Here is a 66525-nt window from a genome sequence, read left to right as displayed (position 1 = left end):
CACAACAAAAGCTCCGGCATGCCGCAAATAAGAGCCTATTCAGACAAAATAAATGTTAAAAAATTTTAAAATGTGCTTCTGGAATAACAATGGCAACAAAAGTCCATATAAACTGGTTCACTTGGGGCCACTGCCGAAAGTGTGTTCCATATGTTATCTTATTTCTCATGACATCTTCGGAGAAGGCAATGGGACCCCACTCCAGTACTCTTGCCTGGAAAATCCCATGGATGGAGGAGGCTGGTGGGCTGCAGTCCATGGGGTCGCTAACAGTCGGACACGACTGAGCGACTTCACTCTCACTTTTCACTTTCATGCATTGGAGATGGAAATGGCAACCCACTCCAGTGTTCTTGCCTGGAGAATCCCAGGGACAGGGGAGCCTGCTGGGCTGCTGTCTATGGGGTGGCACAGAGTCGGACATGACTGAAGCAACTTAGCAGCAGCAGCAGCAGCATGACGTCTTATGAAAACCAATCCTATTTCCCCCATTTACAGAAGAGGGAGCTGAGGCACAAAGAGGTTAAGTGCCTTGAACTAGACAAAGTCACACAAGTCACGCAACTAGTGTTCATACTGCTTGGCCATTGTCTGAAAAGTCGCTGTCAGCTCTGCATTCCTTCATTTTAAGGTGACCCTCTGGAAATACATACGCATAATTAGTGTGAGGAGAAGGGAAGGTATGCATATACACATAATGTATGTACATACACATCTTTCTTGACCTACAATAGGGCTATGTCCCAATAAATCCATCATAAGTTGAAAATAATTGAAGCTGAAAATTTGTTTAATTCACCTAACCTACCAAGTGAAAGTCACTCAGTCTTGTCCGACTCTTTGCAACCCCATGGACTATATAGTCCATGGAATTCTCCAGGCAAGAATACTGGAGTGGGTAGCCTTTTCCTTCTCCAGGGGATTTTTCCAACTCAGGGATGGAATCCAGGTCTCCTGCCTTGCAGGTGGATTCTTTATCAGCTGAGCCACAAGGGAAACATCCTAGCTTAGCCTTTGTTGTTCAGTTACTAAGTCACGTCCGACTCTTTGTGACCTCTTGGACTAAAGCATGCCAGTCTCCTCTGTCCTCCACAGTCCCCTGGAGTTTGCTCAAATTCATGTCCATTGAGTTGGTGATGCTATTCTGTGTGCATGCACGCTAAGTTGCTTCAGTCGTGTCAGACTCTGCGACCCTACAGACTGTAGGCCACGAGGCTCCTCTGTTCGTGGGATTCTCCAGGCAAGAACACTGGAGTGGGTCGTCATTTCTTCCTCTGGGGCTTGAACCTGCGTCTCAGCCAGCTGAGAAGCCCTGATGCTATTCTAGCCCACCTTAAATGTACTCAGAACACTTACATTGGCCTAGAGTTGGGCAAAATTATCTAACACAAGGCCTATTTAATAATAAAGTGTTGAATCTCTCATGTAATTTATTAATACTATAATGAAAGTGAAAAACAGAATGGTTTTCAGTTCATCCGTTGCTTACCCTCAGTCACCTGGTGGACTGAAAACCGAGGCTCGTTGCCGTGGCCCTAGCATCAGGAGAGAAGACCAGACTGCCTATCGTCAGCCCAGAAAAAGATCAGAGTTTAAAGTACGGTTTCTACTGAATGTGTATTGCTTTCTCACCGGGTAAAGTGAAAACAATCATAATTGGAGCCATGGTAAGTCAGGGGCCACAAAACCAGCTGAGTCCAGGATACTCCCACCCAGGATGAGGTGCTAGGGGTGTGCATTTATAGACACCAGCCAGGGTGGCAAGGGGATGCTTAGAACCTGATAGGGGCTTGGTAGGAACTTGGTAGAGTGGGTCCCACTTTAAAATTCTAGCACCAGTGAGTCCATAAAGAACTTGGTCCCAAGGCTCTGCCTTAACCCCCACCCTCACCCCTGAACTTTACCTGCTCCTCTCCCACCCAGGGAGCGAGCAACCCGTTGTAACAGGTGTTCACCAGTTTACCACTGAAACCACTGTGGCACGGCCGTCCAACCTGCCTTTGTCCCTTGGGGTCTGGAACAGATCCTTTTTGGGTGAATATGGTCAGGGCTGTTGCAGAACTCAGGAGATGTCGCCCTGCTGGTTTCATTCCCCTTAAAACCACTTCCTCTCTCCTCTGCCATCTTCATGGTCTGTGCCCACAGCCATCAGCATCCTCCCCAGGGAGGAAGGTGTCTGAGAATATTACCCACACTGTGATCATGATGACTTTCTATTTAAAGAAACTCAACTTCAAAGAAACAGAAGAGAGAGAGAGAAACTCAAAGTTCAATGTTCCCAGAAGAATTAAATCAAAAGACTTGCTCCTCCCCACCCCCCCACACACAGTGGGCTCTCAGGCAGCATGAGAGCTGGTAAACTGGGAGATTTGGGGAACAGAGATTTTGACCTTATTCACAGCAAGAATACACTATGTACCCCATCCACTCCCTACCCTCAATCCCGCCCTTTGTAACACACACACATATGCTACCTACACATAGCAGGGAATTAAGAGTGTTAAAGACTATGAAGTAGAAAATTAAAAGAATCTCAGAGCCCAAGACTTTGCATCAAAAGTATAGGATTCAAATCAGACGCTGTCATCAACCTGCTCTGTTTCCTGGGGCTTCTCTCTCAGAGCCTCGGTTTCCCCATCTGTAAAATGAGGATGAAATATGGAGGACAGCAACGACTCTCAACTCTGTTCTGATCCTGAGAACATGAAAAAGTGAAGATTATCTTTAAGGACCCCTACTGTTTAACTATAAATACTCAATGCTTGGGAGGACAACAGTGCCACCTGCTGGTTTCACACTGCACTTGCAAAATCCAAATTTAATATCTGCCAATACAATCCTATGCTCTTTGGTATGCATTGAGCATTTATTCAGTGTTCAAGCGCTGCAATGCACCTCCTAGGCCACACCAGGATAAGCTCACAGTCTAGAGTGGACAGTTGACACGTACATAAAGCCCTTTGCTCCAAGGTGGGCAGTACATGGTTCTAGTGGGATTCTATGGGAAAACAAGATGGAAAGCCTGCGGCCAGAGCCAGCTTCATGGGCTTGTGACCTTGACAGGCACACAAGACCCTGTGCTTGGCAGGGCCCTGCCTTGATTTCATGCTCTGCTATCACTGTCTTGAAAGTCTTAATAATTTTTGAACAAGGGGTTATATATTTTCATTTTGCCCTGGGCCTGCAAGTTATGTAATCTTGCCTTGGGGAAATCTTTTTTTTTTTTTTTTTGACATATAACATTATATTAGTTTCTGTGTACAACATAATAATGCGATATTTGAATACAGTGTAAAACGATCACCGTATTAAGTCTAACTAGGGACTTTTTTTTTTTTGACTGTGCTGGGTCTTCATTGCTGCTGCACGCAGGCTTTCTCTAGTTGCGGTGTGCAGGCTTCTCACTGAGGTGGCTTCTCTTGTTGCGGAGCAATGGCTCTAGAGCCCAGGCTCAGTAGTTGTGGTGCACAGGTTTAGTTGCCCTGTGGCACGTGGGATCTTCCTGGACCAGGGATCGAACCCCTGTTCTCTGCGTTGGCAGATGGATTCTTACCCACTGGACCACCAGGGAAGTCCCGAATTAGGGAAATCTCGAAGAACGGACTGTCTGAGCTGAGTTTGGAGAACCGAGCAGCAGTGGAGTGGAGGAGGAAGCCTCTTCTAGCAAGGGAGCCTGGAGAGGGAGGGGAGTTTGATGTTAGACAGATTCAGGCTTGGGGGAGAGAAGACCTCCCAGGACAGTCCAGCAACTGAAACTCAGAAGACAGGCCAGGGTTGGAGCTCTGAGGGCACAGACTCTCGTAGGTGGGACCAAGGGTCTGGAAGTGTCCTGCAGATACTGCAAAAAATAGAGCTGCATGGCTGGGCTTTCAAGCCAAGCTAGGTCCTTGGCTTCTGGGACTCCTGCCTGGTGGAGTGGTGGAGGAAGTTCTTGAGGGCAGAACTGGAAAGGCCCTTGAGCCCCAACTCCCCATGTGATATGCTATGAAACCTTTTAGCGCCTTTACAAGTGGCTTCCTGCTTCAGTCTCACAGGGCAGTGAGCTCAAACTCTCCTGGGACAGGCACTCATGTGGAGGAAATTTTCCATCCAGTTGTTCCCTGGGTTCCTCAGCCAGGATCCACTCCCAGGAGCCATGGCAGACTCTGAACAAGCTTCTCTTTCCCATCCTTGTGGGTTTCAGTCCGCTGACGGCAGAGAACAGAACTTAGCCAAGACTTTGAGGACTCTAAGAGCAAAGCCCATTTTGCCCCCTTGGGAAATATCAGCTTCTTCTTTTTCATGGGGGTTTCTATGTTCTGGGGAAAGCATCTCAGGAAATGAACTTAAAGCTTAAAGAAAGTCCCAGAGGGGTGAGAGCCCTTGACCCACATTTCAGACCAGTTCTCCCCTTTTGGCACCCCCAGGGGCTGGTACAATAGTTGGCACCTACGATATCTGTGTCATGGTTTCCATAGCCCAAGTCAGGACCCTCCCTGTGGGGCACACATTTGGCTGAGGGTGGAGAGTCTGGGCAGTGATAAATTGCAATTTTATCCCTGGGCTCCATCCAAAGAAGCTACTCTTTCTTGGTTATTGCCCAGCAGATCCCATGAGTTCTGCCTAGAGTTGTCCTGGGCAAGTTTTGTTTTGGGTCTTGTGGTTGCCCCTGGGCCTGCCTAGAGGCAGCAGGTGGTCCCCAGAGCAGGGACAGGGGCTCAGGGATGCTGGCTACCTCTGAACCCCCATTGCTCCTCCAGGAAGTATCACAAGTGAGCTATCTGCTCCACCACACATGTGGTCCTCTACTCTGCATATATGTGGGGGGAAGCACACTGGGGCACCTCCCTCTGGGAGCAGGTGGGTCATACAGATCAGACTCTGCCCTGGCTGGGAGTTGATGCCAACACAGCAGAGCAATCTCCGACCCTTAGGACTGACTGCATCTTACTGGGCCTGCGAAAGAAATGCCTGGGTAGACAATTAAGATGGCAAGACCTGACCACTGCCCCAGGGACCTGCCCAGCCACCAAAGTTGTGGACCAGAGGGCAAACATCTGCATGGGTCCTGTGCCTGGCTCCAGACAGAAAAAGACTAAGGAAAGGACCGAGCTTTGTATTGCAGGGTGGAAGCCAGCACTCCAGGACAGGTTCCCCATGCTCCAGAAGGGACTTGGTGCTTGGAGTGGAACCCAATGTTCCAAGCAGGACCTGGTGCTTCAGGGCCAGCAAGGCAAGCGTGAGACCATGCCCCATGTGTGTGAAATACTACCCGTTTCTTCTTTCAGGGAAGACACAGCTGCCTGGAGGGTCACTGCTCTAGGCTAGGCTTTTCACAGTGTGTGAAACTGTACGCCAGATCCAGAGTTATGGAGAGAAACAAAGATGCAGGGACAGGGATCTACAGGAAACTCCCTGGTGGTCCAGGAACTAAGACTCTGCACTTCCATCGCATGGGGGACGGGTTCCATTCCTGGTCTGGGAATTAAGATCCCACAGGCCACGTGGCATTGCCAAAACCAGAAAACAAAAAAACTATAGTTACTGCGGGAGAGAGGGTGTGAGAGTGAAAAAGACAATGACAGAGAAAACCACACTCCTGACCGGATACAAAGGGCGCATCACTCAGGCGGAGTCTTCCTAGACGGAAAAGGACGAGGGAGTAACCGGTGTAAGACCCGCAGGGCCAGGTTTCTAGGGCGAGAGCTTTCTGCAAGTCGGCCTAAAGCTTTCACTTCCGCAGCACCGAGGCGGAGGGCAGGGCTCAGGACCCAGAAAACCGGCCCCCGGCCAGGTCTCAGCGTCCAGGCCGCTCCTCCTACGTCTGGATGAAGAGGTGGAAGTTGGTGCGCGTGAACTCGTGATGGATGCTCTCCAGGAGCGCGTCGGCGTCAGCGGCGGGCGCCGCCGGGGCGCCCGGGGCCCCCGGCCGCGCGCTGTACTCGGGCGTGTAGGTGAAGGAGAAGGCGCTGGGGTAGAAAAGGCCGTCGGTGCGCACGAGGCTCACGGGCACTGTGATGGGTGTGCGCAGCCAGCGCCAGTCGCTGCCGAAGACGGCTACGTCGGGTACCACACACACCAGGGACCGCGGGCTCCTGGGGGTGGGGCATCGAGGTCAGGGCAGCAGCGATGCTGATGGCGTGCACCCCACTACCACCAGCCCCGTTCTCTGGGAGACAGGGAAACCCCCACCCCTATACCTGTACATGGTTTCGGCCTCCACGTCCCCGAACCACACTTTGAGCCCCGCGTGGAAGTTCTCACCGTGGAGCTCCAGGGTGGCCACGTCGCCCCCGCCACTCAGCTGGGGGAGGGTAAGACCAAGGGGTGTGGGAGAAGCGGGGGGCGCGGGGTGGGGAGCTGAGAGCTCGCAGCTCTCCCTCACCTGCACTCGCACCCCGCCCAGGGCAGTCTCGCCCGCCAGCGCCCCGCAGCGCCCGGATTCACCTCGAGGGTGCTGATGAGCGGCACGGGAGTGACCGGCTCCCGGGTGCACGCCAGGCTGGTGCTGAAGGAGAATTCCACCGACTCGGTGCCGATGATGGTCCAGCAAGAGTTGTCGTTGAGCAGCGCTCTGTTGGCCTCCTTGGGGCAGGGGGAGGCCTGAGGGGAGACCCCAGGGGATGGAGAAGAAGCTGCGGCCATGGCGGCCTTCAGCGCATCCAGCCGGCGCAGTGCCGGGGCTTCCGCATTCCTAACGTTCCAGCCCTGGGCTCTGCGGTTTACCTGCCCTGCGAGCTGGAACCAAACCTAATCTCTATTTAGAGTTACCTCAGCTCGCTGGACTAGCAGGTTTCTAAAGATCTATGTTCTTAGAATTCTAGAATTCCATTAAAAAAAAAAACCAGAAAAGAAAAACGTTGTGCAATCCTGTGCCCTAAACATTCCAACACTTTAAAATGCTTTTGGAAGGATTATTGCTCAATAATAACGTGATTTTCTACATATTATGATTTTATCTCAACATTCCATGATACTGTTCTTTGTATTGCTTAATAATAATAGCAATTTTTCATATTTGACAATCTTATGTCTTAACAGTCCATGATTCATCTTTGCTCAGTAATACTCAAAAGTTAATTAAGTCGCTCAGTCGTGTCCGACTCTTTGTGACCCGGTGGACTGTAGCCCACCAGGCTCCTCCGTCCATGGGATTCTCCAGGCAAGAATACTGGAGTGGGTTGCCATTTCCTTCCCCAGGGGATCTTCCCAACCCAGGGATTGAACCCAGGTCTCCCACATTGCAGGCAGACACTTTAACCTCTGAGCCACCAGCTAAAACTACTATTTATTACTGATTTTTATCTGCATTCTACAGTTTTTTTTTTTCTTAACCCCGTGCCTCCAGGCTTGTGGGATCTTAGTTCTCAGACCAGAGATGGAACCCCAGCTCCCTGCGGTGGAAGTGCAGAGTCATAACCACTGGACCACCAGGGAACTCCCCTACAATTTTATATCACAACATTCTATGACTTTAATAGCCTTTGGGAAGCAGCATTGCTCAATGCTACTATTACTATTCTTTTCTACATTCTCTGATTCTATCCTGATAGTCTTCATGTCTAACATTCCATAGGAGGCAGTGTTGCTCGGTGAGCAGCAACCACAATGGTCATGATAATGGTGATCTTATATCCTACTGTTCTTGGCAGTTCTGATTTTCTGGGATGCTTGGTGCCAAGAGTCTCTGCTTCTCACCTGAAACTGCACCACCTTCTCTGTAGCGAGACATAAGTAGGTGCCGCCTCCTCCTGGAGGACCACCGGGAAACTGGAATGCACACTTGTGGAGTTGGGAGATGGGCTCATCCACGTCAAGGAGGGCACACTGTTTGGCTACTTTGCGGATGATCTATGGCAGAAGTGTGGGGGAAGTGTCACAGCAGGGTGCCTGGGTGCCCACGGGCTGCCCTCCCAGCCAGCTCTCTGCTACCCCAATAGCCATGCAGAATGCTGGCATATTGCTGGCATATCCGCCCCACCCCGCCCCACCATGACAGCTCTTGACCTCCACACAGTCTCACGAACGCTGAGTGTCCCCAGTGAGGATAGGGGTCATCATGCTTTGGGTGCTCACCCTCAGCCCTTCCCTTGTGGATGGATCTGGGGTGACCTGTCCAGTCGTGCCCTCCCTTCCCATACCATCGGAGGCAGGGTGATGCCCGTGACCGTGCAGACGAGCTGCACCAGGGAGCCGTAGCGGACGTAGCCCTCTCGAGGCGGGAAGTCCCCCTGGGAACAGTGTTCATCAGCTGAGGAATAAACAGAAGGCAGGAGGGCTTCAGGGGTCCTACGCTTCGGTCCCAAATCCTCTGCCTCTGGCTCCATCTCGCGTCACACATGGGTCTTACGGGCAGGGTTGGCACACAGGGAGGTGGCTCAGGCTGAAAATTCTCAGCCTGGAGAAACCCCCTGTGGCCCATCCTTAAGAATGCCTGTGCTCTGGGGGCAGGGGCTGAGCTGGGGGAAGGGGCTGGATGCTAGAGTCAGAGTAGCTGGGTTCAGTTACCGACTCATTAGGATTTTTGACAAGTCTTTTGGTGTCTGTAAGCCTTGGTTCCATGGGGCAACATTTACTTCCGTGGATGAGTTGTGGTGAAGATTAAATAAGTGAATGCATGTGAAGTGCCCAGCCCCGGGCCTGCTGGTGGGATTACCCAGGTGGAGAGTGAAGGCAGCCCACTGGCGTGCACTAGCCACAAAGTCCCCGTCCTCCACAGAGAGGTAGCGCGTGGAGACCGTCTGGGAGCGCAGGCGGTTGAAGAGGGAGACCTTTGAGCCGGAGGATATGCACACTGTAAGGGGAGGTGGAGTCAGTGCCCGGGCGGTGCTTGGCCCCTTGGAATTGCCAGTTCCCACCCTCTGTCTCCTGAGCCAATCTGGCTCAAATTCCCAGACACACTAGCCATTGTCTCACGGCTATTTATCCAGCACCTGCTATAATCCTGCTTCTATACCTCTGTCTGGTCCTTTTCGCTGCCTGGGCACGAAAAACAGAATTTTATCAAGTAGTTACTAAATGCCTGCTTGGTGGCCTGCCCTACGCTGGGTGCCGGGCACCAAAGGGTGAATTAGACCTAGTTTTGCTCTGGAGGAGTTCACAGTCTCAGAGTGGGGACCAGGAATAAATAGAAACTTTCAGTAGGATGTAGTAAGGGCTGGATGGATTTCAGAAGGCTTCCTGGAGGAGGTTATACTCTCAGCTGGGGAGAACGAGGTAGGTAGGAGTTGCTCAGGAGACTGTATAAGCAAAAGGCATGTGGTGTGAAATGTCTATTTCTACTGTTTCTATGGATCTCTTTTGGCCTTTAGCACAGATTCAGAGCCACCGTTCTGCTTTCTGATTGGATTTTGAGCACCTGGGGAGAAAGCACTGGGGCATCACCCATTCTTCCCTCACAGTGCCAGGCATACTGTGGGTGCTCAATGTATACTTCACCCAAGTTCCCATCCACTATCATAATGATGATAGCTAACGTTCACTGCTTTTCAGGTACTGTTTTAAATGCTGAACATGAGTTAGCTCTTTTGCTTCTCAACAGCCGTCTGCAGTAGATAATATTATCTTTACTGAAGAGAACAACTCCCTCAGGATCACACAACAGCAGAGCCAGGATTCAAACCCAGGCCACCTCGCTCCAGAATCTGCACTTAAAACCATCACACTATACCACCTAACCATTCCCTGGCCCTGTCCTCACACCAGCGGCCAGCCAGAACACTACCTGAATCTGAGACATCCTTCAGCGTTTTTAATAGAAAGTAACAAGGTGCGGGGCGGGAGTGGGCCTGAGTCACATCAACTCAAGTTCAAATGCTGGCTGGACCACTTTTCCAGCTGGGCAGACCTAAGCAAGTCATTTGGAAGGTGATGGGCCCCAATATTTCTTTTTTCTTTTCCTTTTTTCTGGTCCCACTGAGTGACATACAGGATCTTAGGATTCACCAACCAGGATTAAGCCTGAGTCCCCTACAGTGGAACCATAGTCTTAACCATTGGACTGCCAGCGAAGTCCAAGCCCCGAACATTTCTTAAATGAATGGATGGATGTTCTGCGTCTCATTTTCCTCATCTACCACTCACCTTACAAGGATGAGCATCCAACAGGGTGATGAATGTACATGCCTGCCAAGAAAGGCCCCCTTGGCCCAGCTTCTCCCTTCCATCTTCCAGGGAGGGTGATGGTGTTATTGTCATTCAGGCTTTTTTCCCCTGTATTTTCAAACCCATTAGCCCCGGGGTTTATCACTTGGCATCCAGGGCAGTACTTATCTCCAACTGTCTCTTTGATCAGCTGTGTGTGTCTCTCTCCTGCTAGGCTAGGCTGTTCCTCCAGAACAGATACTTGCAATGCACATCAGGCACTGAATAAATATTTTTAACTGAATTTCCTCTGCCTTTTTATATTTTGTCTTTAGTTCAGCATCTGCCAGCTATTTTGGGGACCCCCAACCTCAAATTGCATACCTAAGCCACACCCACTTATCCAGACCGAGCCCCGCTTTCGGCTCAGACTCCCAGGCCTCTCCCCCTCCCCCTTCCCAAATCAAGCAGTTTGCAGACCTGGGGCACCTCCCCAAGCCCGCCCAGCGGCCAGGCCCCGCCCCCGCTCACAGTCGGTGTTTTTCAGCGACTGTTTCTTCTGCGAGGGCTTGGAGATGACCTTGATCAGGCGGCTGTGGAAGGTGCCCAGCTCCCGGCCGCCTCGGAGCATGAGCCGCAACACCAGTCGGAAGTGCTTCCTCTTGTCTGCGTCCGAGATGTACAGAGTCTTGGCGCAACTGAATTCCTACCGGGTTCGCGGGGACGGGATAGTCTCATCGCAGCCCTAAGTCCCGGGATGACCACACCACCCCCAGTTATCTGACGCCTGCCCCGTTGGACGTGACATGACACGTCCAAGCTCTTGGGCTCAGCCTAAACCTGATCTCTCCGCATACCCACCTATCTTTTGGCTCCTGCAGGGGGAGTTGAAGGAGCCCCCTCCCCTCTCCGGTCCCCTCCAAGGGAGAAGTGAGGATGGGAAACGGAATCGCAGCCCACCCACCGCCCCCCCCCCACCGCCCCCCTCCTGCCATGCGCTCTCACCCTGGAGTCGGGCTGCTCTTCGAAATTCAACTTCTGCGTCTCGGCGGCGCTGCCGGACGCGCCGTCTAGTCCCATGTAACCGCAGACCAGGGGCCCAGTCTCCCCTGCCTGGTGGGCTGCAAAGGGATGCGAGCGGGCTCTGGAAGCACTCAGGTGTCAGCCAGGCAAGCTTAGTTCTTGCCGCCAGAGGGCGCGGCGAGACTGCGCCTGAGAACCGCCCCGCTCGCGGGCCCTACAAAGTGGCTGGTCCCCTTATAAACTGAGCCGCCCGGCCGCCCTGGAGTCCGCCCTCACCTTGACCCGGCACTGTCTTCACCCTCCAGCCGGGACCTGCGAGGTAGACACAGGGCGGCGGGCAGAAAAACCTGCGGAGACATGTAAGCGCCGGACTCGTATATCCATCTCCACTTTAGTGTCCTGTCTTTGAGGCATCTCAAAGATAGCAGAAAGCCAACGGAATCCTTGATTCCTCCTCCATCTCCCCAGGTTTCTCCGCGACTGTGAACCTCATTAATACTCGAATCTTTCTTTTTTTCACATTCCTCACTCAATCCATCAGTAAGTCCTATCCACCACCTTTAAAACATATTCAGAATCCATTGGCTTCTGACCACCTCCATCTTTGTCCCAACTGCCATCAATTTGTCTGGATCACTGCATCAGCCTCCCATTGGTCTCTCTGCTCCCACTCCTACCCCTTCGACCTGTTTTTCACACAACAGCCAAATGGGGTTTTTCTTTTTTTTCTTTTCTTTTTTTTTTTTTTTTTAAGGTATGTTGCTTATCTTAAAATCCTCCAGTGGTTTAAATTCAAAGTACTTACATGATCTGGCCCCTGCTTACTTTTCCAACTTCACTTCCTATGATGACCCCTCTTCTCTAATTCCAGCCACCCTGACTTCTTTTGGCCTCGAACAGGCCAAGTTAGTACCAAGTGAGCCAAGGTCTTTGCATTTTTCATTGCTTCTAATTAAAACATGCTCCCCCCAGACTTTCTCATGTCTGGCTCCATTTTCACATTTAAGTCTTAGTTCAGATGTTACCGCCTCAAAAGGCCTTCCTACCATCTTGACCTTGCTAGCTAAATACACCCCTGCCCCTCAGTTTCTATCACCTTGCCCTATTCTGTTTCCCTTCTAGCTCTCATCACCATCCGGGAGCATCTTCTTCACTGATTTGTGAGGTGTTTATTGTTTGTCTCTCTCACACTAGAGCAAAGATGCCACAAAGGCAGTCATCGTATCTATCTTGTCCAACTGTGTGCTGGGTGCCCAGCAGTGCCAGAGAGCCTGACGCATGATAAACACAAAGTAGGCAGTTGTGGAATGAAAGAATGAATGAATGGGTGAATGAGTGAATGGGGACTGTAGATTCACAGGGTGGTTCTGTAACAGATCAAAGTCGGGACTGAGGGAGACTGAGGGAAACAGGCTGCTGATTGGCTAAGAGTGGAGCCCTGAGTCCTCTCCAGGTTCTGTGTGTGGTGAGGGTACATATGCGTGCTCAGTCATGTCTCACTCTTTGCGACCCCATACACTGTAACCCGCCAGGCTCCTCGGTCCGTGGAATTTTCCAGGCCAAAAAATACTGAAGTGAGCTGCCATTTCCTTCTCCAGGGGATCGTCCCGACCCAGGGGTCGAACCCATCTCTCTTGTGTCTCCTGCCTTAACAGGTGCACTCTTTACCATCTCCACCACCTGGGGGAAGCGGAAAGACTCCAAACAGGGAGGGGGACCACAGGGCTAAAGGCGGGCCCTGGGAACCTTGCAGGGCCACCGAAGGACCTACCTCTTCTCATTTCCGTACGATTTCTGGGCCACCTTGGCGTGCAGGATCCGAACCGTCTGCTCGCATTGCTGCTGCAGGCAGCGGCGCACGCCTTCCCTCAGGACCGCGCTGGGCTCCGCGGACGACCTGGGACTGGGTGGGGGCGGGGCGGGCACCCGCAGCAGGGCGCTGAGACCCAAGCGGGCAGATTGAGTAAATGAATGGGGGGAAGGGACCCTCCTAGTTCTGCCCCCTCGGGGTCAAAGAGAAGAGGTCTTAGGCAGGAGAGGCGACTTGAGTGGGCTGTGGGCTAAATATTTGGGTGGTATGGTGCTCAGTGAGGTCTTCATGGCGAACACCGGGACCACCCAGGCGCCACTCCGCAGGTCTGGCTCCACGCCCACTGCAGCCTGGAGCCCTGGGGTGAGGCCCCAGAGGCATAAAGCCCTCACTTGTGCCGGCCTTAAGGCGGAGGCTGAGTTTGTAAGGGCGCATGGCTTCCCAGCACCCTTACGGGACCCAGCCCGGGGCAGTCCTGATGCGGATGGGTGGTGGTGGGGGGAGGCGGCGCGGAGAGAGAGGAGGGGAGAGTGGTTGCTGGACCCCGGACCAGAAGAGTGCTCTCTGGCCGGTCAGCAGATGCCTGAAAAAATGGACGGGCACCCCAAACTGTGTGCCCAGCATCTTGGAATATTTTCGTATTTTTCAGGTTAAAGCAACACTCCCAACCCTCTATCTCCCAAGAGAAGGCGTCTATTGCTGTCTCAGCTTTCCTTCCCCTGAACACAGGGCCTGTGCAGGGGGCCAGTCAGGGCCTAAGGGCCCGGGGTCTTCTCCGCCAGGGTGTTTTTATGGGCTAGGATGGCTTGGCCCAGGACCTCAGTAGTTGCAGAGAACGTGGAAAGGCGTCCGTGAGGGCAGGATCCGAGGCACCACCAGGTGGGGCCTGGGGAGAGCCATGAAGCCTCAGGCTGCCCTTCTGAACCCTTTATCCCTCCTTGCAGGACCAGAGTCCGGGGCCTCTCTCCACCCCTCGAAGGGGCGGCGGGGTCAAGAGCTCGGCCGCGCCCTCGGAAGCGGGGCCAAGCAGCCAGCGGCCGAGCCAGGCCCCGCTCCGCCCCTTGGGGCTCTCCCCGGGGAAGGGCCTCGGAGGCTTCCAATGCATTCCGGCTGCGGAGAGCGTAGCCGCCCAGCCTCCCGCGGGAGCCCAATTCCCGCCCCGCAGCTCGTGTCTGTGGCTCCAGGGGTGGCGGGAGCAGGGGGCGTCGCGCTGGCCCCGCCCCAGCCCTCGGAGGAAGGGGGGTCCCTCCCTGCCAGTGGGAGGGGTCGCAGCCGGCGTTCCCCCTTCCCACCCGTCGGCCCCCGGGTTAAATGCGGCCGCCGCCTCCGCCCGCTCCAGCTGCCCGGCCGTCCCCACCTCGGGCACACTGCCCGTGCCGGTACCTGGTCCAACTGCCGGGGAGGCTCCGCCCGTCGGCTCCGCTCTGCGGCCGCGCCTCTGAGCTGTCCGGCAGGCTCAGGTGAGTCAAAGGGCCTGGGGGTGCCGAGGGGTCTGCGGGGAGCAGGCATCCAGCCAGACCAGGCGCCCGTATTCAGCCGCGGCTGCACCGCCTACGGTGCCCCGTCTGACCTGTAGTGCCCTTCCCCACCTCTGCAGGGCCCTCTCCAAACAGAGTCCCCACGAGTACGGGCGCCAAAACGGAGAAGGGGGACCTTATCCCCAATCTCCTCCCTCTAGGAACCCCCGGCACCACCCCTGCCCCTACTAACCCGTTCCCCGGAACGTCCTCGAAGTGTTTATTCTTCAGCCAACTCTTGAGGAATTATTCACAAACCTCTCCTCCCTCGAGAATCCACTTTCTCCATCCTAAGGGCATTTCCTAAAGCAAGGATTAACCCCCTCGAGGAGCTCCGGGTTCTGGGGTCAGTCCTGTCACCTTGCCACGTTGCTGTGTGACGTGGGCAAGACATGACCCTCTCTGGTCCTGGCTCCTTCCTCTCTAGAATGAGGAGTTGGAAGGGTGATGAACTTGGACGCAAGCCCTATTTTGACTGTCTAGGATTGGGTGGAGGTGGGGTGCCAAGAGAGATGTTGGATCAGGCCAAGAGCAGGAGAAGAGGAAACTTAAGATTTAGGGGCCCAGGAGCTTCTGCCGACAGGAACGGATGGGAGGGGCCAAGGTGCCTTGTGCCTGTACCCTCGTGCTCCCCAGGGGTGCTCCGCTGCTGGGCTGTGGCCCACGCTGGAGGAGGCATTCCACACCCGCCCACCTCCAGGAGCGGCTGGCACGTCTGGCCTAGTCACCCTCCCACGACAGGTTCTGCCAGAGGGGTATTTGTTCCTCTACCAACGCTGAGGCAAAGGAGGTGAGGATCCGCAACTGGGAGGGCGCCTAGAGGGCGCGACAGGCACCCGGCCTTTCTCAGAATAGAACCATTCACGGAATTGGGGAGGGGGCGGGGCTGCGGTTGGATTAGGGACAGCTGGCCCCCTCTGCCAAGAAACGGAAACAGAAAAATGGCTAGCACAGCTTCAGCAAGGGGCGAGGGGATGGGGTGGAGTAGGGACCCCAGGGAGGGGATGGAAGAAAAAGAGGCGACGCCTAAGGACCAGGTTGCCAGGTCGCTCAGAGGGAAGAACGGCAGCCAGGAGTCTTAGGTTCCTTTGCAGCTCGGCGGGCCACCTTTTTGGGCCTCACTTTTCGCATCTGTACAATGGGAGTCCTTCGTGATTCACAACGGGCGTTGCCAAGGGCCAAGAGAGAGTGAGCGCTCACCTGCCCCCACGAGGTCCATGGCCGAGTCCGGGGGCGTCCAGTGCCACTGTCCCCGGAGACCTCCGTGCGCACCTCTGCTCCTCTGCCCTAGCGCCGGATATATTCTACCCCAGCCTTATCTCCAAGGCCCTGGGGCTCCTGGCTCCCTGTTTGCTTTGGGCAGGAGCACCTGCTGGGCAGATGTGGGCTTCCCACGGCCACCTAGCCAACGCAGCTAGACCCAAGAGGGCGCCCCCTGGAGACTCTTCCTGAGAGCAGGCGGGAAGGGGCGGCACCAAGTCACAAGTTCATCCGCGTGGTGGGTTTCGGCCAAGGCGACAGCAGGCCTACACTGGGGCCCTGCCTGAGTCGAGGGGTGGGGTGGTGGTGGGTGGGAGCACAGCCACACAGAGCTGCCTTGTGTGCAAGGGGGAGGGGGTGAGGTGGGGAATGGCTTCCCTCTGCAAAGAGTCACGCGGCTGCTCCTTGGAACCCCATAGGCATAGGATTATATCCTGGAGGAGTCACTTTCTTGCCACACGACTTTGGGTACACGCAGTGAAGTTTCTGAGCCTCTTTCCTCGTCTGTACTCTGGAGACAGCAACAGCCTTGGACTCATAGAACTGTTGAGAGGACTCAATAAATGCCACAGTGCATGAAAAGCATTTATCATCGTGCCTGGCACTGAGGAAAGGCCTTTCCTTTTAGATTTTTGTATATTTTAAAATCTACTTTCTATTTATTTACTATTCTGCAGTTCTGAAAAGCAGAATTCCCTGTGTTTCCAGCAAACTCACTGTGATGAAATTTTTTTATAATGAAAATTTTCACCATGCATGAAACTAGAGAGATTAGTAAAATAAACCCATGACCCTCCTCCCCCTCCAAATGCCCAACACCTAGAATAAGAGCTCTGTAAACACTATTGCTTTGATATTTTCCTTCCTCTTCAGGCTCGACACCTCCGTTCTCTGTTGGCTGAGTGCCATGAGGGGGCTTCTATATTCGCTGCTGCCCCTGTTGCTGCTCTTTCTCCAGCCTTGGGAAACCCAACTGCAGTTGGCAGGTGAGCCAGGGCCCACCCTCACCAGCAGGTGGGGAAGGGAGCAAAAGCCGGTTCTCCATCTGCAGCCAACTGCACACCAGGGAGAGAAAAGGAAGAGCTTTGGAACTCTAAGGGGTTGAGTTCGAGTTCACAGCTTCGCTTCTGTGGGCCTCAGTTTCCCCAGTGTATGATGTGGCTTGGAGGCAGCTAAGTTGGGCTCATGCAGAACTGCCCAGTTGGCGTTTCATTTTTAAAAGTTAATTGAGAAAAAAAAACAGGCGATTTTACATTAAAAAAAAACAATTTGAGGCTTTTCATGAAAAGACTAAAGATCTGCTAACATGGGGTCCTCACGGCTGCAAGGCAATATTTGGTTGGGGCTGCCCACTTCAGGAACCATATGGGCTCTCTGGATGTCCACCGTCCTAACCCCAGTACATTCCCTCCTTTATTTACGTTGCCTGCCTGGCTCCTAGAGCCAGCATTTGAGTTTGCTACATCCCTTTGTCCCCGCTCCGAACGGATAATACCTCCTCAGAGTAGCCCTCAGAGCTGTAGGATAGAGATTCGGTGCAGTCTCCTTCCCCAGGCCCTCAGCAAATGCTGGGCGAGTGGATGGATATAACCTGCATTTGCAAGGTTAATTCTGAGCTGGGCGCTGTTACGCCGGGAGAGCATTGTTCCGCTCTGGGTTTTCCTGGGGGTTCTCCCTGGACGCGAGGCTTTGCTAACCTAAGAGAGCCTTTCCTGATCTCCTCGCAGGTCCCAGGTGCAGTACTGGGCCCCTGGATTTGGTGTTCGTGATTGACAGCTCACGCAGCGTGCGCCCCTTCGAGTTCGAGACTATGCGGCAGTTCCTGGTGGGCCTTCTCCGCAGCTTGGACGTGGGGCCCAACGCCACTCGCGTCGGCGTGATCCAGTATTCGAGTCAAGTGCAGAGCGTCTTCCCGCTCCGAGCCTTCTCGCGCCGCGAGGATATGGAGCGCGCCATCCGCGCTCTAGTGCCGCTGGCGCAGGGCACCATGACCGGGCTGGCGATCCAGTACGCCATGAATGTGGCCTTCAGCGTGGCCGAGGGCGCGCGCCCGCCGGAGGCGCGCGTGCCTCGCGTGGCCGTCATCGTGACCGACGGGCGGCCCCAGGATCGCGTGGCAGAGGTGGCCGCTCAGGCGCGCGCCCGCGGCATCGAGATCTACGCCGTGGGGGTGCAGCGCGCCGACGTGGGCTCCCTGCGCGCCATGGCGTCCCCCCCGCTGAACGAGCACGTCTTCCTCGTCGAGTCCTTCGACCTTATCCAGGAGTTCGGCCGGCAGTTCCAGGGCCGGCTGTGTCGTGAGTGAGGGGAGCGCCGGACGGAGTCTCCAACTCTCCCACAGCTCGGATTCCGGTTCCCACCGCAGTGAAATCCCGTCCCCCCCCGGTGGCTCCGCCCATCACCTTTAGCCCCGCCTACCAGGCCCCTGCGTTGCCCTGGCAACTGCGTTCTGTTCAGTCGCTCAGTTGTGTTCGATTCTTTGCGACCCCGTGGACTGCAGCACGCCAGGCCTCCCCGTCCATCACCAACTCCCGGAGTTTACTCAAACTCATGGACAGTTTATTCATGTCTATCCATCATGTCCATGGATGCTATCCAACCATCTCATCTTTTGTCGTCCCCTTCTCCTCCCGCCTTCAATCTTTCCCAGCATCAGGATCTTTTCCAATGAGTCAGTGGCCCACTGCGGGCTGTGTTAAATTCCAGCTCTGCCCAGTTTTGCTTAAGGCTTCCCCGCAACAAGGAGCGACGTTTATCGTGCCCACCCACCTTGAAGAACCATGGTGGTTTCCACGGGTTTAATGTCTAACTCCAAAACCTCCCCTTTAAACAAGAAGCACCACCCCTAACGGCTGAGCGCCATCGCCTTCCTAGAAGAGCCAAGCCCGGTCCGCATGGACAGGACCCACCCACTCTTGTTCTGGCTCCTCCCACAATGCTGCCAGATGCGTTCTTGTCACACCTTGTCTTTCGCTGCCCTCCTTGTAGCTCAGGTGGTAAAGACTCCGCCCGCAATGTGGGTGACCTGGGTTTGATCCCTGAGTTGGGAAGATCCCCTAGAGAAGGGAAAGGCTACCCACTCCAGTATTCTGGCCTGGAGAATTCCATGGACCCAGTCCATGGGGTCGCAAAAAGTTGGACGCGACTTTCGGTTTCACTTGGTCTCTCGACTTCCTCTACTTAACTCCGTGGAGTCCTTCCTTATCCCCCTGACCCACCTGGTTAGGTGCCCAGGTTTTCAGAGCCTACTCACAGGGGCCACTCAGGCCATATATTTTCCCTAAGCCCTCCCCTGGGTCGGCCCCTCTCAAACGAGTCATATTTCATCTAAAGACATCCTGGAGCACGGGGCCTGCCTCTGACCCCATCCAGCTCTCTCTTGCTGGAGTGTTCTCCCGCTCTGTTCCCTGATGATTCTACTCTTGTATGTCCTCAGGAAAGGACCTGTGTGCTCAGGGGGGACACGGCTGCCAGCACCAGTGTGTCAGCGCCCTGGGCACCTTCCACTGTGCCTGCAACCCTGGCTACCAGCTAGCAGCAGATAACAAGAGCTGTATGGGTGAGAACTACTCCCATCCTACACTTTCCCTGCTCCTGAACCTTCTGCAGCTTCGTATTGACCCAGCATCAGTCCAGTGAGTCTGGCAGGGCGTTTGGAAGTCAAAGTCCAGCTCCCTCACTTTTCAGGTCTAGGAAAGAAAAAGTATCGCTTGGGGTCACACAAGTCCTTGGTGGGACAAGGGCCAGAAGTCTTGACCCCACGGTTAAGTGGACTTTCTGCAATCTTCTCTCCTCCCTCTTTCAGGCACATCTCTTGGTTGGCTCCAAAACACCTCCCAAGCCTTTTCAGAGGCACATCTTTACTGTTTCTGTTATTTAGACACTGTTGGAATTTCCATACATACACCCCCTATATTCCCCATCCATGCTGCTCGTTTCTGCTTCTGCATCTCAGTTCTTTCCCAGCTGCTCACCTGGGCTCCTCTTGCCTCGCCTCTGTGCACCTGCAATCTCTCAAAGCCTGGTTCTTCATTCTTGCCTTCTGAAAAGCGATGACACACAATACTTTGCTCATGCAATTGGAATACCCCCCTCCATGTACGGAATACATGTGTGTCCAGTCCTGTGATCATAATGGCAACTACCATTTACTGGAATGGATTAGTGACAGACTATTTTCTTGGGCTCCAAAATCACTGCAGATGGTGACTACAGCCATGAAATTAAAAGATGTTTGCTCCTTGAAAGAAAACCTATGACAAACCTAGACAGCATATTAAAAAGCAGAGACATTACTTTGCCAACAAAGGTCCACTTAATCAAAGTTATGGTTATCCCAGTAGTCACGTATGGATGTGAGAGTTGAACCATAAAGCAACCTGAGTGCCGAAGAATTAATGCTTTTGAACTGGGGTGCTGGAGAAGACTCTTGAGAGTCCCTTGGATGGCAAGGAAATCCAGCCAGTCATTCCTAAAGAAAATCAGTCCTGAATATTTGTTGGAAGGACTGACGCTGAAGTTCCAATACTTTGGCCACCTGATTCGAAGAACTGACTCATTTGAAAAGACCCTGATGCTGGGAAAGATTGAAGGCAGGAGGAGAAGGGGATGACAGAGGATGAGATGGTTGGTTGGCATCACCAACTCAATGGCCATGAGTTTGAGCAAGCTGTGGGAGTTGGTGATGGACAGGGAAGCTTGCTGTGCTGCTGTTCTTGGGGTCGCAAAAAGTCGGACATGATTGAGCAACTGAACTGAATTGAACGATTTACTGAATGCCAAGTGAGCATCAGATACTGAACTGAGACTGTTACATATATCATCTCTCAACCTCACAACATTTTGGAAAAAAGAAGTCCTGTGTTTCCAATAATCCAGATGTCAGCTGGGATCTTCTAGTTTGGGGGGCTTAGAAAAGGCTGGCTTGAAACCCTATTTGAAGACCTGTGAACATTCAAAACTTTCCTCAAGATCTCTGGGAATTCCGAGTGCTTACATTCTGTGATCCCCTCTCGCTCTGAGCTTCTGCTGAATTCATTTGATTTACAGATCCTCTCTCAGTTTCTCAGTCCATGCATGCTATGCATGTAGATCAGCCTCTTCACCGGTTTACACACTTGTGCACACAAGGGCGTGTGTGTATGTATAAGCTGTGCGTATGTCTATTTTACTAAATAATGGGGGTGGACAGAGATGTGACTTACATCTAAGTGAAGTCAAACATACACACAGAAAATAAAACATCCTTTATTTATAAATGAATATTAGGCACCCTCAATTCTGTAAGTGCTTAGTCACCCCCCTATAGGGAATTTATATAGGGATCAACCCATGTTACTCATCTCCATACCATCTCTCTTGTTCTTTTTTTCCCTCTCTCCCTCCCCATCTCTTTTCTAGGAACACCACATTCTCACACTTTTATACAGAGCAGCCCATCTTTCTCTAGTCCCTATTCCCCAGTTCAGCTCTAGGCCATCTATACACTGAAATCATTGAGATACTCAGCAGTGCAGCAGTTCACCCTCCTTAGAAGGCGGGTGTAAAGAGCAATTGTTCTCTTCCATTCGGGCTTCCCAGGTGGCGCTAGTGGTAAAGAATCTGCCTGCCAGTGCAGGAGATGTAAGAGATGTGGGTTCGATCCCTGGGTTGGGAAGATCCTCTGGAGGAGGGCATGACAACCCACTCCAGTATTCTGGCCTGGAGAATGCCATGAACAGAGGAGTCTCGCGGACTAAAGTCCATGGAGTTGCAAAGAGTTGGAAACGACAGAATGACTTAGCATGCACACGCGCTCTTCCATCGATGGTATTCCCATTTTGCAGAGGGGGAAATGGAGGCTTAGACAGGTTAAATGGCAGGGCCTGGTCCTCCCCTGTGAATTAAAGAGCATCTTGAGAGCAGAAGCCCTGTCTCTTACAACTGTGGCGTCCCATTCTTCTTCCTGGCTTAGTAGTGGGCATGCTGGGGCTCGAGCTGGGAGGGCTACTTAGCTCAGTAGGAAGGAAGCCTCTGCTTGGAGAATCACAGATGCCTGGGTACCACCCCAGACTAACTGAGTCAGAATCTTTAGGGGTTGGGGTCCAGGCATAAGTATTTTTATTTATTTGTGTTTTTTGGCCATGCCCCGCATCGTGCGGGACCTTAAATCCTCAACCAGGGATTGAACCCATGCCCCCTGCATTGAGAGTGTGGAGTCTTAACCGCTGGGCCACCAGGGACGTCCCAGGCATAGGTGTTTGTAAAAAGCTCCCAGGCAGTTGTGCTCTCAGGGCTGAGAAGTGCAGCACCGGGGCCTAGGCTGACCTCCCCATTTCCTCAGCCCTCGACCTCTGCACGGAAGGGGACCATGGCTGTGAGCATCACTGCATCAGCATCCCTGGCTCCTATTTCTGTCGGTGCCAAGCTGGCTTTGTACTCCAGCAGGACCAGAGGAGCTGCAGGGATGAGCCGGCCCCCCAGCTGGTACCCTATGCTGAGGTCTCTGATGACTCCAGTCAGAACCGCTGTGTGTCTTTGTCTCTTCCTTCCCACCAGCCATTGACCACTGCAGCTTCGGGAACCACAGCTGCCAGCATGACTGTGTTAGCACTTTTGGTGGGCCACAGTGCCGCTGCAGAGAGGGCTATGACTTGCTGCCCGACAGGAGGAGCTGTCAGGGTGAGGAGGGGTCTTCTCCATTTGTGCAGAGTGGCAAGGGATCTCAGCTGGTGGAGTCCACCCTGGCTCATCCTGACTTGTCTCTCCTTTCAGCCCGGGATCTTTGCAATGGCGTGGACCATGGCTGTGAGTTCCAGTGTGTGAGTGAGGGCTTCTCCTACCACTGCGTGTGTCCTGAGGGGCAGCAGCTCCAGGCAGATGGCAAGAGCTGCAGCCGTGAGTGATGGGTGGAAGGGGGCTAATTCTGTCTGCCTCTGCCCCCCTGCCCCATTCTGAGCATCCTTAACTCTTTCCTTACTGTGACCCATGAGTGTGGTGTAAATGTGTGTGTTGGTGGTGGTGGAGTTGGAGGCTCTGCCATGCCCTGCCTTTACCTCTTTGCCTTCTACCCTGCTGCCAAAGTTAATTTCAAAAACACTATTTGATCACATTTCTCCCTTGCTTGAAAGCCTTCTGTGGCTCACCAGTGCTTACAAAATAAAGATCAAATGCCTTACCCCTGAGTTTTTCAAATGGTGGGTGTAACCATAGTGGATAACAAAATCAAATTAGTGGGTTACAAGGCAGAATTCTTTCTAAAAAAGAGAGAGAAAATAGAGTTTACTGCATGTATGTAGAAAGAATAAGTATTGTTTCATGAAACTCAGTTTTAATTGTACGTGAGTATAAGGGCAACTGAGCGACTTCACTTTCACTTTTCACTTTCATGCATTGGAGAAGGAAATGGCAACCCACTCCAGTGTTCTTGCCTGGAGAATCCCAGGGACAGGGGAGCCTGCTGGGCTGCCGTCTATGGGGTCGCACAGAGTTGGACACGACTGAAGTGACTTAGCAGCATAAGGGCATCATGGGCTTATCAGGTGGCGCTACTGATAACTCGCCTGCCAGTCCAGAGGATGTAAGAAACTCAGGTTCAGTCCCTGGATCGATCCCCTGGGGAAGGGAGTGGCAACCCACTCCAGATCCCCTGGGGAAGGGAGTGGCAACCCACTCCAGTATTCTTGCCTGGAGAATCCCCGTGGACAGAGAAGCCTGGCGGGCTACAGTCGATAGGGTCAAAGAGAGTCAGACACAACTGAAGCAACTTAGCGTGGCATGGCAGGGCACATAATTGCATCATAATGCATTATTATTCATATTTTACTGTGACTTGTGGTCAAAATTTTGAAACCACTTCCTTAGGTCATTAAAATATTGTTTCAGCCAACCCCACCATCCTGTCTCCTGCCAAACTTAAACATTTGAGCCGTACTGGCCAGCCCATTCCCAAACATGTCGAGGGCTCCTGGCTTCCATGCCTCTACACACATTGCCCCCACCATCTAGAATTGTCCCTTCCTGACTTGGAGAACTCCTACTCATCCCTGAAGACCAAATCACTTGTCACCACCTCCACGCAGCCTTCCTCAACTCCAGGAAGAATCCTACCTTGCTCTCTGCATGCCCCTGTATTCAAACACTTCCCTTGATGGTCACTAATCACATATGTGACCGCTCTGCTTCATCTCTGTTTCCTTATGGATCAGGATTATGTTTAATTTATTGTCAAACCTCCCTTGGGGCCTAGCAAGGTCTCTGGCTGAGCACAGGGGAGGCAAAGTGCTCAGAATTCTGTTGGTTAACATAGTAGATGATCGTAAACAGTAGCTACTGTAATGATGATGATGAAAAAGATGCCTGTGCTAAGCACTTGCTTGCTAAGTTGCTTCAGTCATGTCCCACTCTTTGTGACCCCATGGACTGTAGACCACCAGCCTCCTTTGTCCATGGGATTTCCAGACAAGAATACTGGAGTGGGTTGCCATGCCCTCCTCCAGGGGATCTTCCCCACCCAGGGATCAAACCCGAGTCTTTTGCAGCTCCTGCATTGGAGGCAGATTCTTTACCACTGAGCCACTAGGGAAGCCCCATGCTAAGCACTTAGTAAATGGCAAAGATGATAAGGATGCCAATGATGATGATGTGATGATTAGTTTTTATTATTTTAGCACAGTGCCTGGCATAGGAAGGCGTTCACACATAGTATCTGTTATATAATAAATGTTTGCGAATGAATGAATGAATGAGCAAGTAGCTGCTGCCCGCCCTCACTCCCAGCTCTTCTCCTCTGGTGAGGTGTAGGGTGCCGGGAAGGCCACGTGGACCTGGTTCTGCTCGTTGATGGCTCCAAGAGCGTGCGCCCGCAGAACTTCGAGCTGGTGAAACGCTTCGTGAACCAGATCGTGGACTTCCTGGACGTGTCCCCCGAGGGCACCCGCGTGGGGCTGGTGCAGTTCTCCAGCCGGGTGCGCACCGAGTTCCCGCTGGGTCGCTACGGCACTGCGGCCGAGGTGAAGCAGGCGGTCCTGGCCGTGGAGTACATGGAGCGCGGCACCATGACCGGGCTGGCCCTGCGCCACATGGTGGAGCACAGCTTCTCCGAGGCGCAGGGCGCGCGGCCCCGGGAGCTCAACGTGCCCCGCGTGGGCTTGGTCTTCACCGACGGCCGCTCCCAGGATAACATCTCCGTGTGGGCGGCGCGAGCCAAGGAGGAAGGTGGGCTTGGCGAGGGCCGGGCTGACCTGAGGTTGAGTTGGACGCGGGGAGGCAGCTTTCCTGAAGCCCAGGGCGCCCCCTCTGTTCCCCCGACCCCGCAGGCATCGTCATGTACGCCGTGGGCGTGGGCAAGGCCGTGGAGGAAGAACTGCGAGAAATCGCCTCGGAGCCAGCCGAGCTGCACGTGTCCTATTCGCCGGACTTCAGCACCATGACGCACCTGCTGGAGAACCTCAAAGGCAGGATCTGCCCGGGTGAGCTCAGCCGACTCGGGACCCCGCCCCTTCTCTCACCGCGCATCCTCCGAGGCCTCCGGGTCCTATTCGCTCCCGCCCCCTTCGCTGAGTGACAGCCGGGGGATGGGCTCGCTGGTCAGAGCCTCCTTACTCAAAGTGTGGTCCCTGGACCGTCGGCAGGGCTGTTACCTGTTAATTTGTTAAAACTGCAGCGTTTTCAGCGCTCTCAAAACCTACTGAATACAATGCTGCACTTTGACAAGACCCTCAGGGAATTAGTACTAAGTTTGCTGCTGCTAAGTCACTTCAGTCGTGTCCGACTCTGTGCAACCCCATAGACGGCAGCCCACCAGGCTCCCCCGTCCCTGGGATTCTCCAGGCAAGAACACTGGAGTGGGTAGTACTAAGTTTAAGAAGCACAATTCTAAGCGATCTGTTGCCCAAATTAGCGGGAATTCAGAATAATTTGGGGGGGGGGGTGGATTTTTTTCAAAGGCACGCCCAATTCAGCATTGGTAAGGGGAGCCACATCATAAGTCCGTTTATCTTGCTGGAATTCAGCTTCACAGACCTGGGAAAGGGGCAGGACTGGGCATGTTTCAAGTACACAAAGATGTGTATTAAATACATGTGTGCCTAGTCGCTCAGTCTTGTCCGACTCTTTGTGACCCTATGGACTATAACCTCCCAGGCTCTTATGTCCATGTGATTCTCCAGGCAAGAATACTCGAGGAGGTTGCCATTTCCTCCTCCAGGGAATCTTACCGCCCCAGGGATGGAACCCACATCTCTTGCATTGGCAGGGGGATTCTTTACCACTAGCACCATCTGGGAGGCATATTAAATGTATATATCTCATAAATTCGATCCTTGCTTCATATGGTGCTCAGCTAAGGAAAAGGGGACCAACTCTATTTGTGGAGGGAGGATGGGCTTGAACTTTGTGTACAAGTACCTTTATAGGTAATAGAGGGAATTTCTCAGGGGGTGATTGTTTTGTTTTTTTTTTTACCATAGAGTCTTTAGACTGTAACCCAGGCCTACAATGTGACTTTTCTTTCAGATAAACAGGCCCCACTCCAGAGCTAGGTTCAGTAGGGCTATGCTGGGCCTGGACAATCTATGTTTAAAATATCTCTGTATATATGTATATGCATATATATTTTTTTATATATGCATATACATATATACATACACACACACACACACCTTTCTTTCTCTCCCTCTCTCCAGGCTAATTCTAATAATTAGCGAGGATATTATGGAGACACTGGATTAACTTCTCCTTCAGGGCCCTTTCTGTCCTCTTTTACTCATTTATTTATTTGGCTGAGCTGGGTCTTAGTTGAGGCACGCAGGATCTTTAATTGCAGCATGGGAACTCTTAGTTGTGGTGTGTGGGATCTAATTCCCTGACCAGGGATCAAACCCAGGTCCCCTGCATTGGGAGCACGGAGCCTTAGCCACTGGAAGTCCCTAACTCTTATGTCCCCTGCAGTGTGACTTTGGACAAGTCACTTAACCCCCACCCCTCCCTTCCCTTTCCTTTTCTGTGATAGGGCAGGGTGCTGGCTGCCCCAGGTTGCCTCTAGTTCTAGAATTCTAACCGAAATCTGGCCTCTGTGATTGAGGAGCTCCACCAACCGATGAAGGATGACCTCGGGTAGATCCTCTTCTCTCTCTGGACCTTGGTTTCCCCGCCTGCAAAGTTAGGAGCCATTCTGGGGCTGTTATCAATATCACTGATGACGCAACATACACCAGTTTGCTGAGGGTACATACAAGACTAAGATATAATTTTTTAATCATAATAGCAACTCTGTATTGAAAGCCAAGTGCCAGGCATTGTGCTGTAGTATTCAAAATGGCACACATTAACAGAATTTAGTGAATCTAAGATACCATCCATTGTAAGAATCACTAATATTTTCTATATTGCTAAGAAAAATAATAAAGATGCCGGATTTAACTATAAGGCACGTATTTTGATTTCAGAGATGTTGAAATGTGTGAGGAAATAAGACTTGAATCAGTGGTTCTTAAACATTAGTGTGCATCAGACGCACATGGAGGGTTTGACAAAGACAAATTGTTGTCTCCAACCCCAGAGTTTCCGATGCAGTAGGTCTGGAGTAGAATCAGATCATTTGCATTTCTAATAACACCCTAGGTGATGCTGCTGCTGCTGGTCCAGGGACCACACTTGAGAACGACTGATCCCTAAGATGTTGATGTTCACTCTTGCCATCTCCTGTTTGGCCGCTTCCAATTTACCTTGACTCATGGACCTAGGGAACCAATGAAATCCACTATAAAGTGTTTACTTGTATCAGTTCTAACGTTTCACCCTCCAATAAACTAGCCACTAGCAACATATGCCCATTTAACTTAAACTACATAATTCACTTCCTCAATCACACTAACCACATTTCAAGTGTTAAATAGCCATCTGTGTGCTACCACACTAACAGATGCTACCATCACCGCATAAAGTTTCATTTGGACCGTATTTCTGTCGACTCTTGCTACTCAAAGTGTGGTCCATGGACCAGCAGCATCAGTACCACTTGGGAGCTTACTAGAAATACAGCATCTCTGCTCCTTCCCCATTAAGAATAAGAATCTATCTATCTATCATCTATCTATCTATATCTCTTTATCAATCTATATTTTGTTTTTTGACTGTTCCGTGTGTTGTTGTTTTTTTTCTTTCCTGCACCCAGTCTTTCTCTAGTTGTGGAAAGCAGGGGCTACTCTCCAGTTGCCCAGGCTTCTCATTGCAGTGGTTCCTCTTGCAGAGCACAGGCTCCAAGGCGCTCAGGCTTCAGTAGTTCTTGCAGCGCGTGGTCTCAATAGTTGCAACTTGCTGGCTCCAGAGTGCACGGGCTTCAGTAGTTGTTGCATAGAGACTCGAGTTGGTGGTGGTTCACAGGCTTAGTTGCTCCGAGGCATGTGGAATCATCCTGGACCAGGGATTGGGGACCCGTGTCCCCTGCATCGGGCAGGCAGATTCTTATCCACTGTACCACCAGGGTAGTCCAAGAATCTATATTTTGACAAGATCTCCTAGTGAGTCCAATGAGCACCAAGGTTTGAGAAACCTTCTGAGATGGGTACCCACATAAGACTCACATGAAAATCACAGAGTCTTCAGCACAGCCCAAAGAATAGGTTTTCTCATTGTATCCATTTTTATAGACAATGAATCCACGGCTTAGAAAGGTTGAATGGGTTTTCCAGTATCTCACAGCTATCGAGCTGGGACTCATCCCAGGTCTGTCTGAATCTCAAACCGGTGCACTCAGCCGCAGGCGGGGTGGAGGGATATCGGGGGACCTCGGCCAGGGCCGGCTGGTCCTCCTGCAGCTTCTCACTCCCCCGACTGTCTGTGCCCCTCTGGCAGAGGAGGGCATCGGCGCGGGGACAGAGCTTCGGAGCCCCTGCGAATGCGAAAGCCTCGTGGAGTTCCAGGGCCGCACGCTGGGGACGCTAGAGAGTCTGTCGCAGAAGCATATCCTTTGGGTCCGGGGGCGCGGGCTGGAGGGGAGACGAAAGGACCCCCGAGAGCCCCGGAGGCTTCCTTAACCTCCCACTGGCCCAGCTGACCGCACGCCTGGAGGATCTGGAGAACCAGCTGGCCACCCAGAAGTGAGGGCCGCGGGTGGCCCGGACCCGGGCGAGGAAAGCGGCCCCGCGGACGGCCCCAGCCCTCTACCCCCGCTCCAGGGGCGCCGTCTGGGCGCCGGGCCCGGACAGAACCTGGGTCCCCCCGGGCTTGGGCTGTCGCGGGGGAGGCGCTGGCGGGCTCCCAGCGTTGCGCTCGAGCTGGGCTCGCCTGGACCAGAAGTCGGACTGCGGGGAGGGATCGGGGGAGGGGATGTGGAAGACGCGTGCTGCGCTCAGTTCTTTGTAGGATTTCTTTTTTTGTTTTCTTTTTCTTAAAAAAAAAAAAAATGTCTGGTTTCCACGGGGTCGGTGTGTGTGTCTTGCTGTGCCGCCACGGGGAGGGGAGGCCAGACGGAGCGCTCTCCGGCGGCGCCCAGGCGGCGTCTCCTCGGAGAAAGGCGCATTGTGCGGGGGTCGGGCCGGGGGGCAGGGGACTGCGAGCTGCTTCCCCCCGCTGGTTTATTCAGCCGAGAACAGATGGCTCCTTATGCAGGCGGTGGGAAGGGGGCTCCACTGTTACCCTTGGGGTCTGGGCGAGTCTGCCCTCCATCTCTCAGCGGTCAGGCACCTGGCTCTCTGGCTGTGCCCGTCTCCTGGTGTCCCCCCGAGTCTGGCTTAAGGGCTGTTAGAACTGGGCGGAGTTTAGGGGTGAGTGATGAAGAAGCGGGAGGCAGTAATCGGACCTTCTGAAGGGACGGGTTGTGGGGGGGGGCGGGGGCGCATTGGTGAGTTTCACTCGGATTTTATCTCCCTGCACCAGGTAGGAGGAGGTGTGTGGGTTTTTTGGGGGGAGGGGCAGCCAGGACGTCTGGCCCAAAGTGGCCTGCACAGCCTTTTCTTCACCCTCTGCTCTCCAAAAAAAACCAAAAACAAAATAAAAACTAATCCTCTGTAGGTAAAGAGGGAAACCGGTACAGTCTCCCAAGTGCATGTGAGAAACTGCGAGGATGAAAATGCTTCCAGTCCTAGAGTGATGACAGGCAAATTACTCTGGGTTTGTTTCCTTATGTGTAAAATGGGGATTGAAATAGTCACTCCCAAGGGTGGTGGTGAGAATGGAGGAAATTATTCTAAGGCATCTGACCTTGTGCCTGGTACCTATTAGGCTCTCGCTTAATGCAAGCTATGAATAGCTAACATTCTTAGTCTCTGGCATTATTCAAAGCAACTTGCAGGTATTTTCATTTTATCATCACAACAACCTTGTGAGGTAGGAATTTTTGCCTTTATCATTACCAGGAGAAAACGGAGTCAAAGAGAGGTTAAGTCTCCCAGAGTCACATAACGAGTACGAAGCTGAGCCACTGTATTTTCATTTCCTGTGGCTGCTGTAGCATCATCACAAATTCATTGGCTTAATCATTACAAACATTCTTGGGGTCAGAAGTCTCAAATGGCCTGGCAGGGCTGGAGACTTGGTTCCTTGCCCTTTCCAGCTTCTAGAAGCTACCTGAATTCCTTCATCACCTCAGTCTTTGCTTCTGGCATCATACCTCCTTCTCTAACTTTAACCTTCCTGCCTCCGCTGTATAAGGACACTTGTGATGATCCAGATAATCCATGATAACTTCCCCATCTGAAGTTCTTTATTATCTGCAAACTCTCTTCCAAAAAAGTTTTTTTAAAATTATTCATTTGGCTGCTCCCAGTTTTAGTTGCAGCATGTGGGATCTAGTTCCCTGACCAGCAATTGAACCCGAGTCCCCTGCATTGGAAGCACAGAGTCTCAGCCACTGGACCCCCAGGGAAGTCCTTGCAAACTCTCTTCACCATGTAAGGTAACATATTCTCAGGTTCCAGAGATTAGGATGTGGACATCTTTGCAGGGGGGCATTATTCTGTCTACCACACAGGGCTTGAAGTCAAGAGGACCAAACTCAGAGCAGGCATTGTGAATCACACCTATGCCTGGCCCCTCACTGGGCCTGGTGAGGAGGGAGAAAGATGATTGAGAAAAGCCCCTGGGTTGGGGGAGTCTCAGGCTGGAGTAGGTGAGGTCCACCTGACTATACCTGTGGCAGAAAGAAGACAATTCAGGTGAAGGGATGGAGCAAAGGGCAGGTAAGCAGGGAGAAATCCTGGAGGAGGTGACTTTCAGCTAAGCCTTGACTTACAGCTGATATTTCTACAGGCGTCCATGGGGATCTCACAGGTGAATGAAACCACAGATACGGGTGGTCAGGAGTGACTAGAGTGAGGGGAGACAAGATGATTAAGATCTTACCTGGTCATGAGGGTCAGATGAGCAAAAGTGCTAAGTACAGTGCCTAGCCTGTGCCCTGCCCAACCTCTTTGTTTTATGGCAAGGGAAGTGGTCAAACAGGAGATGGCAAGAGTGAACAATGACATTTTAGGAATCAGTGAACTAAAATGGACTGGAATGGGTGAATTTAACTCAGATGGCCATTATATCTACTACTATGGGCAAGAATCCCTTAGAAGAAATGGAGTAGTCAACAAAAGAGTCTGAAATGCAGTACTTGGATGCAATCTCAAAAATGACAGAATGATTTCTGCTCATTTCCAAGGTGAACCATTCAATATCACAGTAATTCAAGTCTATGCCCCAACCAGTAATGCTGAAGAAGCTGAAGTTGAACGGTTCTATGAAGACCTACAAGACCTTCTAGAACTAACATCCAAAAAAGATGGCTTCTTCGTTATAGGGGACTGGAATGTGAAAGTAGGAAGTCAAGAGCTACCTGGAGTAACAAGCAAATTTGGCCTTGGAGTACAAAACAAAGCAGGTCAAAGGCTAACAGAGTTTTGCCAAGAGAAAGCACTGGTCATAGCAAACACCCTCTTCCAACAACACCAAAGAAGACTCTACACATAGACATCACCAGATGGTCAATACTGAAATCAGATTGATTATATTCTTTGCAGCAAAAGATGGAGAAGCTCTATACAGTCAGCAAAAACAAGACTGGGAGCTGACTGTGGCTCAGATCATGAACTCCTTATTGCCAAATTCATACTTAAATTGAAGAAAGTAGGGAAAACCACTAGACCATTCAAGTATGACCTAAATCAAATCCCTTAGGATTATACAGTGGAAGTGACAATAGATTCAAGGGATTAGACTGAAGAACTATGGACAGAGGTTTATGATATTGTAAGGAGGCAGTGAGCAAGACCATCCTCAAGAAAAAGAAAAGTAAAAAGGCCTGTGGAAGCCTTACAAATAGCTGAGAAAAGAAGAGAAGCTAAAGGCAAATGAGAAAAGGAAAGCTATACCCATTTGAATGCAGAGTTCCAAAGAATAGTAAGGGGAGATAAGAAAGCCTTCATCAGCGATCAGTGCAAAGAACTAGAGGGAAACAATAGAATGGGAAAGACTAGAGATCTCTTCAAGAAAATTAGAGATACCAAGGGAACATTTCATGCAAGATGAGCACAATAAGGGACAGAAATGGCAGGGACCTAACAGAAGCAGAAGATATTAAGAAGAGGTGGCAAGAATACACAGAACTGTACAAAAAAAGATCTTCATGACCCAGATAACCACAATGGTGTGATCGATCACTCACCTAGAGCCAGACATCCTGGAGTGCAAAGTCAAGTGGGCCTTAGGTAGCATCACTACGAACAAAGCTAGTGGAGGTGATGGAATTCTAGTTGAGCTATTTCAAATCCTGAAAGATGATGCTGTGAAAGTGCTGCACTCAATATGCCAGCAAATTTGGAAGACTCAGCAGTGGCTACAGGACTGGAAAAGGTCAGTTTTCATTCCAATCCCAAAGAAAGGCAATGCCAAAGAATGCTCAAACTGCCGCATAGTTGCACTCATCTCACTCACTAGCAGAATAATGCTCAAAATTCTCCAAGCCAGGCTTCAACAGCACATGAACTGTGAACTTCCTGATGTTCAAGCTGGATTTAGAAAAGGCAGAGGAACCAGAGATCAAGTTGCCAGCATCTGCTGGATCATCAAAAAACCAAGAGTTCCAGAAAAACATCTACTTCTGCTTTACTGACTATGTCAAAGCCTTTGGCTGTGTGGATCACAACAAACTATGGAAAATTCTGAGAGAGATGGGAATACCAGACCACCTGACCTGCCTCCTGAGAAATCTGTATGCAGGTCAAGAAGCAACAGTTAGAACTGGACATGGAACAACAGACTGGTTCCAAATCAGGAAAGGAGTATGTCAAGGTTGTATATTGTCACCCTGCTTATTTAAGTTACATGCAGAATACATCATGTGAAATGCCAGGTTGGATGAAGCACAAGCTGCAATCAAGAATGCCGGGAGAAATATCAATAACCTCAGATACGCAGATGACACCATCCTTATGGTAGAAAGCAAAAAGGAACTAAAGAGCCTCCTGAGGAAAGTGAAAGAGGAGAGTGAAAAATCTGGCTTAAAACTCAACATGCAGAAAACTAAGATCATGGCATCTGGTCCCATCACTTCTTGACAAATAGATGGGGAAATAGTGGAAACAGTGAGAGACTTTATTTTTTTGGACTCCAAAATCACTGCAGATGGTGACTGCAGCCATAAAATTAAGACGCTTGCTCCTTGGAAAAAAAGCTATGACCAACCTAGAAGCATATTAAAAAGCAGAGCCATTACTTTACCAACAAAGATCCGTTAGTCAAAGCTATGGTTTTTCCAGTAGTCATGTATGCATGTGAGAGCTGAACTCTAAAGAAGGCTGAGCACCAAAGAACTGATGATTTGAACTGTGCTTTTGGAGAGGAATCTTGAGAGTCCCTTGGACTACAAGGAGATCCAACCAGTCCATCCTAAAGGAAATCAGTCCCGAGTGTTCATTGGAAGGACTGATGCTGAAGCTCAAACTCCAATACTTTGGCCACCTGATGAGAAGAACTGACTCACTGGAAAAGACCCTAATGCTGGAAATATTGAAGGCGGAAGGAGAAGGGGACAACAGAAGATGAGATGGTTGGATGGCATCGCCGACGGGATAGATATGAGTTTGAGTAAACTCCTGGAGTTGGTGATGGACAGGGAAGCCTGGCGTGCTGCAGTCCATGGGGGCGCAAAGAGTTGGACACAACTGAACGACTGAACTGAACTGAATCCGCGCCTAGAGGGCCGAGTTGTCTGCCCAAGATCACAGTGAGAGAACCGCAGGGAGCCAGGGAGAAACCTGGGCGGCGGGGGTATGTATCCTGATTGGAACGGAGACCTCGAGGATGGAGGTGGTAATGAGGCAAAACCTCAGCCCCCTCCTTGGCGCTGACCAGGACCGCCTTCTGTGGGTTGTTTTTTCCTTCTCGCCTGTACTTCTCATGCAATCTCTGCACTGGCCACTAGATGGTGCCTGGAGCTCTGATTCTGAGTTGGGTCCCAGAGCCCTTGGACTTCCCAGGTGGCTCAGTGGAAAAGAACCTGCCTGCCAATGCAGGAGACAAGGGTTGGATCCCTGGGTCAGGGAGATCCCCTGGAGAAAAAAACGGCAAACCTCTCCGGTATCCTTGCCTGGAGAATTCCAGGGACAGAGGAGTCTGATTTCTGATTTTCATTTCAGTGAACTACCTGATATCCTGGCAAGGCCTCCATGTTGCACAATTTTAAAAGTCTTGGTGGGAGGGAGGCATATACAGGGAACACAGTGCAAATAGTGCCCCCACTAGCATTGTGAAAAGGTCTTCCCCAAATCCTTCCAATAAAGCCCTTCCTGCTTAGTGATCCAGACTTGGTGTGTCTGTTGCTTTCATCCAAGACCTTTGTCCATGCCCTGGTTCATTCTTTGTAAGGGCTGCGTAGTATCCCACTCTATGTATGTCTCATGTTTCATTTCAGCACCCTTTAGTGGATGTTATCTAGGTAATTTACAGCTATTTTACATTCCATAGACAGACACAATGACGTGCTTCTTAGAACCTATTTTCCAGTCCTTATAACCTCATCTCCAACTCTCCCCACCCCCATAGGCACATAGTTTGGGTAGAGAGTGGCCTCATCCACTGTGGCAGGTGTGATCCTCCGCCTGCTTGATCAAGGGCATGCGTGCATGCATGCTCAGTCACTTAGCTGTGCTTGACTCTTTGTGACCCTATGGACTGTAACCCACCACGCTCCTCTGTCCATGGGATTCTCTAGGCAAGAATAGTGGAGTGGGTTGCCATTTCCTTCTCCCAGAGTCCTTCCCAGCCCAGGGACTGAACCCCCATCTCTTAAGTGTCTTGCATTGGCTGGCGGATTCTTTACCACTGAGCCACCTTGATCCAGGGAGGACTGGCCAAACATCGAGGATAACAGAGAAAGAGCTCAGTGGGCTAGGGAGGAAATGGCAGATGATTTTGGGAAGGTGGGTACGTTTGGGCAGCCAGCCTGGACCCCTCATGCCCAGACCCCTCCTTTCCCAATGTTGGACTGTGTCATCTCAGTTCTGTGTGGGAGGAACTACCTGCACAGCCTCTGATGCTTTGAGGGACCAGTGCCTTGTATGTCCCCCTCCCAGAGGCACCTGTATTTCAAAAGAAGCCTGGAAGGCAGGGAGCAAGGTTGACCCAAAGGGAACGCCATTCATGGTGGGTTCAGACAGCCAAGGTCACACATCTGTACAGAGACCATCATGTGTTCCAGGGATGATGATGGGCTCTTCATCCTATACAACCCCATGTAATTCCTGTGGCAACACTCTGAGGCTGGTATCACCAGTTCTATTTCACAAATAAGGCAACTGAGGCCAGAGATGGGAAGAGATGTTCCCAAAACCGTTCCAGGAGGGTGTCTATGTCCAGGGCTCTTTCCACTCTATCAGTAATGGGGAGAAAGTTTGAGGTGGGAGGCTATCCCTTGACTTAGTACCAGCTGCCCAAAGGCAGAGGTCTTGGAGGAAAGAGGGATTGGTGAAGGGTTGGGAAGAGCGCTGGGGAGCCCTTTCACTGGCAATTCAGCTGCCTTCCAGAAGGTTACAAGCGTAGCGCATTTACTGGAAATGTTAGAAAAGACCCTGATGCTGGGAAAGATTGAAGGCAGGAGGAGAAGGGGATGACACAGGACGAGATGACTGGATGGCATCCCGACTCAATGGACGTGACTTTGAGCAAGCTCTGGGAGACAGTGGAGGACAGGGAAGCCTGGGGTGCTGCAGTCCATGGGGTTGCAAAGAGTCAGACACGACTGAGCAACAGACCAGAAGCTAAGTTACAGGCTGTATTGACAGGGAAAATTCAACTGTGGCCAACAGCTGGATTGCTCATGCCTGTAGGCAATCCTCGGGCTCAACTGCACCTCCAGGAGTAGCTGGGGAGAAGCATAATGATGAAGACGACCCATGGCCTGTGCTTCCCTGTTGTGATGAAAGCTTAGATGTATCCGGAGGCCAGTATGTGATCCTCAGACTCCCACACAATCGCAATGGTGTGCATTTCCCATATAACCCCATTGCAGACGATCAGAGGAGGCTGAACTCATGCAAAACCCACTGTGAACACACCCTCTGGCGCCCTGAGCCATGGTTAAGAGATCACCTGCCCATTCACCCCTTAGGGGGAACATCTACCTGGCATTTCCAACTTCAACACTTTCTTCCATCATTTTAACCATTTTGTGTAAGGAAACTGTGCTGCAACATTTCAAATTAAGCCAATATGGTACCTTGATGGATGGTAAGATAGGAGGAGACCAGGAATGTCCTAACCTCAGGGTCCCCTCTCCACTCTGCTCCCACTGATAAGGTCTTCTAGCTAAAGAAAAGTGAAAATGAAAATGTTAGTTGCTCAGTCATGTCCAGCTCTTTGTGACCCCATGGACTGTAGCCCTCCAGGGTCCTCTGTTCATGGAATTCACCAGGCAAGAATACTGGAATGGGTACCTGAAAGGTCAGGGCGAGGTCAGGATGAAAGGTCAGGGCGAGGTCAGGACGAAAGGTCAGGGAAAGGTCAGGCGTGCTGAGGTGTGCTGAGGCATGCCCGGGCATGTCGGGACATGCCCCGGCAGAGGGCGCTGCAGATACACCCCGGAGACGGGCCGGCAACCAAGCCGACCAATCAGGAGCCGACATGAAGCCCTCGCCGTCCAATCAGGAACCGACACGGAGCCCTTGGACACCAATCACCGCTGAGCCCGCATTTTCTTCCTTATATGGGAGCCCCGGCCCGGGCTATAAAACCCCTTCCCCACCCCTCACACCTCGCAAACTCCACAGACTCCCTTTACCCCGCAGACTCCCTTTGCTTCGCAGACCCCCCCCTCCCCCCCGGGAGTTCTGCCCGAGAGCGACCGCCCAATAAAAGGCCCTGTTCAACGGTCCATAGGGGTGGTTCCTTCTTCCCTCTGCATTTCTTACAGTACCCATTTCCTTCTCCAGGGGATCTTCCTCACCCAGGGACTGAACCCACATCTCCTGCATTGTAGGCAGACTCTTCGCCATCTGAGCCTCCAGGGAAGCCCTTGACAGTCTGGAGAAGAGGGCTATAAACAGTTTCTGGATAAATTTTCTCCCTCAAGTCACGTTGCCTTGGCCACAGTTCTGCCATGATGTGTGCCCTGGGTTTTGCTTCTCTCCAGACTAAGCTCTGGTTGGAGACTTTAGATAGTGCATCGGACTGGTGAAATGCAAACCACACCCAGAACCCCAGCTTTGGGGGTGGAGGGTTGGTCTCAGAAATGTAACTTTGGGGACTTCCCTGGTGGTCCAGTGGTTGACTTCAGCTTCCAATTCAGGGGTTGTGGGTTTGATCCCTTGTTGGGGAATTAAGATCCCACATGCCAAGTGGATATAAAACCAAAAACAGGAAAAAGCAGAAGCAACATTGTAACAGATTCAATTAAAAGTTTTAAAATGGTCCGCATCAAAAAAATCTTAAAAAAAAAAGAAATATACCTTTTAATCTGCGGCCTCTTGGCAATAGAGAGATACAGGAACAAGGGTGCAACGGATGTTGAGGGAGTCAATCCATAGATTCCGCTCCAGCCTCTGCTCTCCATCCCTGAAATGGTTTGCTGGGATTCTCCCAGTTAGCTGGATCTCTGGGTGGGCTGGAAATGGACGTACTGTTACCTAAAGTCAAGTCCAAACTTGCATCACAGTCAGAGGCCCAGTGGAGATTATCTAGATAAGTGGTTTTCAACGCTATAGATTCTGGTGTCTGTTTTTTTTTTTGTAACAAATCTTTTGTTATTACCCCTTTACTAATCTGAAATGAAATTAATATCTAATATAACTTTGCTACACATATGAAATAAAAAACATCACATCTAACTATAATTATAGAAATGAAGTAACAGAAAAGTAAAATTTATAGCAGAATAGTATGTACCCCAATATTTAAATGTTCCATTAAGGCTGCTATAAAAATGTAACCAAGCTATTTATAGGAAATATAAATGAAGTACTCATGCATAAAGGAGCGTGATATGTACAACTTACTCTCAATGGTCAGAATAAACTATTATCTCTCACACACATGGAAGAAAGAATGATAAATGTGGCAAAAGGTTAACATTTAGTGGATCTGGGTGAAAGAAAAATGATAGCTCTTTGTACTATTCTTCCAACTTTTTCCTATACACCTGACATTATTTCAAAAGTGACAAGTATAATACATGTTAGGATATAGAATTTCTCAGTATGCTAAAATTGTAAATAATTAGGGTACATCCCAGGAGTTTAAGGTTAGTTCAAGAACAGGAAATTATCAATATGATTAAATAAATTAAAAGTTTACAGAAAAAAGTCCAAATGAATCTTTAAATTGATTCATAAAAATTATTCCATATTTTTCTATGATCATTCATAAAAAAAAACACACAGTATACTAGCAACCAAAGTGAACATTCTTCACCTGATAAAGATTGTTTACAAACACTTACAGCAAGTATTTTACTCAATGATGAAACTCTAAAAGCGGCACCCTTAAAGACAGTAAAGCCCAGGATTCCCTCTATCACTGTGTGTGTTAGTCGCTCAGTCGTGTCCGACTCTTTGTGACCCCACGAACTGTAGCCCACCAGGCTTCTCTGTCCATGGAATTCTCCAGGCAAGAATACTGGAGTGGATTGCCATTCCCTTCTCCAGAGGATCTTCCCAACCCAGGGATTGAATCCTGGTTCCCTCTATCTATCTGGACCTGGGTTCAGTCCCTGGGTTGGGAAAATCTCCTGGAGAAGGGAAAGGCTACCCACTCCAGTATTCTGGCCTGGAGTTGCCAGAGTGAGACACGACTAAGCCATTTTCTCTCACTTTCCCTCAACCATTACTCTGATTCAATATCAAACTACTGATTGTAGGCCAGTGCAGTAGAATTGGACATAAAAATAAAGAGGTACAGGAGTGGCCAAGGAAAAGATAGAATGATCAGTGCTTACAGATGATAATGATGAATGTCTTCAGATGAAATCCTAGAGAGTCATGGGTAAACTATTGAAATTCATGAGAAAACATATTGAGTTTGCAATGACGAAAGTCAATATACAAAAGACTAATTGCATGCTTACACACCAAAAACTATCAAATAAATTAAAAAGAGGGAAAAATCCTATTCACAGTAGTCATGAAATTTATTACTAAAAATAAATCAAGGAAAAGTTTGCAAGAATTTTATGAAAAACAATCTTTATTGATTTGAGGACTTGAATAGAGTGATGCTTATTTTATATATATATATATATATGAAGACATAACATGGTAAATATTTTGGCTCCTCTCCATAATATATAGCTCTGATGCAATTTTTTAAAGATCTTAAGAAATTGACCCTAAAATGTATGTGGTAGAGTAAAAAGGCAACAATAGCCAAAACAATTCTGAGTAAGTAAAACAGAAAACACTTGTGCTGTAAAGCACCAAGATTTTTAAAACATAGATGTTCATTAAGAGAGCGCCAGGGACTTCCCTGGTGGTCCAGTGGCTAAAACTTCTCACTCCCAATGCAGGGGGCCTGGGTTAGGTCTCTGGTCTGGGAACTAGATCACGCTTGCTGCAACTAAAAAGAACCTACATCCCTCAAGGAAGATCAAAGATGCTGCGTGCTGCAAGTAAGACCTGGCACAGCCAAAGAAATAATTTTTTTTTTTTAAGAGCATTAAGGAAGACAGACTTGATAATAGACAAATTGGGTAAAACTAGAGCCCAGAAATACATCTATATATGAAAACTTGGGACAAAATAGATGTAGTTTATAAATTAATAGGGAATCAATGATATGCATTCCATATTAGGAAAAAATGGAAACAAGATCCCTACTTCAAACTTTCCATGAAAAATAAATTCCAAGTGAATTAATGACTTAAATGTGGAAGACAAAATTCATAAAAAGATTTAAAGAAGATGGAAGGGATTGTGTAAGGAGAATTTGACATAAATGGTACAGTCCATAGAGGGAGAGATGGGTAAAACTGACTCCATCAAAATTAAATATATATATTATTTCCTTTTTTTTTTTGGCTGCATTCGTGGATTGCAGGGTCTTAGCACCTTAGTTCTGAATTGAACCTGGGCCACAGCTGTAAAAAGCACTGAGTACTAACCACTGGACTGCCAGGGATTTCCCCATTCTTTTTAAAAGATAACATCAAACAAAGCTGTGATAATTGATATTTCTCTCTGGGGCTCATTTACCATCTGTACATTGGGCACACGAATTGCACAAGCTATAGAGGTGATCCTCACAGGGGTTCTCTCTTCTACCCTAGCTTTGGACTCGGGGTACCACTTGGGTGCTTTCAGATTTGGGCAAGTAGCATCAGGTTAGGCATTCCCCGATCAACTGCACCTGGAGTACGCCCTCTTTCTGTACCTTGTATGCAAGGCGGACTCTGAGGCTATTTAGAAAATTGGATGATTGTTACACCTACTTAACATATTGTCGTGGTGTTTAAAAGTGATAAATCATGCAATGGGCTCAGCACTAAGCCTGGAACATAGCAAATGCTCAGTCCTGATTAACTATAATTATGCAAAGGGACATTTATTAAGTGGGAGAGTCAGGATTTGAAACCAGGTCCATGTAATTCCAAAGTCTGTGATCTTTTAATGACACGTTTTTCTCTCTCAAAGAAACCAGTGTTAATCGCTCAGTTATGTCCAACTCTTTACGACCCCTAGGACTATAGCCTGCCAGGCTCTATCCATGGAATTCTCCATGCAAGAATACTGGAGTGAGTAGCCATTCCCTTCTCCAGGGGATCTTCCCAACCCGGGGAGTGAACCCAGGTCTCCTGAATTGCAGGCAGATTCTTTACCAGCTGAGCCACCAGGGAAGACATAGTGTAGTGTGGAGACAAATAAACCAATTGGCAAAGAGGTAGGTAAACTGAGGCACAGAGAAGAGCATCTAACATAAAGGATGTCAGAGACCCGCTGCTCTCCTCTCCCCCAGCACCAGTGAATGGCAGGGCAGATGGTATTTGAGAGAGAAGGAGGGAGAGACAGTCAGACAGGCATGGCCGTGAGTCTCACAGTCTTAAGAAGGAACAGCCACTGGCCCCTCCTGGCCCCTCTTCGTACCCTAGGTCTTAAGAGGCCAGCTTGTGAGCATAGCCAAGAGTGCCTCCGAGAACAGGAGAGCCCACCAGCTGTGTCCCCAGTCTGTGCCGGGATGTAGAGTCATGGCAACATCAGTTCTAGACAAGCCCTTCACCTCCTAGTTCAACCTTCTCATTATACATATGGGGAGACTGAGGCTCACAGAGCTGCAGTGTCCTGACCAAGGGCACGCAGTGTTAGAGGGCTCCGGGCAAAGTGGAAGTGTGCAGGCCTCTCTTCAAAACCAGGAAAAAAGTAAGACTTCCCTGGTGGTTCAGGAGTTAAGACTCTGAGCTTCCAGTACTGGGGGTTGATGTTCGATCCCTGGTCAAGGAACTAAGATCCCACGTGCCATGTGGCAAAAAAAAAAAAAGAAAAGAAAGAAAAGTCAGGGAAAAAGTGCTGTTAAAGATACTAAAAAACAAAAACCCAAGCAAACTTTTTCCCTTCTTTTGCAATCTGTCAAGTTTTGGGGGGTTTTCTTTTTTGGCCACACTATGCACCCTACAAGATAGTAGTTCTCTGATCAGGGTTTGAACCCTGGGTCCCAGCAGGGAAATCCTAACCACTGGACCACCAGGGAACTCCCTTGATATTTTTAACTTGTCATTTGACTTTGCTTCCCATAGGCATGAGGATACTCACAGGGAGAGGGCAGAGTCCCATGGGTGCTCTGGGTCCCATCCCACTACTCAGCATGGACAGTAGCCACCAGCTGCCAGACCACCTTCCTGCTAGCTGCATTTGTGATCAAAAAGGAACAACCTTTGAGACAGTCACTGGACACTCGTATTGAGGACTGGCATAGTGGATGGTACAGCCTCGAGGGCAATAAGTAAATAAATAGTATTGGGAATTGCAGAGGATGGAAAGGTATATTGATTAAGGTTCTCAAGAGAAAGAGAACCTTTCTATATGATACCTATATATCTATATATCTGTATCTATGCCTATGTGCTGAGATGTGCTTAGTCGCTCACTCATGCCCGACTCTTTGGGACCCCTTGGACTGTAGCCTGCCATGGGGATTCTCCAGGCAAAAATACTGGGGTGGGTTGTCATGCCCTCCTGCAGGTGATCTTCCAAATTCAGGGATCAAACCCAGGTCTCCCACATAGCAAGTAGATTCTTTACCATCTGAGCTTATGGGCTTTCCTGGTGGCTCAGGCAGTAAAGAGTTCGCCTGCAATACAGGAGACCTGAGTTCTATCCCTGGGTCAGGAAGATCCCCTGGAAAAGGAAATGGCTACCCACTCCAGTATTCTTGCCTGGAGAATTTCATGGACAGAGGAGCCTGGGGGGCTACAGTCCATGGGGTCGCAGGGTCTGACACGACTGAGCGATTGGCACTTTCACTTTCATACACATATATACACGTGATACCTAGATGATAGATAGATGGATAAACAGTGAGAGGATTAAAGAGTGAGAGAGAATAAAAGACAGTATCTTTTTTTAATATTGGCTCTTACATTCCCGGCTTTTGGTAAGTATGAAATTCATAGGGCAGGCTGAAAATTGGGGTAAGAATGTTGCATTCTTGTGTCCGAATTCTGCAGGACAGCAGGTTGGAAAGTCAGGCAGAGTTTCTAAATTTCAGGCTTACGTTTCTAAATTTCATCCTTCTCCTTCAAGAAACCTCTGTTTTGTTTTGTTAAGTATTTTTATTTATTTATTTAGGCCATACTATATGGCTTGTGGGATCTTAGTTCCCTGACCAGGGATCGAACCTGCGCCCCTTGCATTAGAAGCATGGAGTCTTAACCACTGGGCCACCAGGGCATTCCCTCTCTACAATTATTTCAAACCTTCGCGGATAAACCATGATACCTCACACGGGCCTGTGAATTTTGTAATATATTTAAAAATCAAATTGTTTACATAGATGGAGGGTACCCCCCGCCTGCACACATGCCCTGTGAACAGCTCTGTTTCAAAGGCTCAGTCAGGCATTTAGTGGGGCTGAGCAAGAAGGACCCAGACCCAAGGACCCAAAGACCTCACATCCAGTGTACCTGATTGTCATAAGAAAAATGTCCACCACGGAGTGGACTGGACTCTGTGCTGAGTGCTTGTCAAATATTCCTTACCATAATCACATGACAGGAGAAACCAACACTCCCATCTTAGAGCTGAGGAAACAGCCTCAGAGAAGGTCAATGATTTTCTTCTAAACTAGATATCTCAGACCTTAAGCTTAGGTTCTTTTTTTTTAACTTAATTTTTTTTTTGATCTGTGGCATGTCAGATCTTAGTTCCCCAACCAGGGATTGAACCTGTGCCCCCTGCAGTGGAAGAGTGGCGTCTTTACCACTAGACCACCAAGGAAGTCCCAAGGTTCTTTTTTAAAAATTTATATTTTATAGAAGTATAGTTGATTATCATTTTTAATTTATTTATTGTATTGAAGTATAGTTGATTTATACTTTTAAATATTTATTTTATTGAAGTATAATTGATTTATAATGTCATGAAGTTTAAGTTCTTAGCAACCACATGGTATTGATTGTGTGTATCTTCTTGATTGCAGCCTGAGAGCCCGGCACACAGTAAGAATTCACTAAATGATTTTTGTGTGAATGAACTGAATGAATGAATGAGTCTATAGTATTTAGAAAAGACTTAGCAGCAGCAGCATAGAGTGTGTGAGAGGTAGGCTCAGTGAATCAATCTTGGGTTGAGATCGGGCTTGGAGGGATGAGTGTCCACCCATTATCATTACCAAATAGGTTCTGGGGATCAGCATGGGAGTAACCAGTTTTAGAAATGCTCAGTCTGGTGTCATGTAATTCATTCATTCTGCAGCTTCAAGCTTGTACCTTCTCTCGAGGGCCTCAGTCTCCCGCTCCCAGTGGGAGGTTGGTCCTGGATCAGGAGGCAACAAACATATTCTGTGAAGGACTGGCAGTAAATATAGGCTTTGTCTAAAGACTAATTTGAGTCTCTGCCACAACTATACAACCCTCCTACTGTAGTGAGAAAGTATCCTCAGACAACACGTAGATGAATGTGTGTCTGTGTTCCAATAAAAAGTCATTTAGAAAAATAAACAGTTGTCTGGATTTAGTCTCTAGGCTACAGCTTGCTGACCTGACCTTTGAATCCCTTTTAATCTTAACAGTCCATTATATAGATATATGCCATTCTGTATGGTTTCCAGAATCTTATTTCCCCAAACCGTAATCAAACCCTCAGTCCCTGCAGCGAGAGCACGGAGTCCTAACCACCAAACCACCAGGGAATTCCCAACAGTCTATGATTTTAAAACTTAGAACCACATGTACAAAGGACAGAAATGATCAGACAATGTCGTAATCCTCATATAGTGTCCATGCAGACATTGCTAATTGATCACAGAACTCTTCTGATGAGAATGGAGTTGGCTTTTTATAATCAATCACGGATAGAGAACTTTAGCTGGAGCATTCTCTCTTTCACTCTTTCTTTTTGGCCATGCTGTGCAGCTTATGAGTCTTAATTCCCTGACCAGGAATTGAACCCTTGCCCATTGCAGTAGCAGCTCAGTTTCTTAACCCCTGGACCACCAGGGAAGTTCCTCTCTTTCAAACTTTATGAGGCAAATATTTAGAAAATGGCAGATAGTCTCTTGAGTGTGACATTGAGGAAAATAGGAAGAAACAGAGAGTGGGAAGTCTGGCCAATTCTGTCATTCTTATCCTGGAGTAAGAGGAATCAAATCGTCCCCAGGGTGGTGTAAGTGAGAACCAGAGTGTTGAACCTAAGCCAGGCTGTTTGACCCGACTGTGGTATTTCCCACTGGTGGAAGTCAGACATTCTGTCTCTCACTTGCCCTACTGAGTGTGCCTACTAGGAGTGAAAGCCCCCACATAGTAGCTCTCTGGGGCATTTTTATTTTCTTTTTTCTTTTCCCACCATTTTTCTTTAAACTGCCCTGGGTCTTTATCCCCTGCTTTGGAAGATGGATTCTTAACCACTGGACCACCAGGAAAGTCCCCCCAAATTTAAATCATTGAGTGACTTCTGCATACAGGTATCAACTGTCTGTCTAGTTGGATATTTTACAAATTAGTTCATGTGGAGCTTGGCAATGCAAGACTCTTGTGTCTATTTGAATTTCCACAAACCTCTACTTTGAAGAGTGAATGGGGAACTTCCAAGCATCAAGAAGTTACATGATAATGGGGCAAAAGTTTGGATTTTGCAGTGAGACAAATTTGGCTTGGGTTCTAGAGAGAATGATCACTCGCTTGATAATTAGAAGTCATCTACTCAGGGCTTCCCTGGTGGCTCAGTGCTAAAGAATCCACCTACCAATGCAGGAGACACGGGTTCCATGATGTCCGATGTCTGATGGGTTCAATGATGTCAATGATCAGGGATTTCCCCTAATCTGGGAAAATCCCACATGCAATGGAGCAACCAAGCGCATGCACCACAGCTACTGAGCCTGTGCTCTAGAGCCCAGGAGCTGAAACAACTGAGCCCACGTTCCTCGGCTACTGAAGGCCATGCACCCCAGAGCTGGTGCTCCACAGCAAGAGAAGTCACTGCAGTGAGAGGCCCATGCACCACAGACAGTAGCACGCGCTTGCTGCAACTAGAGAAAAGCCCACTTTTTGTCATGGCATGAAATTTGTAGGGGTAGGAAGGGGATAGGAAGCATTCCTCTAACATCTCAAATTACACACTATAACTAAATGTTGATTATAGTGACTGGTGAGCTGCTTTGCCCCTTTAGCTCAGATTCAGTTCTGTTCAGTCATAAGGGAAACAATTCATTTATTCTTTTTACAGTCCTTCCACACCCATAACCTCACAACTCTCTGAGAAGCCTGATTTGTTAGAATTGTCCCATTTCAGTCAGGAAACCTGAGCTCCAAAGAGATTTGTTGAAGGCAGAGCTCTTTCTTCTGTATCTTTTATGTGACAACTGTTTATGAGCACCTTCCATGTCCAGACATGGAACAGGCACTGGAGACATAAGAGTATAAATGTAGGGGACTGGGGACGGGCGCAGAGATCAATATCTGTTAGCTGAAGGATTTGCTGTGACCCACCTGGGTTCTCGGAATCTTTTAATCAATGGAAATCGAGAAGAGGTCAGATAAGATTTCTTAATTCAGGCAAGTCTTTATTGGGACACCAGGGAGCAAAAACAAGTAACAGTTTTTCTTGTTCACTTGCTCCGGGGGGTGGGGGGCGGGGGGTGAGCTGGTCCTCTGTGTGGAGTGCGGGTGGGGACGAGTCCAGGGGCTGGAGGGGTGGCTTGCGTGGTCTGGCCCCCTCCTTGGCGGTGCTGTGTGCAGAGTGCCTGTGTAGTACCCGTTTTTGCTCCACTTCTCATCTCAGAAGCGGCAGTTGGGTTTTTGGGCTTTTTGTATCTCATTGTTTCTAGTTTGCCCCAACTGCTCATGTGGGCAGTTATTTTTAGTCCCTTATAGATTCTTTGTATTCTGTTGCTCTAGGAGCCGTTAGTCCAGGTGCAAGCACTGAGAAAGGGGTCCCAGTTCCCAGATCCCAGCTTGTCTCAATGTTATCTGAAATTTGAGAAAGAAACTGCACTGAGCAATCAGTATAGAGAGTTTCACAATTCCCTGAGAGTCCAGGAGTGGGAGAACTAGAGGTGCATTTCCCAACATCTTACCTAAAAATCCAGGGCTAAATAGCATCCTTGCAGTTAACCTTTTAACCCCATCTCCAATAACAAGGCTAAGGGACGTGGGGCCCCCACAATGTTCAGGGTTCAGATGGACACCTGAGATAGTTTCCTCATAAGCCTGCCGATCTCCCAGGCCAGCCTCTCCTCTATTTCTTCCCTGGTAGTTATTTCAGTGGCCTTGCAGTCTTGCCCAGGACAGGAATGAGCCACTGTCTCTCTGATATCAAGCTTCGTGGTCTCTGGCTTCCTGTTTATGCCATGGAAGCTGGGAGGGGCCAAGGAAATGCTGGTGAGGCCACACCCACTAGTGAAGGTATAAATTGGGAGGTCTGGCCATCAGCTTCACCCCTACCCTCACCATGAAGTTCAGTGGCCTCTTCCCCTTCGTGCTTCTTGCCCTGGGAACCCTGGCACTTTTGGCTGTGGAAGGTGCTGAAAATGGTGAGTTGGAGATACCCTGGTACCATCTTGGCTGCAACATCAGAGGTGGTGTGGGAATGTACCCTTCTCTAGACTGTGAACTCTGAGCTTAGCTTCGGGAGATATCCCTGGGAGTGTGTTCATGTCCACCTGGGCTCCAGGGTCTCTGTGAGGGCTTCTGAGCATCTGAAAATTCTTCTTTTACTCTGCCATCTGTCAGCCCAGGTCTCACTCCATTCCTGTTCTTATTCCTCTCTCTCTCCCCCTCATTTCCTCGTCTCTGGTTCTCCAGTCATCAGTCTGACTCTTGCTGATTCTTTCCATTAATCTGTTTCCCTGCCTCAGGCTCTAGCTCTCCTCCTGCCCTGTCAGTCCCATTTATCTGTTTAGTTCCCTCCATTTCCATTATCCTCAGCCTTGCTTACTCCCTGTGTGTAGCCTTTGCTTTTGTCTGAGGCCAGAAACCTTGGCTGGGAGCCCTATGCCTTTCTCCTGACAATGTGTGTGATTTCATCAAGCTTGTCCAGACGGGGACTTCCCTTCGGACTTTGTGCACAGTCACCTGGGCGAGGGTCACTGCTGGAGAGCGGTGCTTTGTCCAGAAGCTGTGATGGCCTACTTATCACCCAGCCCCCTCCAAACTCTTGAACTTCTCTTCAAAAGCTTTGAAAGCTGGGGCCTGCCCTCCTAGAAAATCTGCCCAGTGTTTTGGAAATGAGAAACCCAAGTGCAGTAGTGACTGGCAGTGTCCGCACAAGAAGAAATGTTGCCTCGACACTTGTGGAACCGAATGTCTGGACCCTGTCAACATCTCAAACCCAGGTGAGAAGGTGGAAGAGCTGGTGGGCAGGAGTGGAACGAAGGACACAGCCTTGGGGAGACGGGGGCAGGTCCTGCCAGGCCTCCTCCTTGCCAAGAATTGTTGAGCAGAGTTTGTCAGGAAGTCATCCAGCCCCAGATAGGAAGTTACCCACTTGGCTGGTAAAGCAGCCAGTCTGCCAAGAGGTCAGTTTTGCAGGTAATAGTCATCTGGTCATTCAGATAGCCAGGCAATGGGCAGCCACCCAACCACTCAGCACTGGAAAACTGGCCTCCTGTGTTGACTGAGGGTTTGATGTCAGAGGAGAAACAGATCCTGTGTTCAGCCGGTACTTCTTGGCCTCAGGAAAGACGTGGAGGTCATGGACACGGGAGGATTCTCTCTGCTCAGGCTAGGGCAGGGGCTGGGGCCCAGAAGTGGGTGGGTGGGGGGGTGGTGCATGATGTGGAAGGCCTAAGCCTTCTAACCCATGACTCTACTCTCTCCAGTTAAGAAGAAGCCTGGGACGTGTCCAGTGGTCCATGGCCAATGTCTGATGCTTAAACCCCTCAATCACTGTGAGACAGACGACCAGTGCATAGGTGCATTAAAGTGCTGCAAGGCCATGTGTGGGAAAGTCTGCCTTTCCCCTGTGAAAGGTAAGGAGGGGCTGGGGCAGGCTGACCTCCTTCCCTCTGACTCTCTCTGTCTCAACCCTCTGAAGTTCCCAGCATATGAACAGGGCACTCCTGATCCCAACCCCAAGCAGAGCTTCTGCCAGACTCCATGGTCTTCAAGAGTCTTCTCTCCCAGGCTTCAGGGCAAGAATTTCCATAGGATGGCTCATGGCTTTGATTCTATCCCAGCCCTTCTGAGTAAGGGTCCCGGGCAAGTAACTCTCAGTCTAAGCTTCCTTATATGTAAAATGGATATAATGAACTTGAAAGTACATTGTCAAAAGTACTGTTCAGTATGTGTTATTAAGGTTATTTCCAGGATGTTGTTTAGGGTCTAAGCCCAAGGGACCAGTGGATTTTGAGGATAATCCAGCTGAAGGCTCTGATTTATAGAGTTTTCTAGTAAAATACTCAGCCTCCTGATACCAAGACTCATTCAACCCTATCAGCACCTTGCTATTTTCTCTATCTCAAGGGATTTCTTGGGGGGAAGAATGTGAAGATGACTCGGCTGGTTCCAATATTGAAGCCTTGATCTCATTTTCTCTCCCAGCCTGATTCCGGCTGTTTGGGAGAGTCTCTGGATTCTTATGCTGTGTGGTGTGGGAATTCCATTTCTACACCCAGGCTTGAATCACTCCGTGGCGAAGACTTGGTTCTAACACCAATATCTTCTTTGCAGAAGAAGCCAACAAATGCCTGTTGACTTATAAATAAATAAATGAGCATGTTTCTCTTTGTACATTCTGCTTCTGTGATACACTGGGGAGGATAAGGTGGGTGGGTGGTGATGAGGAAATATCTGGATAAGAGGCTTCCCTCCTACAGATATGGAGTGGAAGAAAGAGGCTTAGGAGCTAGTCATGAGTTCACATCATAGTTGTGAAAAGACTCAGCTCTGTGATTTGGGACAAACAACCTTATCTCTAACATCTTAATCTCTTAACTTGCAAAGTGGTGATAAAAATCATTTTCTCAAAGTGTATGGAGCATTGGTATGTGCAATGCAAAATAAATAGCAATGTTACGGGGCCAGTGCAGGCTCTCTAAAAATGGTGGATACTTGCCTTCTGTGGTGATCTTGAGCCTTTTTCATTTCTTCTCTCTCCCAAGACACAGCTTCTTTTGTCTTAAAATAAGTGTTGAGCAGAACGACAAGAAGTGATTATCAGTCATGTGGGAGGACTCCAAACGCTGCTGTCCATTGTATTGGGTTGACCAAAACATTTTGTTTGCATCTTTCCGTAACATCCTGCAAAACAAAACCCCAATTTTTGCCAACCCAATATATTGATATCAGTCTCCAAGGAAAGCAAAAACGTAATCAAGCTTTGGGTAAAACAATGCTTCAACCCCATAAGACACTTCCGCAGTGGGCATTAATCTCCCATGACCGGGGAGTCTCTCCTGGCAGCTGACACTGGGCAATTTACCTACATGCGCTCCTCTCATGTACTGGTAAATGGACTCCACCCCGTTCTTCCCTTGCTGAGAACAGATACAGCTTGGGGTTGACCAGATGCCCAAGGGCACACACACTGACACAAAATGAAGGAGCATGTGTTGAGGTTGAAACAGGGGAAGATATTTCTACACATGCAGTAAGTCTGGCACGGGCTGTGTGGACTCTTTATCTCTTGGTAAGCAAGTATATTTCAGGTCAAAGGCCCCTTCTTCTGCAGTGGGGGATGCTTGAGACTGCCCTTCCCAATAATAGGAATATTGTCACGGTAGGTCACGTGGAATGTATGTTCTTGGCCAGAAACACAGGAGGGTGATATTGTTCTCAACTCAGTGGAGCGGAAAGTAATAAGAGCTGGAATTCCTAGAGCTAGGGCCAAGTAGGGGAATTTGCTCCACATTTTTCTGTGCTCTATGGATTCTAAAGTAAACAGAGAACTTAATGATTTTTTTAAAAAGACAAAACAAAATTGTAATTCAATATCCTCCTGAAAAATGTCATAGGTCGAAGAAAATAATCCATACTATTTGAACCAATATACTAAGAGCAACAACTGCAAGTATTAAATTCACCATTTCAGAGATGAGGGAAAAGAAGAGCCACTGAATTCATTTTATGAGCCATTCATTTCATGTTAATTTCATATATTTTCTTTTATTCATTTTAGCCACCCTCCAAGTTGACTTCCAATGATCCTCACCTCTTGGTATTCACACCCTAATATGGCCCCCTTCCACATTTTTGCACAGTTGGTCTGTGTGACCGATAAAGCTTTGCAGAATGATAGATCATTATGTCCTTATGAGATTAGATCATTAAAAGAGATTGGTTTCCATTTTGGGAGGCTGTGCTCTCCTCAATCACCTACTCAGGCAGGACTCAGCTGGCATGCCATGAGGACATTCAGCCCTCTGAGGAGTGCCCCAGAGGAACCAATGTCTCTGCTCAACAGCCTCTGCGGAGCCAAGGCCCACCAGCATGTGAACAATTTGAGGGTAGATTTTTCAGTCTCCATCTAGTCTTGTCCCAGCAAACAGCTTGATTATAACCTGTGAGAGACCCCAGATCAGAGCCATCCGGCCAAGCTGTTCCTGGATGTTTCTTTCTGTTACCAAATGTTTTGTTGTTATCATTGGTTATCTACAACATTAAACAAGGTGGGAGATGACAATGCTGGTTTATGTTAATGTTGGTGGTGGGATAACACTTCATCACTTACACATAACCACTCAGTTTTATTAATAAGTTCACACAAAGTCTAAATAAAGCCTTCCAAAAATCCACTGTATAATCCTTGATCAAAATACAAATTACAATAATTCAGATTTTCTTGTTCTTTTGATAATCTGAGAAATGTGATTTTTATAGTTTACAAAACAGACAGTAACTATTTATGGTTTACAAAATGGATGGATGTACCTTAATTGTATGACCTTTTAGGGAAGGGTCACACATACTTTCCTTGGCCAGCTATGAAGATTTCTTTATTTCAACCATGTCAGCATATATTCATGACTTCTATCTATTGCTTTCAAGAAGACACATGAGGACTTAAATAAGCCTTAATTCTCAGACTGTGAGATGATGTTAATGGTTTGAAGATGCTATTTTGGGGCAATTTGTTATGTAGTTATAAATGACAAGTTTTCTGAGGTTAGTAAAAATTTGATACTACAATCAAATACTCTGACCTGTAGAAGAAAAAATAATTATGTGCCAATTTTGTCTGCTCTGAACAAAGATGGAAACATCTTAAACAAAATACTCAACAGAATTCAGTAAGTTTTAAACAGCTCTCCTAAAACTGAAATGTGAATTCTTTAATAAAATTAGGAATGGAAATGGGGATTCCCCTTGGTGGTCCAGTGGTTAAGATTCTGAGCTTCCAATGCAAGGGGCATAGGCTCAATCCCTGGTCAAGTAACTAAGATCCCACATGCTGCATGGCACAGTCAAAATATTAAAAAAAAAAAAAAAGGAAATGAAAGGATAGAAATTAATCCAAAAAAAGGAAAAAAAAAAACTTTGTAGCAAAACCTACATTAAGTTGAATTTTCAGAGGTATTGTCATTAAAGTCGTAAATAGAATGAGTCATCACTATTTTTCAACAGTGTATGAGATATACAAAAGTATGCAATGAGATAAAGGAATAAAATGTGTAAGGATGAGAGAAGCTTATTGTTATTATTGGCAGACAGTGTCATTTCCTACATAATAATTTAAGACTTTCAATATAATGGATGAAGTTTCATTTCATTGGAATTGTGGGATATAAAGTCTATACAAAATTCTATGGCATTTCTCCACATTACCCAAAAGCAGTCAGAAATAATAAAAGTAGACATAAATAATCCCAAGAAGCAAACCCTACAATATTCCTAGGAACAAATCTACAAATTATGTCAGAACATCATGGGTTAAAAAGAAAAAAAAAAGAATTTTATTTGAAGGTCTAAAATAAGAACTGAATAAATGGAAAATTGATGTTTGTGTTTGGAAAGACTCAATCAGGTAAAGATTGCAACTCTTTAAAAATGGATTTATAAATTCAATAAAACTGCAATAAAAACTCCAATATGATCTTTAAAAACAACTTGGCAAAGTTATCCTACAGTTCATATATTAGTATAAAGGCTTCAGAAGAGCCAAGAATATTTTTAAAAAGTACAAGAATGGAAGCTAGCCATACCACATATCAAAATATTATTACCCCTCCCTCGTGAACCTCCTCCCACCACATTCCACCCCTCTAGGTTGTCACAGACCACCATGTTTGAGTTCCCTGCCTCATACAGAAAATTCCCACTGGCTATCTAATTTACACACAGTAATGTATAGGTTAGTTATGTATAGGCATAGCTAGTAATATGTACATATTAGTTATATATAGGCATAGTTAGTAATGTATAGGCATTCGGTCCCATTACTTTATGGCAAATAGATGGGAAACAGTGGAATCAGTGACTGACTTTATTTTGGGGGGGCTCCAAAATCACTGAAGATGGTGAAATTAAAAGACACTGCAGCCATGAAATTAAAAAATGCTTACTCCTTGGAAGGAAAGTTATGACCAACCTAGATAGCATATTAAAAAGCAGAGACATCACTTTGTCAACAAAGGACCATCTAGTCAAGGCTATGGTTTTTCCAGTGGTCATGTATGGATGTGAGAGTTGAACTATAAAGAAAGCTGAGCACCAAAGAATTGATGCTTTTGAACTGTGGTGTTGGAGAAGACTGTTGAGAGTCCCTTGGACTGCAAGGAGATCCAACTAGTCCATTGTTAAGGAGATCAGGCCTGGGTGTTCATTGGAAGGACTGATGTTGAAGCTGAAACTCCAATATTTTGGCCACCTGATGCGAAGAGCTGACTCATTTGAAAAGACCCTGATGCTGGGAGGGATTGAGGGCAGGAGGAGAAGGAGACGATGGAGGATGAGATGGCTGGATGGCATCACCGACTCAATGCACATGGGTTTGGGTAAACTCCTGGAGTTGGTGATAGACAGGGAGGCCTGGCGTGCTGCAGTTCATGGGGTCACAAAGAGTCAGACACGACTGAGCGACTGAACTGAACTGAATGTACAGGTTTCAGAGTTACTCTCTCAGTTCCTCCCTCTCTCTCGTTCCCTCACTGTGTCCACTACTCTGTTGTTTATGCCTGTGTTTCCGTTGCTGTCCTGCAAGTAGACTCATCAGTACCAATTTTTGTTTTTAAGTTCGCACTAACAATTTTCACTGAGTTTAATAGTAATTTTTAATGTAGAGTATTAGGCTTCTAGCTTCCCAGGTGGCTCAGTGGTAAAGAATCCACCTGGAGAGAGGGGCCTGGAGGGTTACAGTCCACGGGGTGACAAAAGAATTGGACATGACTGCACAACTAAACGACATTAGGGTTCTATCCTAAGAGAAGTAGAACAGGTAGGACCAATAGGAGATATAAATATATATATATATATTTTCATAGCAATATGTGTGTGTATTTATTTGTTGTTATAACAAATTAGCTCATGCAGTTATGGAGGTCAAGTCCCATAATATGCCATCTGTAAAATGAAGACCCAAGAAAATCAGTGGTATAATGCAGTTTGGATCTGAAGACCTAAGAGCTGATGGTATAAATTTTACTCCAAGGGCAGGAGACAAAGAGGTGAGATGTCCCATCTCATGCAGCTGCTGCTGCTGCTGCTAAGTCTCTTCAGTCGTGTCCAACTCTGTGTGACCCCATAGACGGCAGCCCACCAGGCTCCCCTGTCCCTGGGATTCTCCAGGCAAGAACACTGGAGGGGGTTGCCATTTCCTTCTCCAATGCATGAAAGTGAAAAGTGAAAGTGAAGTCACTCAGTTGTGTCCGACTCTTAGTGACCGCATGGACTGCAGCCCACCAGGCTCCTCCATCCATGGGATTTTCCAGGCAAGAGTACTGGAGTGGGGTGCCATTGCCTTCTCCCATCTCATTCAGAGAGGCAGAAAAAAGGTATAAATTCCTCCTCCCTTCACCTTTTGTCCTAGTGGGCCCTCAACAGTTTGGATGAGGCCCACACACACTGAGGAGAGCAATTCACTTTACTGTGTGCCAGATGCAAATGCTAATCTCATCTGGATACAACGCCGCAGACACACCTAGAAATAATACTTAACCTGTGCATTTCAGGGCCAGTCAAGTTGACACATAAAATTAACCATTACAAGTTGACTGAGCATCCATACAGATCTCCTTAAACCATACTTAATCTTCAAGTAAAGATAATGACAGGGTCATAATCCTGCCAGACAGGATGCAATTATCCTGTATAGAACCCAAAACACATTCACTCCATTCCCAGAAGAGACAGTAAAGCCCTTGAGTGATATTTACTTTCCTCCTTCATATCCAGGAGGAAACACTCTGATGTTAAAATTAACAATACATAAATACTACCATCAAGTCATCTTATGTTACACGATAAGGTAACAAGAGAGGAAATAAAGAAAATACACACACATGGGTTCATAGCAAAATAAGGAGGAAATGTCAAGACTATTACAGGCCTCACACGTGTAACTGGTCACATCTTTGGAGCTGGTATTTATAGTTACTTTCTTCCACTGTCCTTCTATAGTCCTTTGTCTTCATCAATCAATGACTTAATTCCAGAGTAAAATATATAATATTACCAAGTCTCTATGAGATCTCCTGTATTCCAGACATATGCTTCTACACCTTCAATGTGGAGCTGTAGTCCAATTTTCCCTGGTAGCTAGTCCAGCCAACACCATAACTCTCTTCTTTACCTGTTGTTTTAGAGACATGAAGAACCCAAAGTAGTCAGATGGTAGTTTTATTTTATTTATTATTCTTTTTTTAATTGTTGGTTGCACTGGGTCTTCATTGCTGTCAGGCCTTTCCCTAGTTGCAGCGAGCTGGGGCTACTCTTCACTGTGGTACTCGGGCTTCTCATTGCGCTGGCTTCTCTTGTTGCAGAGCACAGGCTCTGGGCCCAGGGGCTTCAGTAGCTGCATCTCACACGCTCTGGAGCGTGGACTCAGTAGTTGCGGTACCTGGGCTTAGTTGCTCTGCAGCATATGGAATCCTTCCAGACCAGGAATGGAACCCATATCCTCTACACCAGCAGGAGGATTCTTAACCACTGCACCACCAAGGAAGTCCTATTTTATCTATTTATTTATTTTGGCTGCACCCGGATGGTAGTTTTATTTTATTTTATTTTTCCAGTATAAAAGGAAACTTTATTTTTTTAATATAAATGTATTTATTTTAATTGGAGGCTAATTATTTTACAATATTGTATTGGTTTTGCCATGCATCAACATGAATCGGCCATGGGTGTACACGTGTTCCCCATCCTGAACCCCCTTCCCACCTCCCTCTCCGTATTATCCCTCTGGGTCATCCCAGTGCACCAGCCCCACGCATCCTGTACCCTGCATCGAACCTAGACTGGCGATTCGTTTCACATATGATATTATATGTGTTTCAATGCCATTCTCCCAAATCATCCCACCCTCACCCTCTCCCACAGAGTCCAAAAGACTGTTCTATACTTCTGTGTTTCTTTTGCTGTCTCGCATACAGAGTTATCGTTACTATCTTTCTAAATTCCATATATATGTGTTAGTATACTGTATTGGTATTTTTCTTTCTGGCTTACTTCACTCTGTATAACAGGCTCCAGTTTCTTCCACCTCAATAGAACTTATTCAAATGCGTTCTTTTTAATGGCTGAGTAATGCTCCATTGTGTATATGTACCAGAGCTTTCTTATCCATTCATCTGCTGATGGACATCTAGGTTGTTTCCATGTCCTGGCTATTATAAACAGTGCTGCGATGAACATTGGGGTACACGTGTCTCTTTCAGTTCTGGTTTCCTCGGTGTGTATGCCCAGCAGTGGGATTGCTGGGTCATAAGGCAGTTCTATTTCCAGTTTTTAAAGGAATCTCCACACTGTTCTCCATAGTGGCTATACTAGTTTGCATTCCCACCAACAGTGTAAGAGGGTTCCCTTTTCTCCACACACTCTCCAGCATTCATTGCTTGCTTTTGGATTGCAGCCATCCTGACTGGTATGAAATGGAACGTCATTGTGGTTTTGATTTGCATTTCTCTGATAATGAGTGATGTTGAGCATCTTTTCATGTGTTTGTTAGCCATCTGTTAGTCTTCTTTGGAGAAATGTCTGTTTAGTTCTTTGGCCCATTTTTTGATTGGGTCGTTTATTTTTCTGGAATTGAGCTGCATGAGTTGCTTGTATATTTTTGAGATTAGTTGTTTTTCAGTTGCTTCATTTGCTATTATTTTCTGAAGGCTGTCTTTTCACCTTGCTTATAGTTTCCTTTGTTGTACAGAAGCTTTTAATTTTAATTAGGTCCTATTTGTTTATTTTTGCTTTTTTCAGTTCAATGGGATCACTGCTGTGTCACCTAGTGGAAACATTCCTCCCTCCAGAATCAGCACCTCCAGGCCAACAGTGCACTAAATCAAGGGGTCGAGAAGGTAAGATTTGCTAGTGGCTCCCTAGGGGTCATAATGGGAGGTGCCCCTCCATCTCTACCTCTTGATTTCTGAACCCATGAATCCTGATTATGGGAGAAACAGCAAGATATATCAGACACTGATTGAGAGCAGGGACAGCTTTTGAGAGAAGCTTGCCCCAGCCCTGCAAGGTATTGTCATCTGGCTGGCACTCCAGCTGTCTTCAAAAGGCTGTTTCACTGTTCTATAAAGTTAGTTGTTTGAGAATGATGGTGAATTCCATGAGCATGGGCCCACTGCCACACTTCTTTTGCTGTGAAGTGTGTTCTTTGATCAGAGCATTATCGTAAAGCAACGTGGATAAGGCATTCTGTAAGTGCATGTCTGGTAGTTTTGCATACAAGGAAACATTGCATACAGGGCAGGCAAATTCATATCCAGAGTGTCTATTCCCTGATGTCCCTTCCATGATGCAAGTGGCCTGATGTAATCAACCTGTCACCAGATAGCTGGCCCATCACCCCAGGGAATGGTTCTGTACTGGGCATGGATGTTGATCTCTGATTCTGGCAGATCAGCACTCAACAGTAAACAACTAATTATATTTCTATATCCCAGAAACGATTAAAGATGAACTTTTTACAGTCACATAAAAAAAACAACTAAGATTAAGAAAAGATGTGCAAAATCTTTATGGAGAAAATGATGACATTTTTCAAGAGAAATTAAAGAATACCTAAAGAGAAAGAAAGAGATACCATATTCATAAATTGCAAACCTTAAGGATTATGCCAAAGCCTTTGAGTGTGTAGATCAAAATAAACTGTGGAAAATTCTGAAAGAGATGGGAATACCAGACCACCTGACCTGCCTCTTGAGAAATCTGTATGCAGGTCAGGAAGCAACAGTTAGAAGTGGACATGGAACAACAGACTGGTTCCAAATAGGAAAAGGAGTACGTCAAGGCTGTATATTGTCACTCTGCTTATTTAACTTCTATGCAGAGTACATCATGAGAAACACTGGGCTGGAGGAAGCACAAGCTGGAATCAAGATTGCCGGGAGAAATATCAATAACCTCAGATATGCAGATGACACCACCCTTATGGCAGAAAGTGCAGAGGAACTAAAGAGCCTCTTGATGAAAGTGAAAGTGGAGAGTGAAAAAGTTGGCTTAAAGCTCAACATTCAGAAAACTAAGATCACAGCATCTGTTCCAATCACTTCATGGGAAATAGATGGGGAAACAGTGGAAACAGTGTCAGACTTTATTTTGGGGGGTTCCAAAATCACTGCAGATGGTGACTGCAGCCATGAAATTAAAAGACGCTTATTCCTTGGAAGGAAAGTTATGACCAACCTAGATAGCATGTTGAAAAGCAGAGACATTACTTTGCCAACAAAGGTCTTTCTAGTCAAGGCTATGGTTTTTCCAGTAGTCATGTATGTCTGATCTGTGAAGAAAGCTGAGCGCCAAAGAATTGATGCTTTTGAACTGTGGTGTTGGAGAAGACTCTTGAGAGTCCCTTGGACTGCAAGGAGATCCAACCAGTCCATCCTAAAGGAGATAGTCCTGGGTGTTCATTGGAAGGAATGGTGCTAAAGCTAAAACTCCAGTACTTTGGCCACCTCATAAGAGTTGACTCATTGGAAAAGACCCTGATGCTGGGAGGGATTGGGGACAGGAGGAGAAGGGGACAACAGAGGATGAGATGGCTGGATGGCATCACCAACTCGATGGACATGAGTTTGAGTGAACTCTGGGAGTTGGTGATGGACAAGGAGGCCTGGCATGCTGCGATTCATGGGGTCACAGTCAGACACAACTGAGTGACTGAACTGAAATGAACTGAATATCATAAAGATGTACTTTCCTCTGTTATATTTATCGATTCAGTACCATCATGAATAAAAATTCCCATAGGTTATTGTTGCTTTGTTTGCATGTGTGTGTATCTTGAAGAAGCTATTGAAGAAATGTATTTGGAAAAGTAAAGAGACAAGAATAGCCAAAACCTAAATGAAGAATATAAGAACAAGACAGGGACATCCCTGGTGGTCCAGTGGTTAAGAATTTGCCTTTCAAAGCAGGGGACTCCAGTTTGATCCCTGTTTGGGGAACAAAGATCCCACATGCCGTGCAGTATGGCCATAAAAAAAGGAAGAAAGCGGTAAAATTTATTCTACAAATTATTACAATTTAGCATAAATTGAAGTAAATAAAATATTGTGATATTGGCAAAGGATAGACTCACAGACCAAATAGTATACAACAGAAAAAAAACCCAGCAAGGTGAGCCAGGCAGGTTTAATATGAAACTTATAATTAAAAAGAGAAAAAAGAAAGCTCTAGGACTGAGGGTGAGTAAGTAGTCAAGGAAAGAACAAACTTGCCGGAGAGTGAATCCTCTCCAAGTTTAAGATTCAGGCTTATCAGAGAGGATGTGGTAGCAGTCTGTTGGTTGGCAGAGAAGTTGGTTGGCTGACTTTTCCCAAACCAGAGCTGGTTCACAGTCCGAGGGCAGAGGCCAGCTGGGGGAGCTGGAGGGATGCTCTGGGCAGCAGCCTGCTGGGGGTGCTATTGAACTAACTGGGAAACCTCGACCAGGAAGCAGCAGCCACTGGGTTGTCCTGGGATCTCTTCTGGGAGCTGGCTAGGCGGGGTTCCATTGAACATCCCTGCTGCGTGAGCTCCACTGGTGGGCATCACACACCAGGGCAGTGGGGTCAGAGCAAGAAAAAGGAAGGCACATCAGAATCAGGAAAAGGAGTCCCGTTCTCCCTCCTGTGTCTGTCCTGCGCCCACTACTGATAAAGATTAACATCATGTCAGCTGTGCTGTGCTTAGTTGCTCAGTCGTGTCCAACTCTCTGCGACCCCATGGACTGTAGCCCCCCATGCTCCTCTGTCCATGGGGATTTTCCAGGCCAGAATACTGGAGTGGGTTGCCATGCCCTCCTCCAGGGGATCGTCCCAACCCAGGGATTGAACCTAAGTCCCCCTAATTGCAGGCAGTTTCTTTACTGTCTGAGCCACCAGGGAAGCCCAAGAATACTGGAGTGGGTGGCCTATCCCTTCTCCAGGGGATCTTCCTGGCCCAGGAATCAAACCGGGGTCTCCTGCATTGCAGGCAGATTCTTTATACCAGCTGAGCTACCAGGGAAGCCCTCATGTTGGTTAACAAGGGAGAATGTTCCCATATTACAAGCCAGCATTCAAGGATGGATTTGGAGCTGAGAAGCAATAAATTCGAAGCTCACACAAACCAATTAGAATAAAGAGCCCCCAAACAGTCCCCTTCACATGCAGGAATTTGATTTATGTCACAGGTGACTGGCAAACCAGTAGGGAAAAGAGAGTGTTTTCAATAAATGGCACTGGGGCAAATGGTCACCTCCCCATGCACATTTTCAGAAAAGAAGGAGAAAGAAGAGAAACTTGATCACAACCTTTCATAGCATGCAAACAGTTCCAAGTAGACAATATAACAGGCAAAGCTGTAAAACGTTTAGAATGTGATACAGGATAATATTTTCATGACCTCAGTATAGAGAAAGATTCTTTAAAGAGGACACAAAAATACTAATCATAAAGAGATTGGTAAGTTTGACTACAATAACATTTAAAATTCTGTTTAACAAAATATCCTGTTAGGAAAAGGAAAAGGTGAAACACAGGTTCACCGATTGCTCCCTGCTTTTCTGACCCTGGGGCCTCTAGGAAGCTAGGGGCAGATGAGGGAGGTTGCTGCTATTTAGAGGCATGGTCCTGGGGAAGTGAAGGCTTCCGGGTACCCGAAAGGTCTAGATTGGACAGTTGAGGACTCCAAGCCCCATTTCATGGGAGCAGCACTTATTTCATAGAGAGAATGTCCAGGTTGTCCTGTCCTGCCCTTTTCTATTCCACCCCATCCTAGCACTACTCTCACACTCCCAGATCATAACTTTTCTTAGGTTCTGGGCAGGTGCTAACAGATCAAATTTTCTCATGAAGCATAGGTCCATGCCCCTAGAGATCCATCTCCTATTGCCTAGTGATTTTTGAGAAATCACAAATTCATGTGCCCATGAAATTCATAAAGGTTTTCAGTTATGCCTGCATGTGTGTTTCTACAAGCCTGTTTTGTCTTTGTGACATGCCTGCTTGTGACTCAGAGTGTGATCCATAGACCAGCAGTGTACTTATTTGGGAGCTGGAGAAGTATAGCATCTCTGGCCCCATCCTAGATTTATTAAATCAAAATATGTGTTTTATCATTCTTATACACATTCAAGTTTGATAAGCCTGGCATACCTGTTTGCAGCTGCCCAGGAGAGCTTATATTTTATTTAAGAGAAAAGGTCAGTACTCAGAGGCTGGATGCATTGGATTACATCTGCATGTTTACGGGCACACTTGTGTGTCTGTCTATATGTATGTTGTGTATCTTTTTCAAAAGAGAAGAGCGTTTCCTAAGGGCTGCTTATAGGCCAGGGACTCTGTAAATTCTTTTTTTTTTTTTTTAACTGTAGAGTAACCATCATAAGTCTTTAATTTAATATTTATTTTGGCCACACTGCGAGGCATGTGGAATCTTAGTTCCCTGACCAGGTATCGAACCAGCACTCCCTGCAGTGCAAACATAGTTTTAACCATTGGACCACCAGGGAAGTGCCACAGTGTAAAATTCTTAACACCATCATTTGTATCCTCTGCCTTGTTTGAGTTTCTTGAAGGCCTTGGGGAAAACAGAGAGTAGGGATGATTGATGTTGAAAGCCTTAAAAAATACCCAGACGCTTTGACTTGGTACATTCCACCTCTAGGTATCTGACCTCAGAGAAATCGGAATTAAAGAAAACATGACTCATGCAGAAGGATTTATACATACCCATAATCGTTAATAGAAACCAAGAACTGGACACAACTGGTCTGTCCAGTGGAGTTACAGAAATGACCACAAAGCCCTGAAGAGGACAACAATGTGATCATGAACTGAGGTCAGCTAAATAATTGTTTCCTGAGTGGACTTTCCAAGCCGAATGCTTGCCCGAGAGTTGACAGACGTGGCTCCACTCTGATGAAGGTCAAGATATTGATGAAGTTGTATGACAATGGGAAATTGTTTTGTAACATAGACCAGAAAAGAGGCCATGAAATATACAGCTGAAAAAATGCACTGGAAACAAAACAAGTCACACCTTCCTTCCAGATGAAGGGTGGGGAGGAGGCAAGAGACCTGCCTGAGACCTCGGACAAGAAGCCTGGGCACGTGGTCCTGTGAAAGCCTTGGCTTGTCTTCTCTATAAACTGTTTCTTATTCCCCATAGATTGCGAGAGTCACCATTCCAAAGGAACAAAAGGGCTGCTTTGTGAAATAAGGTCAATGCTTGGTGGGGGAGGATGGCTTTGCAAATTACAGGCAGGTTTAGGAAAATGTTTCTCTTTGTGTAGATTTAGCCTACACAATCTGACAAATGTTTATCCTTCCGCCTGTCATCTCACCCACGCAGTATTCACTGGACATGCGCACAAATCAAGATTATCTGAATTGAGCAGGTAAACTGTGTTGGGTCAGTGCCCACTCTGGATAATTTTGGGAAACATGGAATGCTAAAGACCTCACCAGAACATCCCGCTGTATCCTTTCCTTATCTCCAGCGAGGGTTATTCCAGACTGAGGACCTCAGGCTCAGGGAAATACAGTCCAGCCCATGTATCATCTTGCAGCAGAGGGAAGAGGCCAAGCCCTGAAGGGAAACAAACTTCTGGGTTACACATATGCTGAAGAAGCAGTGGTACTTCTCCAGTTTTTTTGACAATGATCACTTTCTAAAAAGGAAACTCTCATCAATGAATTTAAAAATAGTTGTATTTAGAAATTCCTTCTGCTTCCCTAATTCTTTTTCTTTTTTTTAAAAAAGACTTAACATTTTTAGAGTACTTTCAGATTCATAGCAAAATTAAGAAGGTACCAGGTTTCCCTGGTGATCGGTGGTTAGAAGTCGGCCTTGTAATGCAGGGGACACCGGTTTGATCCCTGGTCTGGGAAGACCTCATATGCTGTGTGGCAACTAAGGCCCTGCACCACAGCTACTGAAGCCCGGGTGCCTAGAGCCCTGATGCACAAGAGAAGCCACAGTTGGAGAGCAGCACCCGCTCGCTGCAACTAGAGAAAGCCCACGGGCAGCAACAAAGACCCAGTGCAGTCAAAAATAAACCAGTAAGTATTAAAAAGAAGATGCAGAGATTTCCCATATACCCCATGCCCCTATACACATGTATGCTGCTGCTGCTGCTAAGTCACTTCAGTCGTGTTCGACTCTGTGCGACCCCATAGACGGCAGCCCACCAGGCTCCCCCGTCCCTGGGATTCTCCAGGCAAGAACACTGGAGTGGGTTGCCATTTCCTTCTCCAATGCATGAAGGTGAAAAGTGAAAGTGAAGTCGCTCAGTTGTGTCCGACTCTTAGCGACCCCATGGTTTGCAGCCTACCAGGCTCCTCTGTCCATGGGATTTTCCAGGCAAGAGTACTGGAGTGGGGTGCCATTGCCTTCTCTGATATACATGTATAGCCTCCCTTATTATCAACATCCCTCATCAGAGCGGGGCATTTGTTACGATCAGTGAACCTACATCGAGACGTCACAATCACCCAAAGTCCATCATTTACAGTAAGGCTCTCTCTTGGTGTACACATTCTATGGGTTTGCACAAATGTATAATGTCATATATCAGTCATTACAATATCATACAGAGTATTCTCCAAGCCCTAAAAATCCTCTGTGGTCTGCCTATTTATCTCCCCTTTCCCAATCTCTGGCAACCACTGATCTGTTTACTGTCTCCATAGTTTTGCCTTTTCCAGAATGTCACAATGATCATTTTGCCTAATCTTCCTTAGGTTTCCTGGAACATGGTCTCAGGGCAGATGCTTATGTGCGGGAGGTTTGCTAGGAGTATACCAAGAAGCAGCATCTGTGAGAAGTAAGAGAAGCAGGGCCGGGGAGAAGTGGGATTGTGATACACGGCAACAAAGGCTCAGCCAATTCCCTGGAGAGCTCTGAGTGGGTTGGGGGGGAGGGTCCTTCAGAGGTGCCCTGAATCAAACTGTGGAGCTAGGCCTTTGTACCCCAACATCAACCAGTCAGTGGATACAGATTATCCCTGGGAATGGGGTGTAACTTTGGATGAAACAGCTCACTATGGCCCAGGGAAATTCCCAGGGAGGGACTCATCTGTGAGTGTCAGCAACACCCCAGTAACAGAGAGAATGAGTATCTTCATCCCAAGGGTATCTGACAGCCCACTACAGTATCCACATATAATCTGAAAAACAAAAAAAATTAACTCGAAATAAAGAAAAAGAATAGGAGGCTTGGAGATAAAGATACTGAGCTCCACCAGTGACTTACTCTATGATCTTAGGCATATCTTTTCTTTGGGTCTAGGTTTTCCCATCTCTACGTCGAGGCAGGGTTATTGGACTCACTGGGACACTCCTAACTCACAAGCACCATGTGAAGCCCCTGCCCTGGATGCTGACCACAGGAGCTGGAGAAGATGGGCCTGCGATGAGGTTGAGAGGTGAAGAAGGGAACCTGTCGTCACAGGGAGGTCATCAGACTTGATGAGGGGGCCCATCCCACTGGGACTTTCCCTCCAAGCTGCATCTATGAATCATTAGTTCGTAAAATAGCAGAACAAAGTGGAGCTTTAAAGTTCAAGGGGCTCACCCCTTTTTATACAAGGAGTCAAGGAACATGGCCAGTGTTACAGGCTGAGTCAGCAGCAAGCTGGGAGTCAACCTCTGTTCCCGAAACCTAGTACATTTATTGGTACACTTATTTATTCACTGGTTTCTCAACATCCACATGGCCTTTTCCTTGAGAGACTGAGTCAAAGCTTGTTTTGGTTCAAAGAAAGAGAGGCCCCTCAAGCTAACTTCCCTGAAAGGAGAGCTATGTGAAAAGAGTTGGAATGAAAGAAAATCTGCCCACCCTCCAGCATTCTTAAAAAAGGAAGAAACCAAGGGACTAGTGATTTGAGCACAAAATTCTGTCAGTCAGTGAAAGGTAGATTCAAAACTGACCAAGAGGATTGGAAGGGCAGGCATTCTTTTAAAACAGTAAGGCAGAAACAATTAGCCCAATGGTCCAAATATTTCATTTTAGATAAGCTGGTTGACAGTAAGCTCTAGCCAGAGCAGAAGACCTCTGGGAGACCTCACTATTCACAAAAGTTTTTTGATTCCTCCCTTTTTCAGAGCCATGCCTCACTTCCTTCCCCATGCCAGGAATGGCTGAGCCCAGAGTTCCTACCTTTCAATTTCTGCAGAAACCAAAACCTCTAACTTCTTTAGGAGATACCTGAGTTACAGGCGTACATAGACCTAGCCCTGGGAATCTAATTGTTCTTCTCACAGATATTTTTTTTCTTGTAAGTTTTTTTAAATTATTAAGTTATAAGAATTATTATCAGATACATAATTTGCAAACATTTTCTCTCATTCTGTGTGGAGTATCTTTCACTTTATTGATGCTATCTTTTGAAGCACCAAAGTTTTAAATTTCAGTGAAGTTAAATTTATCTCTTCTTTCTTTCAGTGTTTATGTTTTCAGTTCAGTCACTCAGCTGTGTCCGACTCTTTGTGACCCCATGAATCACAGCACGCCAGGCCTCCCTGTCCATCACCAACTCCTGGAGTTCACTCAGACTCGAGTCCATCGAGTCAGTGATGCCATCCAGCCATCTCATTCTCTGTCATCCCCTTCTCCTCCTGGCCCCAATCCCTCCCAGCATCAGAGTCTTTCCCAGTGAGTCAACTCTTTGCATGAGGTGGCCAAAGTACTGGAGTTTCAGCTTCAGTATCATTTCTTCCAAAGAAATCCTAGGGCTGATCTCCTTCAGAATGGACTGGTTGGATCTCCCTGCAGTCCAAGAGACTCTCAAGAGTCTTCTCCAACACCACAGTTCAAAAGCATCAATTCTTCGGCGCTCAGCTTTCTTCACAGTCCAACTCTCACATCCATACATGACCACTGGAAAAACCATAACCTTGACTAGACGGACCTTAGTCGGCAAAGTAATGTCTCTGCTTCTGAATATGCTATCTAGGTTGGTCATAACTTTTCTTCCAAGGAGTAAGCGTCTTTTAATTTCATGGCTGCAGTCACCATCTGCAGTGATTTTGGAGCCCCAAAAAATAAAGCCTGCCACTGTTTCCACTGTTTCCCCATCTATTTCCCATGAGGTGATGGGACCAGATGCCACGATCTTCGTTTTCTGAATGTTGAGCTTTAAGCCAACTTTTTCACTCTCCTCTTTCACTTTCATCAAGAGGCTTTTTAGT

The 66525-nt window shown here is 48.0% G+C and overlaps 3 protein-coding genes across 6 annotated transcripts; 2 read left to right on the top strand and 1 right to left on the bottom strand.

Moving 5' to 3' along the window:
* Positions 1-5797: 5797 nt before the first annotated feature.
* RBPJL (recombination signal binding protein for immunoglobulin kappa J region like) lies at positions 5798-15631 on the bottom strand. Its single transcript, XM_068987559.1, has 12 exons — positions 15613-15631; positions 14279-14387; positions 12857-12982; positions 11362-11432; positions 11068-11183; positions 10594-10768; positions 8636-8773; positions 8121-8230; positions 7678-7830; positions 6427-6582; positions 6180-6283; positions 5798-6074 (listed from the first exon to the last, which is right to left on the bottom strand). Exons 1-12 carry the CDS (start codon positions 15629-15631, stop codon positions 5798-5800), a joined length of 1554 nt encoding a protein of 517 aa, XP_068843660.1.
* Positions 15632-16579: 948 nt separating this feature from the next.
* On the top strand, positions 16580-28755 carry MATN4 (matrilin 4). Of its 4 annotated transcripts, XM_068987675.1 has the most exons (9): positions 16580-16658; positions 17400-17969; positions 21995-22115; positions 22208-22332; positions 22426-22548; positions 24454-24867; positions 24969-25121; positions 28507-28599; positions 28679-28755. In XM_068987675.1, exons 1-9 carry the CDS (start codon positions 16580-16582, stop codon positions 28753-28755), a joined length of 1755 nt encoding a protein of 584 aa, XP_068843776.1. The 4 variants fall into 4 exon arrangements, with proteins under 4 accessions (XP_068843776.1, XP_068843777.1, XP_068843775.1 ...); XM_068987676.1 differs by lacking the exon at positions 21995-22115 and having other exon boundaries at positions 22210-22332; XM_068987674.1 differs by having other exon boundaries at positions 28507-28702.
* An 18464-nt stretch (positions 28756-47219) lies between these two features.
* On the top strand, positions 47220-50987 carry LOC138091186 (antileukoproteinase). The gene is made up of 4 exons (XM_068986823.1): positions 47220-47301; positions 47944-48102; positions 48589-48738; positions 50968-50987. The coding sequence occupies exons 1-4, from the start codon at positions 47220-47222 to the stop codon at positions 50985-50987; spliced, it is 411 nt and encodes a 136-aa protein (XP_068842924.1).
* The last annotated feature ends 15538 nt before the right edge of the window (positions 50988-66525 follow it).

This window comes from Capricornis sumatraensis, chromosome 15 (assembly GCF_032405125.1).
Source record: "Capricornis sumatraensis isolate serow.1 chromosome 15, serow.2, whole genome shotgun sequence".
In the NCBI taxonomy this organism is placed as follows: domain Eukaryota; kingdom Metazoa; phylum Chordata; class Mammalia; order Artiodactyla; family Bovidae; genus Capricornis; species Capricornis sumatraensis.
This window is presented reverse-complemented; position numbering and strand designations above follow the sequence as displayed.

Bases quoted from the DNA above. Each gene is read 5' to 3' on its own strand.
- RBPJL (XM_068987559.1), bottom strand. The intron at 11,433-12,856 runs GTAGGTCCTTCG...ATGTCTCCGCAG, and splicing joins TCGTACGGAAATGAGAAGAG to GTTTTTCTGCCCGCCGCCCT. The intron at 7,831-8,120 runs GTATGGGAAGGG...CTTCTGCCATAG, and splicing joins GCATCACCCTGCCTCCGATG to ATCATCCGCAAAGTAGCCAA.
- MATN4 (XM_068987674.1), top strand. From the start codon at position 16,580: ATGAGGGGGCTTCTATATTCGCTGCTGCCCCTGTTGCTGCTCTTTCTC. The intron at 16,659-17,399 runs GTGAGCCAGGGC...ATCTCCTCGCAG, and splicing joins AACCCAACTGCAGTTGGCAG to GTCCCAGGTGCAGTACTGGG. The intron at 22,333-22,425 runs GTGAGGAGGGGT...CTCTCCTTTCAG, and splicing joins CGACAGGAGGAGCTGTCAGG to CCCGGGATCTTTGCAATGGC.
- LOC138091186 (XM_068986823.1), top strand. From the start codon at position 47,220: ATGAAGTTCAGTGGCCTCTTCCCCTTCGTGCTTCTTGCCCTGGGAACC. The intron at 47,302-47,943 runs GTGAGTTGGAGA...TCTCTTCAAAAG, and splicing joins TGTGGAAGGTGCTGAAAATG to CTTTGAAAGCTGGGGCCTGC. The intron at 48,739-50,967 runs GTAAGGAGGGGC...ATTTTTGCACAG, and splicing joins CTGCCTTTCCCCTGTGAAAG to TTGGTCTGTGTGACCGATAA.